Genomic DNA, 72,089 nt, shown 5'->3' with positions numbered 1-72,089 from the left:
AAGGAACAATATAAAAGGTTAGTACACACATAATATACACAAGAAACAATATATAAATTACTAGCAGAATAAATGTCCATCATGTCTCTTATTTAGGATTTTCTAACAAAAGGCAGGGCAGGGCTTTACCTTAGGTTTAGATTTTTAAGGTTTATTTACATGTCGAGTTCAAAGGTCTGATAATCTAAAGGTTCCACATGGGTCCTAGCCCAGAATTTGGTGTGCTTCCACCACAACTACCTCATGTTAACACCATCTATGCCGTTGCCTTTTGTTAACACCACTACAATAAAAGCTTTCTTTCACCTAACAAAACCTAATATCTCCAAGTGAACCAAATAAAAGAATAATTTTCCCTAATTTTAATTTATTTCAATTTCTTGTTTTTTGTGTGAATTGTGTTGCTCTTAGTCCCTCTGTTTTTGTTAAGTTTTTTCTGTATTGTTTTTTTTTTAGGTGCTCTATTTATGGATGCATTCAATTTTGGTATGAGTTTAGTTCTGACTTGTGCTTACTAGGTACAGGTTTTACATTTGTTGTGGTTGCTTGATTTTTTGACTTTGGGTTCAATTTTTGGTTGAATTTCTGTGTGTTTAGGTTGCTGCTTCTAAAAATTGGTTTTAAGTTTATTGGGAATTAAGGGTATTGCTTCTTGAAATTGGGTTGTTTTTTAGCTTGGTTCTAGGGTGGGTATGGTTTTTCCATTTTGGATTAGGATTTTTTCTGGATTAGGATATTATGTATAAGGATGTGTCGACTGGAAAACGGCTTTGAATGCAATTCTCTATTATAGACTTGCTGCTTATGATTTACTTGAATGTTTTACCTTCTACTTGGTGGGTTTATTTTGGCTACTGTAAATTGCTAGAGCTTGTTTGATTGATTCTTCATTGTAGTTGTTTTGGCCACTGGAAATTGCTTTTGGAAACTAAGATGTTATTGCTTATTGCCTTTGGAAATTGAGCCTGTTCCTTATTATTGATGTCTTGTTAATTGCTCAACCTATTCTTGTTCCACCTTTGTGTGTTTCAAAAACTTTGACAAATTTTTCTTTCAATGGCCTTTGATTGGGAACTGATGATGCCTAACCCCCCATCTAATTGTAATTTGGTTCACTTTTTATATTAATTAAATTTCAAAATTTGTAGGAAAGAATCAAATCTTTGCAAGTTTTGATTTTAAATTATCCTTAATTCCCTTTCCTCTTTGCATAAACTTGAAGCTCAAGAATTTTCAAACACAAACTCAACAATTAATTTTCAAATCTTGAAGATAAAATCAAAATCTAAAAAAAATCCATATTTAAAACAAAACAAAAATAAAACTATTTTAGGCTCTTTTATTTGGGTTGAAAATCCAGTGACATTATTGAAAGCCCATTTCAAATTAAAGATCAATGCCCAATAATATCAAGAACACTTCAGATAAAATGGGGCGTTTACAGCAAATAAACATAATATTCACCAAACAAACTATTAAACTAGTATATTATTAAAAGAAAATTGAATAAAACACATTGAAAACTTGAAGAATTATACAAAAACACAAGCATTTAGCTTGGCATTAATCAACCTTGGAAGTTTCAGCCAAGCATAAGAATGGCTTGGCCGAACCTCTTATTGGCAATTCCTTAAATCACACAACTTTTTCTTGGCTAGGCATGCATCAATTTTTTGTAAAATCATCATATAAAGGTATTTATACGATGAGAGGAAATTTAGCAAACATGTAATGAACTAACAAAATGAAGAAACCATGAAAACAAACACATATTGCGAAACACCAAACATATACCATTAATAGCCAAAATTCATGCAAATAATAGCTAACCACTTAATCATCATAAACATCATTTAGAAGCACATAAATCATTAAAGGGAACCAAAATGAGGTTTAACCATGGTGGATCTATGCTTGAAAAAACCTTTAAATGGCTTTAATGGTGGATTGGTTTTTGTTTTCTTCAATCACTTATCTTAAAGCAAGCTACAAATTAATTGATTGAGCTTTTGGATCAAATTTGAAGCTAAAAACACAAACAACTATAAATTTTCTACTAAAAAATAAAGAAGCAAATATGAAAATGCCATGAAAATGTGATGAAAATGCTATGAAATGCAAGAATAGGAGCTAGAAATTAAACCTCCAAAAATGCTCTCCAAATTTTCTATTTTTTCTTACTTTTCCTCGTTTTTTTTTTCATTCTCAATTGTGTCCCCTTCTCAAATGTGAATCCTAGTCCCTTAATTAAAATAAAAAAAATCTCATTTTCCATGCATGTAATTCCTTGGATTAGAACTTCATCTAAAGGTTAAAAATTCTACCTTATTTTATTTGCAAGGAGCAAGTTTTCACCATTAAATCAAGCTTTCCAATGTCATCTTACAGTCTAGAATGGACATTGCCAAATATGGGACTTTTAATGTTATTGGAGCTAAGTGAAAAGACTATTTTACCCTTATTACAAAGTTTTCGATTTCTAAGCCATTTTCTTAGAAAACAATGCTCTTATCTTCATTTTTGTGATTTTAAAGCACCAAAAATCATAAAAAAATATGAAATTAAAATATGAAAATTTTCATGAAAAAGTGACTTTGGAAAAGTCAAATTATGAAATTATCCCTAAGGGGTATTTTGGTAATTTTACACCTTTTAAGGTACTACTATGATTTCAAATGCATAAAAAATCATAAAACATTTTAAAAGCATGATCTAAAAGTTTTTCAAAAAACTAACCTTGGGAAGGTCTAATCACAAAAATACCTCTAAAGGTATTTTAGTGATTTCACACCTTTCAAGATACAATCAAGGTTTTCAATATTCCAAAAATCATTAAATAATATTAAATTATGATTTGAAGCTTTTCATGAAATTTTAACCTTAGGAAGATCAATTTATGAAAATACCCCTAAAAGGTATTTTTGTAATTTCACATCTCCCATGGTGTGATCTAGGTTTTTAATATATAAAAAATCATTAAAAAAAATCTAATTATAATCTAAAAGTTTTCATGAAAATCTAACCTCAAAAAGGTTAAATTACGAAAATACCCTAATAATATTTTGGTAATTTTACACTTTCTCGAAATGTGAAAAATTGTAAGGCTTTAAAAACCACAAATTTAAAATTTAAAACTACATTGATTCCAATTTGGATATGAATTTTGAAAACTGACCCGAGTTCTAAACATTTTAACCTTTTTTACCAATTTTGAGAAAGTTTGACTTTGTGTGACCAAGTTTGACTAATTTTGACCAAATTTGATTTAGAGCATTTTAGTAAATTTGGTCTAAATTTTAATTTTAAGAACTTGTCCAAATTGAAGAAGTGTTGATTTTGAATCAGGTTGGACTTGAAGGGCTTCACAAATAGCCAAAAATTGTCGAGACAAAATTAAGTGTTTATAATGATAAATCTCATCTTGATTACTTCATGCATCTTCATATGCCTAATATTATACCCAACAACTCGACTGAAGCAATCTTGGTTAGAACCATAAGTAAAGTAAAACTCAACATATAACATTCATCATATAAGATCATAATTAATCTAAAGTCAAAAAATCACTTAAACCATCACATGACAATATAGTTATAGACCTTATGTGAACGACCATATAGCATTCTCATTTTGAGTCAAATTTAGTGAACTTGTTCTTGTAATAAGCACCCATATGTTAGCTTAAGTTTACCCAAACTTCAACCTATAAGATTGGTTACTTTCTTCATAAGTAAAAGCATAAACATGTGCTACTCTCAATAGCTTTTTATCAATGTCCTCTTATTGATAAAGTATCGATTAGGAACTGTTTAGGAATATATAGCTTTTATGCAATGATAATCTCATAATAACAATCTTATTATAATTATGTTGCAAAGCTTTATTTATATTCTGAGGACTTTATCATGTAAGCATCAATAACAAAATATATTCTAATGATAAACAATCATGACATTTATTAGATATCAAATATCAAAGTATCACAAATAAGACAATGTCTATAAATAGAAAACTGATTCAACTTGAAGGCCAAATACCAACAACAAGCATGCTGGCAAAATTTAGGTTCTTATGCATTTGACCAATTCATGCTAGGAGTCATGGAGGGGTAAAATGAAAGGGAATAATGAAAAGTTGAAATAAGGAAGTAATAGGTTGAGAAAGTGATGGGACAAAGGGAATATAAGGCAATGTATTTTAGAATCACATAGATTTCAGGCTTTAAAAAAAAACATGGACTTCAATAGGCCTTTAGGTACAGCTAACCCAAAATTGAGTTGGATTAGGCTTGAGTCCAATGCAAAATGATCCAAAAATAGTTAACCCAAGACAAAATTCAAATGGGACCAATTAGATAAATTCGTTTAAAATGCTTAAGTTAACCCAAAATGAAATGTTAAGATCAAGCTTAAAAATTGAACAAACTCGAATCGACCAGACAAAATTAGATGTTACAGCTACCCCTATTTACACATTATTGAGAATTAGGAATAGAGTAACGACATAAACAAGTATTTTGTTCGGAGTCAACAAATCGATGATTTTTCAAAAGTTTTTTTTTCTTTTCTATTTTTTGAACTTTTTTTTTATGTTCTTGAACTTTTTTTTTTTTTGCTTTCTTGAATTTTTTATTTTTTGGATTTTTTTGAATATTTGATTTTTTTGAATTCTTGAAAAGCTTATTTCATTAGAGGCTCCATAACTTTTGACAATAAATCTAACCTCTACAACTTTTGACAATAAATCTAAAAGCTCTTCTCATTAGAGGCTCTATGACTTTTAGGAACATAGCATGATAATTTAGAGGTTATACCCAGAGGTCTTATAAATCTTGACACTAAAGTAGATTTAGCTTGGAAGACTTACAAATCTTGCCCAAAAAACTTAAAGATTACTCTCAGAGGTTTTATAAATCTTGACACTAAAATGGATTTAGCTCAAAAGACTTATGAATCCCCACTTGGCCAACTTAGAGACTATGTCTAGAAGTCTTATAAATCTTGACACTAAAACAAATACAGCTTGAAAAACTTATGAATCTTGCTTGAAAGACTTAGAGATTACTCTCGGAGGTCTTATAAATATCGACTCCTATGAACAGTCCTTTAAAAAAAGGCTCCACAACTTTAAAAAGATAAAACATTCAGCTTGGAGGACTTATGAATCATTCTCATTTTTGCCTAAAGGTCTTGAGGATTATGCCTAGAGAACTTATAAATCATTTTCTAAAATTTTACTTTTGTAAAGGAATGAAATATTCAATTTTCAAGATTTCTTGAAACTTAGATATCATCATTAAGAAAATTTTGAAGAAATCTTAAGCACATCTTGACTAATGCTAATATCATTGGGCCTAAAATTCCGGTGCTAGTTGGATTAGGCTTAAGATCTCATCTGATGCCAACTTAACTGGCTTAAAATCTAGGTGCCAATTAAACTACTTTAAATCTCATCAGTACCAGCTAAATTATGCTTAAATTTTGGGTGCTAGCTAAACTGGGCTTAAATCTCATCGATGCCAGCTAAATTAGGCTGAAAATTTGAGTGCCAACTAAACTAACTTCTCAACTTGTTATCATATCTCATCATTTTCATTCATTTCTTTAACAACATTTCCCTTTTTTACATTTTTTTAACTATTTAAACTTCTTTGACATTTTGGCCTTTTGCCAAACTATTTTTTTCATTTTTCTCACCTTTTTTTTATGATAGATTTCATTTTCTCTTTTTGGTTTCTTTTTTTTTTTTTTTCAAACTCTCTTCTCGAAACTTTCTTTTTTACTTTTCCACAACTTAAAATGTTTATCAATTCCACTTTCCTTTTTTCTCAATATTTACAAAGTTAAAAAATGTAATCATGACACAAATGCTTATTCTCAACAAATGATGAAAAATGCAAAAATCCATGTCATGATGAAACTTTTTCATGAAGTAAATATTCTATGTGAATGCAAGTGACTTTTTCATGATGTAGATACCAATGTCCTTTTCATGTTAATGACTCTACAATAATACAATGCAAATTTCTTTTCCACAACATAAATGTACCTAACAAAGATGCAATGACAAAATTTTTTACCAGTAAATTTTCTTTTCATGATGTAAATGCCTTTTACAAACACAAATCTTAATATTCATACATGATATAGATGCCCCAAAGATATAAATGCAAATTGATAAATTCAATTGTTTTTCAACAATTCAAATGCTTATTGCAACTATACAATTTTATTTCAAAAATGTCAATGCTCATGCAAATGTAAAAATTCTCATGGTGCATAAGCCTAATTATTGCTTTTTATATAGCTTACAAATGCATAGATCACATCAAGTAATAAAGTGAATGAAATAGAGTATTGTTCCCATGACAACTATGTATTAGGTGTGAAATCAAGTACCAAAGGTGATGTTTTACTAGCTTTATATTTAAACAAGACAAAAAGAATGGTTGATTGTATTAAAAAGCAAATAAAGAAAACAATGAAACATATAGAATTGAAATTGTATAGGCCAAGAAACAACTAATCAACTGTCACTTGGTAGTTTTAAGAAATGGCTGAATATGCTTTAAAACAAAAAAAAAAAATTGAAAACTTTGAAAAGAAATTAAAGTTGGCCGATGTAATGAAAACATAACAAAACAATATGTAAAGAAAGATTGAAAATTGAAACTTAAAAGAATTTAAAGATTGTTTAAGGAAAAAGAGATCTGGAATGCAAATGTAAAAGAACTTGTATTAAAGAAAACTTAAAAAAAAACAAGATTAAGATGGTTTTTGGACTAGTTTGTCAACCTAGCCAGAATCCAAATAACACTAAAAAGAAAAAAAAAAAGAAAGGAAAAGAATGAGAATTGAATGCCTCACAAATGAAGATGGCTAACATGTTTATAGGCATAGGTTCGGCCAAGGGAGGATAAGATTACAAAGTCCTATTCTAATTTGAACTCTTAAAAGATTACATTCTATCTTAATCTTGGAAAAGTTTTACCAAATGTGGGATCTTCAATAGTGAGTGTTAGCCTAATAGTAACCTTTGATTGGTCTTCAATGCACACATAGCCTGCCATGTTATCATCATCTTGCAACTTATGTAGGTTTTGCTAAGGTTGAAATCCAAGACAATCTTCTTCATTCAAACTCTCTTGAGATAAAAAATCAAAGGATACTTCTTGAATCAAAACTCTAGCATTTATCTTCTTTGAGGTGTCCATCTTGCAGTTAAACTCTTTTAAATTGATCAAAGAGTCTTTATGCCACAATAACACCATTTTAGCCAAATGCATATGGGAAATCCACCAACTAGTTGGATTCGGCTATATCTCCTATCATGGCTAAATATTGCTTAATCTTATGCTTGACTGAGTCTTGCATGGAATTACATGGCATTCATGTTCCACGTGTACCAAACCCTAAAAATCAAGAATTAACACATTAAAAATACATATTTCAAGTAAATTTTCAAAATTTTAAACTAAAATGGACATGGAAGTCACTACAAATTTAACAGTCATCAATGCCCCAACATAGAAGCAAACTTCAATTTTTAAAATGATAAAGTAGATGCGTGTCAAAATATGCAAACGCTAAAAATACTTTTTAAAAAATATTTCTTTCTCAATTCTATTTACTCTCTAGTGCTCATCAAATTAAGTCTTCAACTTCTATTTAAATGGATCTGAACTTACACTTTTTTTATTCCATTACATATTTTTATCTTGTTTCTTTATTGATTTCTACTTTCTTTGCTTTTCAAACAAGCTTTCTTGACTTTCCTTTCATTATTAAACACACTTTCCTTTTTATTTCCACTTTTCGTATACAACATGCAATATGCATTTTTCACTAGGCTGCAAAATTAAAAAGACAAACCACCAAATTCCTTCTTTAAAAAATCTATTTTTTTTTTTTGTAGTGACACTATTTCTTTAGTTAAAAAAATTTTTCTTTTTTAAATCCAAACTGGTCTAAAGGTTTTCATAATTCGATAATTTTTTTATACCAAACATGAATTCTCTATTTTCACAAAAATGCATGACTGATCATTTAAAAATTTCCAAAATGGCCAATAAAATTGCCCCATATAATTAAATTCATGGTCAAAGTCAATGAAATATCTAACCAAATGTGATGTCGGAGTCTCTTAAAAATTGACGTTCCCTATCAGAAAGAAAAAGGTAATGATTTCCTTTTCAAACGGATTGAATGGTTTAGCACATCGAGGTTTTAGTTTGTTCAAAAAGGCATGAACACTTAAAGGGAGCAAATGAGATGTATATGTTTCCATTTAGGCTTACAAATGAAACATAAATTTTTTTAAAATGCATGAATTCCTTGAAAAACTAAACATATTTGACACTCTATTTAGTATCCAAATGCAGCATTTTGATAGATGTTAAGGCCAACCTTGATGGGCTCAAACTTTTAGAAAGCCATTTTAGAATGGGAAGAAAGCTGAAATTACTAATATTAATCCCTTTAACAGATTTCAAACTTTTAAGGCCTTGATATTCTTAGATTTTTCAAGGGTTTGAGTTGCTTCACACTAGCTTCTCTTACTTCTTTAGGCATTATGATTGGTTTTAAAGTTTTCAAATTTACTTTAGACTACCCCTTTTGGGGTTTTTGCCTTGCAACCATATTTGTCCCTTATTTTTACTTTTTTTAATTGTTTTATCATGCACATAATAATCCAAATACCATCCAAAATGCTTTATGATGATTCCTTAAGGTAAAGCTCTCCAGCTTAAGCATTTATGCCTGATCAAAATAGACTTTTCGAAGCATGTAACATAGGCCAAGGTTTGATATTTTGAAAGAATGATAAACAGGCCCAGAATGTTTTTAAGGGTGATCAAACCAATGATCATTTCATATCATTATTTGCTTTTTCATTTTCCTACACTTGCTATTTAATCACTTCATTTCTTTTCTTCTTTTTTCTTTTATTGCTTTGTTTTATTTTATATTTTATATTTTTTCTTTTTTTTCCTTTTTTTTCTTTACACACATCCACTTCTAATTGAGTGGGTTCAAAACTTTTTGGAGACTCATTTTATTATACATTTGCCTCTCACCATGTAGGGTTCTTTTTTTACACTTAAGATAGGACTTCGCTATGCTTGATTCTTGAATATGTGTCTCCTTTGTCCCTTAATGCAAAGGTTGGTCATTAGTCATGGTTTATTTCTATTGAATTCATCCTGCTCAAATGGGGTAGTGATTGCACTAACATTTTAGTGATTTTTCATACCTTTATAAGGCATTTTCTAGTGAATAATTGCTTGTTCCCTGTGAAATTTGGCAAAAATACTCCTAATTGCATAAATATTAAATATTTGGGTAAAAATATGATTAAAAAAAGGAAATTGAAGCTTTTGGACTCATTTTGAATGTATTTTGGTGCAAAAAGCTTTATTTGGCTGAAACTAGTATGATCATGATTCACTACCATACTTGAAAGATTTTTCTTACCTTTTCTTCATTACTTCTTTTGCTTAATTATGCTTAAATAAACTTTAATTCAAGCTTTAATCTTCATTTTTTCTAGTTTAAATATCATTTTTAGCTCCTTAGTACTTTGTCACTTTTGTAGTTAAATTACATGAGCTACAATTATGTCACATGCATAAATGTGGTTTTGGGAGCTTAAATTGAAGTTGAAAGTTTTAGATTTTTACAAGACTAATTTGGCAATTAAATGGCTCTCAATTGACTGGAAATTGAAGATTATTGACGCCTAAAATGAAGACAAGGATCCAAGCTTAGCCATTGGATGCAAGTGTGATGACCAAGTGATAGTTGGCACCATTTCTTGAATTCAAAGAGGAAGGCCAATAACTTGTAGGCTTCTAATTGGTCATAATTTTGATTTTTTGGAGTTACAAGGATCCAAGGAAAAGAGCTTGAAGAGAACTAAAGAGAACAAAAAAAAACTAGGAAGCTTATGAAACAAAATTGGATGACATGGAAATATCTAACTTATGTGGCATCCTAGCTAGCTATTTTTTGTAATTTGATTGGTTGTAACACATCATTCTTGGCCTATAAATAGGACTAGTGGCCAGCCAAGGAAGTTAGGGATTAGAAAGGGAGATTAAAGAGTAGATTTTAGGATTTGCATTTCTTGGATTTACTTTTCTTGTTCAATTTTCTCTCAAACAATTTCCTTGTTCTTTTAAAGGGCTATTTAGGAGAAATTCCTTTAAATTTATGAAAAAATTTTACTTTTCTTGCATTTATTTTTCATGCATTTTAAGATTCAAGTAACGCAGTTTACTTTTCTTTAAGTTTTCTTGCACAATTTCAAGCTTTTCCATTTTTTCTCAATGTTATATGGCTATTTTTAGCACTACACTACCTACAGTTTTCACACCAGATCTCATTCAATTCTTACTTGTTTTGCTTCAATTTTTTTTTAGCAAACTTTCATTTCATAGGACTTTAGATTTAGAAAATTTCATTGCCAAACTCCTTTTACATTTTTTTCTAAAAGTCATCAAACTTTTGGCTAGAAATCTAGCAGTAGGTGGTGACAACACTTATGGTTTTTCCATGCTACGCAGCTAGTTGATTCTTGATATCTTCTATAATTGTTATTTTACTTGTTTACTTCACGTTTTATGATTCCTTGCCTTTAATTTCATGCTTTTACATGGTATTTGGCTAATTTCTCTCAATCGCTTTATTTTTACCTTTTTTGCACTTAATTTTTGTTGAAGTTCATTGAGTTTGTTAATGTGTTATTTTCTTTGTTTTCTTTGTTAAATATTGTAGTATTCTTATAGATCTAAATTGTCTTAGCTCATTTTTAGTTCATTTGCACTGTAGTATTGTTGATCTAAATTTTTATTTCAAATTTGTTGCAATTCTAGAATTTGAAGTTAGTTTCAATTTACTTGAATTTTCATCTTTCCTTGCAATTTCTCTTGAATAATCTCTATTCAATTGTGTTTTAATTCACATTTCATCATTGATTTGGTATCGAAGTTTCTGTTTAGATCAAATTCATGTGGGATTAAAAGTGCATTTTCTTTGGAAGTTAGAGACTTAGTTGATTTGGTTAAGTATTAGTTAATTTCGGTTATGTTCAAGTTCTATGTTCTAAGCTTTCACTCACTGTTTAGTTGTTATTCTAGCTTTCTAATTCATGTTCAATAGTTTAGATTTACTTTCAATGATGTTTGATTTCAATCAATGCAAATTAGCTAATGTTTATCTTATGTTTTCTTGTATGCTTTCTTTACACTAAGTACATTTTTGGTTATGAGTATTTCTCTTATTTGTTTTTACTTTCTTGTTGAGACTTGCTTAGTGATGTTTCTTATAATCAAATTCATTAACTTTAGATAGAGTGTGGCAATAATAGGTACTTAGTTTAGACTTTTTCTCATGAGAACAATATCTTGACTTAGGTCACTATCATTACTTGAAAGATTTGTGCGCTTACAAAAGTTTCCCAATTAAGTTTTTGGCGTCTTTGCTAGGGATTAGAAGGTAAGAGTCTTAGGCTAATATCATGCTTCACCATGCTCTTTTATAGATTAGTTCACCCTTAATGCACATATGCTAAGCTAGTTTTTAAGTGGCCTCGATTTTGTGTGCTTTTTCTACCTTACCTTGTTGTATAGTCCCATTACTTGTATATTCTTAGGTTTTTCATTTTGAAAATTTTCATTCGATCTAGTTGTTCGTGTGGCCTATGTATGCACTCAGTTAAGATACATGAGTTGATCTTTCTAGATCTTGAGATTGAATCACATAATATACTTAGAAGGGAGAGACAACCTGATCTTACCTTCATGGTCGAAAACAACACTAAAGCCCTTAGAGATTATGTTTTGCCCAATCTTAATGGATTCCAGCCCAACATTTGGAGGCTAGCCTTTTGAGCCAATAACTTTAAGATTAAACTTGCAATAATCCAAATAATTCAATAGTTAGTGCAATTTAGTGATCATTCAAATGATGACCCTAATGATCATCTATAGGATTTCTTAGAGATATATGATACTTTCAAACATAATGGTGTTACTAAGGATGCCATTAAGCTTAGGTTATTTCTTTTTTCCTTATAGATAGAGCCAATAGTTGGTTAACCTCTATGCCATTAGATTCTGTTACCATTTTGGGTGATTTAGTTCAAAAGTTTATGGCTAAGTTTTTTTCCTTCGGCTAAGATAACCAAGCTTAGGAATACGATCACTACTTTTACCCAGCATGACTACCATAAACTACCTAAATGGCTAAATATTCAAATATTTTAAATGGGTTGATACTTGCCACTAAGACCATTTTAGATGTTACAGTAAAAGGTGCCTTCATGAGTAGGACTTTTGATATTGCATATGATTCGATTAAAGGCATGGCCATGAATAACTATCATTAGTCTAATGATAGATAGCATCTGAGAAAAGCTTTAGAAGTGTATAAACTAAGTGAGTTTATTACTTTGAAAGCCAAAGTAAATTCCTTAGCCAAATCTTTAGACTCTTTGAATTATAAGGTTACATCTTTTGAGTTAAGTCCTAGTCAGCACAAGTCCACAGTTTTTTGTTGTAAAGTTTGTGGGGTAGGTTATCCAGTTGATTTTTATCATGGTCAGCCTGAGAATGTCCAATATTTAGGATAGAACCATCGGCAACCCAATAAACCCTATGTTTCCACTTATAACCCTAGTTGGAAGAATAACCCTATTTTTTCATGAAGTCAATAGCAAAATAGTAATATTGTCCCTGTTCAGCCTAATCATGCACCAAAGCAGCTTCAGTTCACAAAACCCTTCATGTTTTCATCAAATTCTATATTAACAGCAACACCTTTATTTTTACACATATAAATATCAACCTATGCCACATTCTGAGGAGAAATTCTCAATTGAGGATCTTTTAAGTTCCTTGGTTAAAGCCCAAACTTCCTTTATGCAAACACAGAACACTATGTTTCAGAATCAAATTGCATCTATCAAGAGCCTGAAGACCTAGATAGGCTATGTTTCAAAATCAGACTGCATCTATTAAGAGCCTAAAGACCTAGATAGGCCAATTAGCTACTCCTCTTAGTACCCAACCCTAAGGTACTTTACCCAGTAACACAAAAGTTAACCTTATAAGGAAAAGAAAAGAGTAATACAAACTAATCACCTTTAAGAGTGGTAGGCAAGTAGCTAATGGTCCTATTCAATCTATTAATCTGGATGCAATAGATGAGTATGAGGATGAGATAAAAGAAGTTAAAGTTCAACAGAAAGAAAAAGGCAAAAAGGTTGAAGAGACTGTAGCAAGCAGATAATTTTCATGTTTGTGAAAGATAATCAAAGACAGCCATTTTATCATCTCAAACATGATCACTTAAATTGAAAACCTATTCCTTTTAGGAAAATGGGTGAAAAGAAAACTCTTAAAATTTCTCTTTTTTGGAATTTTTAGGCTTTTGTTAACTTTTTATTTCATTTTCTCACATTTGGGCATTTTGTTTCTTTCAAGAACTTTTGGATCTCTTTTCAAAATTTTCAAGTTTTTGTTTGGATATATTGAAATTTCTCAAGCCTATAATGTCACAATCCCCTCTTTTTATGCTTAACAACTCGTACAATGATCCATTTTGCCAAAATATGATTCATAGAGGATGTTGCCATTTTAACATGCTACCTATAATAAAAGTCAATATGATAGCTACATAATGTAAAATGAATTTATTTGGTGTGTCAAATTGTCTATGTCATTTCACAAAAGGGATTGGCCATAACTCAAGTTGTTTTAGGGGTACTGAATAATCTTGTGTTTTTAGACAACGTGCCCTAAGACATGGAACAAGGGTAACTTTAGGTAAAGAATTTGTATTTATGGCCATTTGAAGGGACTTGGATGAATGGCTTTCATGTTTGAATAGCTAGCATAATATTAACACATATCAAATTATCAACATCTTCACAATTGCTCTCAAAATGCCCTACTTGGCATCTCAACGATAGAATCTTGACCCTTAATTCTACCACAATCAATTGTCATAGCCACCAACTATCTCTTTAAATTTTGCAAGATCGGCATCTATCAAATACTAAATTTTTTCCTTGAAAATAGTGTAATTTTTTATGGAATGTCCTTTGACCTTATCATGGTATTCACATTTAGCACTAGGATCGTCTCACTTTGGGTAAAGAGGTTTTCAAGGCTTTGCAGGGATAGTGGAAATTATATGACTATTAATAAGTAAAGGAAAAAACCTCGCATAGGATATTAAAAGTGCGCGGTGTGTTTTAACTCTTTTTTTCTTATGGCTCTAAAGACGACCTAGGTTAATCTTTTATTCTATGAATTTTCATGGTGAAGGAGTCTGAGAAAAGGACATTGAGGCATAAGGACAAATGGTTGAAGAAAGTTACTAGCATGAGGTGTCAAATTGTAAAAGGTTTGGGACAAATTATTTAAATGTTGTGACCAATGAAAATAAAAATTTACAAGATTTTCTTGTATCATGCCAGGCATCCCTCACTTTGCTCTACAACAATCAATTTTTGGGCATGTTTACCAAAAATATCTCCCCTCCTTTCATTTATGAATTTTGCACTAGTATCTATAATTTTTTCCCATTTTATACTATCCTTAATTCTACCCACATTAAATAATAAATCTAGAAACTATAAAGAAGTATTGTTGATCAACCTATCATATTAGAGAGAAAGAAGAGTATCTATAAACAGAGAATTCAGTTCCCTATTAGTAAGTGGTGGTCACACTTGTGATGCTATCTTTTTCCATCTAGCAGCAAATTCTTTGTAACATTCATTGGGGCTCATTTTCATGCTTTGAAGGGTTAATTGATGTGGAACCAGCTCCAACATATGCTAATATTGCTTTAAGAATGCTTAAGATTAATCCCTCTAAGTACGAATCTAGTAGATTTCCAACCTATAATACCAATTGGCTATTGCCTCAACAAACTTTCTTGAAAGACATGAATAAGTAATTTTGCATTACGAGCATACACAACCATTTTGTGACAATATTGAACCAAAGGTGTCCTAAAGCATCGATTCTATCATACTTCTCAAACATTAGAACCTTGAACTTAGGCGAAATTACCATATCTAAAACCAGACAAAATTCTTTTACATTATAAGATTGATCCCCAATTTTTGCAACTTGAATCCTTTTTTCTATGAGGTTATACCTTGTTTGTTTATCTAAATCCCATGCCATTTTTAATGGGTTCTCCCCTAAGGGTCCCAAACTAGGAATGCCTATGCAATTAAAAAAATTTGGCCCTTAAGTTGGACCTGCTTGTTAATGAGTCATAATGAAAGTTTGTCCTTGAAAATTGTTCACAAGGTTGATTATTTCCTTGAGTAGAAGTTCTTCCATAGTCTTTTCCAATTGCCCTATACCTTTTGTCTCATACAACATCCTATTTTGTTCTTGTTCCATTCTATCCATCCAAGCTATATAACCCTTTATCAATTTGATGTTCTTCCAATTCTAAGAAGAAATTGCCAAGATTAATCTTGAAGAAACTCTTTTCTTTTTAAGGCATTTATGAATTGAATTCTATTAGGTGGATAGATGAATGAATGAATAAATAAATAAATGAATGAACAAATAAATGAATGAAAAAAGGAATGCATGACAAAGCTCTTTGATAAAATCTGTACAAATTAGTAACAAGACTAGAGTTAGATAAATTCAAGGTCATAGTCCATGCATCCAAATTCGAATAGACAACACCATATTTTGTAACATTTAAAATAAAAGATCATTGTTCTTAAACATTTACAAAATAGAAGAATTTTTGGACTATCTTTTGTAAAACACTTCATTTCCCTAACAACCTATTGCTCGAAGATCCTTACAAAGAAAGAACTCCATCAACATTCACCATCATGCCAACCTTTTTCTCATCATACTTAGATTCTAGCTTGTTATTGTCGCTAGATCAAATCGTTTCGCATCTTTGGGCACTTGCACCTTATATTTGAAAGCCTCACAATCCTTAATGGAATGCCTTATATTTCCACCATGGTATTCACATCCTACATTCGAATTATACCATTTAGGGTAGATAGGCTTTAAAGCAAGGTTGTTAATATCATACCAGATAACATTTTGGTTTTTTTTTTAAATATGGTATATATTGATATCAGCTGTTTCGGCATATTATTTTAGATTTTTCGATTTAATACCAATATATTTATAAACATATATGAACTTGTACGTTATAATATTATTAATAAGCTACAAAATAAATATGCAATATATTCAAAAATCAAATAAATAAATTTAAAAGCATAATAAATAAGTTTATAATATTTCATAATATTTTTCATATAAATATTAAGATAAAAACAAAGAGATGAAAAAAATTAACCAATGCTTTATGATTGTTAAACTTTATAAAAGGAGTATAATTGTTTTCTTGAAAAAAAATTGAAATACTTGTAAACTTTGGTTTGAAAAAATAAAGTATTAAAAATTAAAATAAAACATAAAGAAACTCAACTTTTATAGGTTGTTTTGTCAATTAATTTTATTTTTATTGGGTTAAAAATAATTAAATAACAAAAAAAAATAAAATTTATAAAATATATTTCACATTCATGTATCGACTGAAACATGCTATTTCACCAAAATTCATCGAAACAAGCCGAAACCATCGGTATTACCCGGTATCAAATCCAATTCAAAATATTATTATTAAGTATATCATATTTTGGTATAACTAAAGTGTATAGGCCAATATGGCTTGTACCAAAACAAAATTAACAACTATATTTTAAAGGCTCTAAAAACATGAAGGCAATAAGGTGGTTTTAAACTAAATGGGGAAAAAGTTCTAGATATAGGATGGGAATATGATCTAACTATGATTTTTTTTTCTTGAGTGGTTTTTAGGCAACAGATTAGCTAAGACCCCAAGTATTTGATAGTAATGCAAAGGTTTTGACTTGAAAAATTGGCTGAATATGTGGTTGGGGAATGACAAGCTAAGAAAATGAGTTCAGATGTGGAATTCTCGAACATTGCATGAAGTTTGGGGGCCTGGTGCTAGGCACTTGAAAATGAGGTTGAAAGTAGACATGATAAGGGTTTAAATTCATGTTTAGGTTTAAAAGAGTTTGTAAGGGTTGTATAAAACCTAGTGATTCTATCTTAGCTATCAAACTTTTAAGCTCAGTCATTTGTGTGGTCAATTCTTTCATTCTTTTCATGACCTTGTCCAAATTTTGATCATTGCTTGAACCATTGAATGCCTTAGTATGCTTAAGAAAAGTGTTGGACCTAATAGGAATCAGTTGATCATGACTCCATGAGTTCTTGAGACTTGATTAGGCTGAGGACTTTGAAGGGAATGATGCATCAATTTACCAAGTTAAAGTAGCAAAATTTTTAAAGTTTTAATTCCCTAGAGCAAAGATTAATCAACAAAATCATACAAACATACAACATCATAAGCATGCATAGGTTTTAGCTTATGTGGGTCACCTTGGATGTTAAAATTCCTTTGGTTGAATTAAGTGACCTCCCAAATAGTTTGCTAAGACAAGAAGCTACCCAAGTGTTTAGCCCTTAATGGTGATCCACACAAACTCTTATGAATGAACCTTCTCTAAGGTTTGGTAGAACTCAAACCTACACTCTAACTAGTAAGTGTTTTCAAGATCTCTTGTATTCTTTCAAGTTTGCTTGACTTTCTTAGCTTGTTTTTTCTTTGATTGAATCTTTCTTATTCTTAGAATAGTAGTGCAAGAGAGAGGTGGCTTAATGTTCATATTATAAGGGAAATACTCAATCATATTAGGTTTAATACGTGGGATGTATATTTCCATAATTAACCCCATGCTAGCCGAATGTACCAAACAAGAGAATAATCATTTGGTTAGTAAAAATAATATTTCTTAGTAAAAATAATCATTTGAAATTCCTCCAATATCTAGGTAGGATTTTTAAAGTTATTTTTACTTAGAAATACTTTTTAATATTTTTGTTTTCCAAACAATGATGATAATTATTTCATAAAAAAAAATTTACTCAAATATTCACATTTTTATTTTGGTTAAGACATCGTTCTTTAAATTTTAAAAAAAAAAGTAAAAGAAATAAAAATGAAAATGATGAAAAAAAAAAACCATGAAAATAAAAGCCCACATTCTTAAAGAGGATAGTATACCACACTTTGGTTTCAATCCAAAATCTAGATTTAAGGCCTAATATATGATGGATTACAAGTCAACTAGGTTAGGTTTGATGAATCAAGTTTTAGGTTGGGTTGTATCAAGGGCAGTAGTAGCCGATTCAAGTCAGGCTATATCAAGTCGAGTTGACCTATTTAGGTTTTTTCTTTTTTTTTTTTACTCTTTATAAAAGCTAATCCTTTTTTTTCAACTTAAGATCTTCGTCTCTAAAAAAACATTTCATCCCTTTTTCCAAAAAAAATTGGATTACCTCATCTCTTAAAAATCCAACAATGGGTCACCACACTATTGTTGTTGAACGCTATCGACCAGGCTCCTTTTCGACCTAAATTTTCGCAAGTTCCTTGTGGTCTCTTAATCACCGTTCCAATCTTAGTTTTGCATATATCTCATCGAATTTTTCTAGATCTGATCTCAAAGTTTGTGGCTTATAACCTTTTCTCTATCATTTTCAACCATTCGATTTGGTTAAGATTTTAGTGTATTGCTCTCATTTTCTCAACTTTCCTTTTCATCATCTCCAAGCATCCAAAACTCATATGATCATAGGCCAACCTCTTTACATCACCACCACTTGTTTCACCACCTACAACCTAAAAATAAAAAAATCACTTCTTCTCCTTATGAAACTAGGCCTCTTTCCTCTCCAATTGGGCTCTTTTCTTTTCTTTTTAGTTTTCTGATGGGTTCCTCAATAGAGGATTATGGTTTTTTGTAATTTTTTTTTTTTAGCTTTGTTGGTTTTTGGTGAAATGAAGCAGTTGTAATGGTGAAAGGCTACTTTTTTTTTAGGTTTTTGGCTTACAAGAAGTGGTAAGGCTATTATTTTTTGGGTTTTCAGCTTATAGGAGGTGGTAAGGGAGCATTGACTGGGTTAGTTTCAAGTATGGTGGCTTAAAGGCTAAGAATGGTGGTTGATAGGGTGTGGCTTGGTGGTAGGGTCGTTCTATTTGCTTTGATGTCTAATGAAAAAATCAAAATTTTTTATTGTCTATGCCTTTTGTTTGGATTTCTCATTCTAAAACAAGGATTTTCTTTTTGTAGGAAATTCCCCCTTTTAACTATGTGAATATTTTCTCCTATATGAGATTTTATTTCAAACCCAATATTAGCCATCTTGCTGCTTAAAAATTGAATTAGGTCTAAAAAGGTGATTGTGGTTTTTTTTTTTTTTTTGGCTTATTGAGGTGAACTTAGGTGGCATGGAAGGTGAAAGCAAAGGAAATTTTTTATATGCTATTTTTTTAGGGTTACGAGCATGTAGACAAAATTTAGGTTCTTATGCATTTGATCAACTCATGCTAGGAGTTTGTGGAGGGGTAAAATGAGAGGGAAGAATGAAAACCTAAAATGGGAAAGTAATAGGAAGAGAAATTTAAACAAAATGAACTTAGCCTTTACTAATAGACTTTGGACTCACATGGACTTCAATTGGGCCTTCAAGCACAACTGACCTAAAATTGAGTTGGATTGGGCTTAAGTCCAATGCAAAATGATCCAAAAATAGTTAAATTGAAATAAAATTCAAACGAGCCCAATTAGATATATCCATTTAAAATTCTTAAGTTAACCCACATTGAAATGTTAAGATTAAGCCTAAAAATCAAACAAACTCGAATCAACCCAGATAAAACTAGTTGTCTAGACATCACATTTAGACCTATTGAAAGATTAGGCTACCCACCTAAACCCAAAGACCCGTCCAAATTTTGAGAGGGCCTGGATAAAAAATTAAAGCCTTTTAAATGGGCTTGAGTACAATTTTTAAACTCGTCTAAATTTCAAGCCTTAAACAATATATTTAAAGCCCAAGTTTGGTCCAGTCCTACCCGAATTCACATATATATAATTTTTTTATTTTTATATATGTGTGAATTATATATAAATTAATTCACATATATATAAATTAAAAATTAAAAATTATATGTACTTTATTAAACTTGATTTTTATTTTTAATTTATATTATATTAATTGAATACAATCCCATTAAATTTAATTTAATCACATTTTTAAAATTTTTTTATTATATAAAGTAAGTTTAAGGGGTGGATTTGGTATTTATTTTTTAATTTGAGTTGAGCTTGAGAAAATTTTAAAGCCCAAAATATCGGGCTAGGTCAAGTCTAGATAAGCATATAAGTTATTAACATCAAGTATGAGTCCAACCTAAACCCGACCTGACCCTACCCATGAACACCTCTAATCACATAGACAAAATTAAATCCTTTTAAAGGCTACAAGTGCAGATAGACTTTTGCAATATAAACTGAGATGACATATGCTCGTTGGTCAAAAGGGATCGCAATATAATTGCAAATACATTATTAGGTAAAGTAAGAAACAAGCTAGAACGATAAGTTTCTAATATCATAGTAGCATATCACATAAAAGTATATCAACTTATGTAGAAAGATGTAATGATCTGTGGTACACACGATAAAGGTCTATAAACTTTGATATGCTACATATGAGTATCCATCCCATTAAGGTGATTTAACAACCACAATTTGTAGCATACTTGACAAAAGTTTCACTATAAGACATTTTGATTAATTAGAATAGGAATTAGTTTATTATCAATTTTAAGTTTGCATTTTATTATCAATCAACCTAAAGACGAAATAATTGGAATAATTACTAGGACCTGAACCAATATGTAGCAAAGAAATTTCAAACATTTGGTAATCCTGGTTAACAACATTGCACCAAAAGCCAACAAAAGAAACATGATCAATCTAAATACTTTTTAAAAAATAGCAAAAATAATTGCACTGCAATAATGTTTTTGACAATTGCCACTCACTGAAGATCATTTTCAGATAAGAAAAGATAAAGCCAATCAATAAGCTTGACAAGTTTCACGGTTTTAATCTCCTATAGAACATTCACATACAAATTAACCAACCTGGTAAGAGTCCACAATTCTAAACGAAAAACTAAAGATTGTAAATTATACCTTGAAGTTATAGAAGCCATCTTTGGCTCAAATAGAGATCTTACTTGGTGAGTAGATCTCATCAAGCTTGAAATCCACATAAAGTACAACTAACTTGAAAACCCAGAAAAATAAAAGCCCACAAATTGTCATAAACCATCATAAAAAATTAATAAAAGGCAAAAAGATTAAATTAAACCCTTAAATAAAAATTCAATAATCATTGAAGTCCTTGATATTTTATTGCAATCAATTAAGCCCTGAATCTTCTATTTCGAATCAATTGAATCTTTAAATATCTATTTTCATTCAATTGAACCCTTAAACATCTATTTTCACTCAATTAAACCTTCAATTAGATAGAAACAATTATACATTTTTCCCTTAACAATGGCTTAATTAGTGAAAATAAATATTTAAGGATTTAATTTATTGTAAATATATATAATCTTAGATATAATTGAATTTTAGTTGATAGGCTTTCTTTTACCCTTTTGCCTTAATAAAAATGAAAAATTTGTGAAAAAGAAACCAAAGGTAAAATTTTTGCATACTTGCAACTTAACCTTATTCTAGAACTAAATGTTAATTAAATAAGGCTAGGCTCCATTTGATTTGAAAACCACTCAAAATAATTTAAAAGAAGTGAACCCTAAAAGAAAAATTGAAGGTAAAATTTGAAAAAGATTTATGTGGTTAGTTGCCAATAGATTTCAAGATTATCATTATGGAGAAAAGATATGTTGTTGCCAGTTTAACAAAAGCTGCTAAATTGTTTTTAGGGGTTCTATTAACACCCTAAAAATTGCTTTAAACACCTCAACAATTATATTACAAATTTAACCTTAAATGAAATTACTTAAAATACTCATTAGTAAATTACCTTTTTGTCCTTGTTACACCTTTCTTCATCATCTTCTCTTCTCTTATTCTCTTTAGCCTTTCTATTTTTTTCTCTCTTCTTCTCTGCAACCATCAGTCTCTAGTCAAAATTCGCAACTAAAATTTGTAAAAGTATTTGTAATATCTCATATATTGTCAAAATGGAAAGCGAATTTGAGAAAAACATTTGCAAAAATGAAGATTTCGGAGATGATGATCGGGTAAGCTGATTTTATTCATAAATTCACACATTCTGAAAAAGCAGTCTCAAAACATAAGTTTTGTATCTAAAAATGCATTTTCAAAAATATCTATGTTTAACCATATATGAATTACCGAAAATAACTTTATTTTTCAAAAATGAATTTTTGAAAGATCTTTATCTTACCAGATATACATAGTTAGGATTGTTCAATAATTTTTGAAAGTTCATTTCTAGAAGTGATTGAAAATTATTGGATATGAATTTTAGAAATGTATGTAATGTAGCAAAAATATATTTTTAAAATCTGAAAATGTATGTAATGTATTAGAAATACATTTTCAAAAATAATTATAAAGTTTTGGAAATGCATATCCAAAAACTTATAGAATGTAACATAAATACATTTCTAAAAATAGATCAACAATAAATTTTTAAGTTTTATTAGCATGTAGAACAATTTGAAAAATACATTTATAGAGTGGAATGAATCACCATAAAATTTGGATGCCAAAGATGATTGTAGTTCTTCATTTACTACTAAGAGGTAAGATTATGTTTTTGAAGTAAACTTTAGGAGGAATAAAGATTATGTTTTTAATGTTAGCTTATGTAGATCTCAAATGTGATAATTCAAATTGTTGTACAGGTGTTTTGTAGTAGGAAGCATTGATTTCTTAGGTAAGACATGTTGGCAATAATATTGGTTTTGTGGTTGTGATTAAAAACTCTGATTTGGGAGGTTCAAGTAGAAAACCTAAAATCAAATTGACATGTGAACTAGTGAAAAATACAGGCAACAAAAGAATAAGGTAAATGTAGTAGAAATACAACGTAAGGGAACGAGAACGAAGAAGTGTGATTGGTTATTGCAGTTATATGGTTTTAAATTGACAAATAATGATGAGTGGGGTGTGAAAGTAGTTTGTGGGTTTCACAATCATCTACCAATAAAATAATTAAAAGGACATTTATTATGAGTCGATTATTTGATAAAGAAAAGACAATTGTGGCTAATATGTCAAACAGTATGGTTAGACCTAAAAACATATTGTTAACCCTAAAACAATATGATGACAAGAATTTCATCACTATAAAGACTATATACAATGAACGTTAGAGATACAAATATGTTAAAACTGGTAAATCACAAATGCAACAATTCATGAAAAAGTTGTTCGATTGTAAATACGTAAAGTGCTATAGGACTAACAAGTCAAGTAACTGTGTAAGAAAGTTGTTTTATGCTTATCATATTGGTATATATTTGTTACATGCCTTTTCAAGTGTCCTGATTATGAATTGCACCCTATAAAACAAATAGATACCATCTCTTTTTGCTTGAGATTATTGGTGTGACTTCCACTAAAATGACATTAACTATTGTATTTGTGTACATAGAGGCCAAGCGTTATGACTACAATTGGATATTATTTATGTTAAACAGTTTGATGCTTTTTGGTACAATTCCTAATGTCATTATTATTGACAAAGATTTGGAATTGATGATTGCAATATAGGTTGTGGTTCTTAACACAACAAATCTTCGTGTAGATTGCATATCTCAAAAAATGTGTTTGTAAATTGTTAGAAGTTTTTTGAGTAGAAAGAGAAATGACAGGCATTCATGTCATATTGGAATGTCTTTATGTTATATTCTACCCATGATGAGCATAAAATGCATCTAAGTTCACTAAAAATTGATTATCAGACTTATCCAAGTGTAATCAAGTATGTGAAAGAGTAATGGTTGACAAAATATAAATACAGATTTGTTGCTGCTTAGATAGATAAAATATTGCACTTTGGAAATGTTACAACAAATAAGTATGATTTAATTATGTTTTTATTAAGATTATTTACATTTGTATAATTCATAACAAAATATTTATTCTAATATACCTTTATTAATTCGTTTAAGGCCAAGAGTGTACATTCAAAATTGAAGACACCTTGGATCAGTTCAAGGAGATTTTGAATCATCATGGAATACAATTAACGCCCTTATTAAAATGCAACATACAAAGATAAAGGTTTTATTTGATAAAAGTTTTACAATTGCTGAGCATAATTACAAGCTTCATTGTTTAAAGTGTTATGAGATTTGGTATCTAGGAACACACTTAATATGATATTCATAAAGGCAAAATGATCAAATCAAGTTGGGATTAACAAGCAATGTTATGGTTGTGTGATCAGAAAAACACATGAATTACCTTATGCACATGAAATTGCATAGCATATAAGGGTGGAAAGTTCAATTTTTTTATTTGAACTATATCCTCATTGGAAGAAGTTAGATTTAATGAAAAGCCAAGTGGGTGACATAACTAAAGAGTTGACCATTACATTTGAGGTTAAACAAATCATAAAATGCTTTAATGATTATGATAAGTTCAGTAAATTAATCATGAAAAAAAAGGTTATGAGATTTAGGTGATCCATCAACAATTGCCTTGATTCCACCACTAGAGATTGCAAAGACAAAGGTCACAAAGTTATTAAATCAAATAAATCTATGCAATGTAATGCATCACATTAGGAGATTATGTTGTCTATATAGGATAATACATCATTATTAATCACTATGAATTCAGTGAAAGTGATGACACAGATCAATGAACTTCCTATCTAGTGTTCTCATAGGAAACCAAAAATGTAATATTTGTCTAGTTTACCAGGGGATTTACATCTATATATACAAACCATCGTTGATGTTAAGGTAGGTGGACATTATGGTTTTCATTCTATTGTTTGATTGCTTGGATTAGGTATAGATGGTTAGGTACAAGTGCAATAAGATATAATTGATGAGTTAATTTGATATCAAGGCAAATATGTCATATTGTATGAATCCATGGAACGTGTTGAGGAATTGGTAGAAACCTTATTATGTTTTGACACTTGTGCTTCATATGAAAAATGGATGACCTTACAAGATATAGATCATTTTGATTGCCTCACGATATAATGTCATGCTAGTCCATATCAGCTTGAAATAGTACTTGACCTATCTCCGTATTAATTAGATCTATACCACTTGCATCATTGAAGCACAAAGTCATTACGATTGGATTTGTAAGTGATTGTCATTTTTGCATATACCGTTAATTAGATTGATATTTATTATTTTTATTATTTATAATCCTATTATAGTTGATACTTATCATATCTATCTATTTTATGCAAGTGTTCATGAAGCCGTTCTCACCAATACCTCCAATTACATGCAACTAGCATAAGATTTGATATGAATGTGCTCGGGATAGGAGGCTCCATATGTACGACGCATATAGGATTTTAAGTTATTGTTTAACAAAAACTCTGATGTAGCCACCCATGAAATAATTAAAATACATTGTTGACTTTAGATGGACATTTTTATTTATTAATATGTTTTATTTGATGTTTTAAGGTATGCAGTTACCTAAATATATTTTAATATTTAGCAAGTTTTTCAATGCATATTTTATTTGGCAATTAAAGCATGTTATATATTAAGATCATATGTGCCAACATAAAAATACAATATCATGCAAAAATATAATTACAATTACAAAATTAATATCCATCTGAGGTATATATAAAAAAGTCCTACTCCCTAAACCTAAGTCTCTTAAATCGAACATATACACATTGTAGTGGAATGGACAATGTTGAATCCAATATTAGGGGATCAAGGGGTGTTGCCGTCTATGTTTGAGGTAGAGAACGCCAAGAATTGAGTGGTGCTACTGTTGGTGCTGAAAGTGGGGAATGAGGGGAATCAAACAATGTTATCATCAGTGTTGTAGGTGAGGAGCAAGGGGAATCAGGCGGTGGAATCAAAAATGGTCTAGAAGTCGATGTATGGGACAATGGACTTGTTATAGACATCCTAGTGTAAACAACTAATTTTGTTCATGATATTTTATCTTGTAATCCAAGTTTGTTTTTTTGCAATTGGGCTCGATTTTCATTTTTCAAACTTAATAGACAACCCACTTTCAAAATGCTCCATAAGGTCCAAAATGACTTGATAAAATGTCCAATCTTAAAATCCCATTAATGGCTATAATAATAATAATAATAATAATAATAAAAGAATGAAAATTTAAATTATAAAAAGAAACATATATATAATAAATAATAATAATATAAAAATAAATAATTAGTAAACTTTTAAGAAGCTAAAATAATAAAACACCAAAACCATAAATATATAAATAATACAAATAAAATAAAAGAAAACCAAAAAATAGAATTTAAGATCAACACTAAAAGGCCCAACCACAAGACTAGGCCCGTAAGTTTCCTATAAAAATCAAATTATGGTCCATGAATGAGACCATTCGGCCTGCTGTGTAGTTACGGAGGTAAAGAAAAATGGGATGAAATGGAAATAGGGGGGCTGCGTGAAAACAGGGCATGGTTGGAGGGTCTGACAACGTGGGTTATTTGGGAAGAAGAAAAACTAAAGTCAAAAAAAAAAAAAGAGAGGCATGCATGCGGCACGTGAAAGGCATGTAAAAAATGCATGTTTTGAGGGAATAAAAAACTACTGGAGAGAAGGGGATCGGTTACAAAGGGGAAGTTTTTGAAGAGAAATGAAAACTAAGGGGAACCGCATGAAGGCTGCATGGGATCATGGCTGGGAACGTGGGACTTCAAAACGGGAGAAAATACATGCTGTGAGGAGGACAGCAGTTAAAAAAAAAGAAAGGAGAAAAACTGACCTGGGGGGAGAAAAACTGACCTGGCGGCAGCGGACAAAATCAACCAGAAACGGAACCAGTGCCGGGGAAAAGAACCAAAAATATATAGTGACAGGTGTAGTGAGCAGAAAGGGGGAGAAAAAAAAACAGAAGAGAGCAAGGAAGCGGCAAGAGGGACGCGAGGAAGCAAAAAGAAAGGAGCCTCGAAGGAACCTGAAGAAAACCAGAAAGACGAGAGCCATCAGCTCGTAAAAGCAGAAAACCAGAAAACAGGAGGGCTACTGGGCAGCAGGGATTCAACGTAAAAAAAAAAAAAAAAACACTGAAAAGAAACCAAACAGAAAAATAAAAAGGAAAGAAACAGAGAACAGAAAAAAGCAAAAAAAGAGTAGTAGAAGCAGTGGGGAGGAACGTGGAAGCCAAAGGTAGCGAGGAAGAATAGCAAAATAGAAAAACAGAAAACGCAGAAAACTGGGCGCGAAGAGGAGAAACATTCATCAGTGGTGAAAATATGGATAAAAGAAAAAGAAGCAGTAGTGAAGAGCGAAAGCCAGCAGAAAACGAAGGAAACCAACAAAAATAGAAACAGGCATGAGTGATGGAAGGAAAGTAGCAGAATTTGCAGCAAAGGTGTGACTGATTTTTTTTTTTTTTGGTTGGAAATTGTTTTTATATTTTGTGGTTTGAAGCTTCACGTTTTTTGTGTTGTTTTATTGTTTTTTGAAGAAGCTTAAAACTTCATGCGATTATTCTTCTTTTTCTTGTTCTGTATGTAGAAGTTTGGGGTCTCAGAAAACATGCAAGGTTGTTTCTTCCTCTTGTAGTGTGTACTCGTCATATTTCTTTTTAGATGGGTTATTTACAGAAGCATTAAGTTTCAAATTGTGGGTTGTTAGTGGTCTTTTGTTCCCTTTCTTCGTAAAAGCTATGCATGGAAGATTCAAGCTTTTTGTTGGCTTCCCTTCGTGTGTGAATTGTTCCGTTGTACCTTTGTTTGTTCTCCTTTCCAGCATGCTTTGTTTGTTCTGTCCATATGTGGGGGAAGGGAAGGTTTTACACATGCATATGCATAGATTCTTTTTGCATGATGGTTGCATATGGGTGGGGAGAGAATCTTACATATTTGTTATTTACATGAACACAGGTTAAAGGAAAAATGGGGTTTGTTTACTTTCTTTTTTTCCTTGACCTGAGTTTGTCGCATGAGTTTGCATGAACTGGTTCAAAGCTCGATGTACTTTCCTTGTATGTTGGATGTGCTGGAGAAAACTTTATATATATATATATATATATGTATGTATTTTTGTTTCTTAGTTCCTTAATTTAAAAAGTAAAAACCTCATGGAAATATGGGAAATGCAGGTACAAGGAATTGGAATCTATATTAAAATATATTAAAAAAATCTTTTAAAAGTTAAAGGGGTTTTAGGGGTGGCCATTTGGTTATTGCAGGTGGGAAACAATAGAGATAGGATGAAACTAATATGGAGAATAAAAATTGAATTTTAAAAAATAATAAATAATTCTGTTAGATGTTTGGAAATTATTAAAAATAAAAAAAATAATAATAATAAATTTTAATGAAAAAGAAAAATATATAAAATTTAATTTTTGAAAATTAAAAAATATGAGTTTGCTCTGCAAATTTGTCTAGATATTAAAATTTTTTAAAGAGACTCGTAAATTGATAAAATGAAACATTAAAATTAAAACTTGAAATTCTAAACCCTAAGCAAAACCTGACAGCCTTAGGTAAAACCCTAAACCGTAAAATCTAAAACCCTAAATAATTTTTGAAACCTTAAAACTACCCAAAATCCAAAACCCTAAATTCATTTTAAACTTTAATGATTCATATGAAAACCTTTTTATAAAATAATCTATTTTTGAATGCTGTCTAGATGATAAAGTATTTGAAAAATTTTATTTCATTAAGAATTTTCATATATTTTCATAATTTAAAATAAAAATTTTAAGGAATAAAGAATGAATAAACAATAAAACAAGATTTTAAATATAAATAATCTCACCTAAACTCTGCTTAAATGTTGGAGAGTCCAGATGGTCTATTTATATTTAAAAATCTAATTTTAAAATTCATATTTTACAATCATCTACATATATCTGATTTCTAGAAAAATGTGTACATTCATAATTTATATTTATGTTTATTGATATTTAATATTAATTATATTATTTTTTTCATTTTTTTTACTGCATAAAAGTTTTCTTAAAAATTTAGTTTTAAATAAATAAAAATAAAATGGCTTTTCATAAAATATAATTATTGGTACTCTGCCTAGATGTTGGAGAGTTACCAATAATTATCATTTATAAAAAATATTATTTTATTATTTTTAAAATGAATGTTGCGATAAATTTTAAGTGAAAAGATTGTCGTTAAATTTTGTCTTTATGTTGAAAAATTTGAAAGGATTTCTTTAATCTAAAATTTTCATAATATTCTTGAATAAAAATTTCTTTAAATTAATTTTCTTTCTTAAAAACAAAAGGAATTATAATTAAATTTCATAAAAAAACCCATTTTTATCTAAAGTTACAAATAACTCACAATTAATTGGCACCAATTTATGAGTGTTGTGGGGTGTTAATCTTTTTTCATATTTAATTGACTCTCGAATCCTATCTGCTTTCATAAACTTAAATTGTCTTTTTAATAAACTTGTTATTTTATTAAAAAGATAAAGTTTTTGGGTGACTGATCACACCTTAAAAAAAGATTTGTGATGACTCCCTGTGTTTTTTCACGATTTTAAATTTTTATATCTAGCAATTGAGTTCTCGAATCAATATGTTATGACACCAAGTCAAACCTATCCCAGACGACCCAAACAAAATGACATGTGCTCTAAAAATCACACCTTACCATACTTCTACTTCCTGATGTAATCCATTAGAAATAACACTATGAAGCACTACTAATGCCAGCTAGCTCACCTACAAAATATTAACATGTAAAATCAATATCCAAAATATGTAATTAATATTATATAAGTAATAATGACTAATGCTATGACTTACCTTATCCCTAGTAAGCTTACTAATTACTATGGAAGACTGAAATTCGAATCTATGCACTAAATTTTGAATGTGTCGATAAGAAATTGATGCATATCAAGCATCATAATCCGATGAAAACTCATCCAGTGTAGCATATCGACTCCTTTGATGATCGATAGGTAGAACATATTGATCCCATTACTCCAAAAATTGATGCAAAAAGTTATTTACAACATTGTATGTGTTGGAGGATAACCTCGATCGACTTGACATAAAGCCAAAAAGGTTGAAAAAATGGTCTGTACGTAGCCAAACTATTGTAAAACACTTTCTAAATGATGTGGTTCTATAATGGCCATTGTCTTCATACAACAAGAAAAATAAGTAATCTCTAGTAATGAGTGATGCTATCACTTTGTCTCGTAAGGGGTCCAATGCACCTGAGTTGAGGGCAAGGCATCCAATTGCTCTTGTAATTATTATAATAGATCGATATATGTATGAGGCTTTCATCGTCGAGCACGAGGCTCATGATTATAATATACTATGTTGGCTATTGGACCCAATGTCGGAAAGTGCTAATAAATCCATGTCTACATTTACATTAAACAAACATAAATTATATGTTACATGAAATCAAATAAACAAATATAACTAATCTACAAAACATTAAACCAATGTAATATACATATTTGAAGAAATATAATATAATTAGCAATCTGATGAACTTAAGCTTTACTTGTTATACCAAGCTGTCTATATAAATACATCAAGTAAACTACCCCCAAGCATATGTACCAGTGGTGCTCAAGTCACTCAATAGATGTAAGTATGCAACTAATACTTTATCTTCACTCTTGTTGACAAATAGATAGAGCAAAAAAGCTCTGGTAGCACACTTCACATCTCAATAAAAAACGCTATGGTAACACCTTTAAACGTATCCTATAGCCATTGTTACCTAACAGATGCACCACGTGAAATTCTGGTCTCATTGGCTACTACAACCTTTGATACTTCGAGTAACCTCACCAACAACGCATTCACCTAATTCGTCATTAACTTTTGAACTAATATCATTGTCCCCCTGACGAGTATGTGGAAATCGTATAAACATCATCCAACATGATTGTCATCTCGTTGAATGATATGTGAAAGATGTTTGTCTTTGGTAGCCACATTTCAACAAATACTGAAATTATCATATTGTTAGACAAACGATAGATGCAATTAATCAATGATAGCAATCTTGACCGAACAACGTTTACAAAAATACATTGTTGAGAAGCATATAGAAGCCAATGCTGTAACTTTGTCCCATGGTTGATTGCTTTTAAGGTACCTCACTTCTATAACAACAACAACAAATAAAAACTAATTATTAATTTTACATACATTAAATAACAAAAATAAACATCAATTTCATTGAATTTATTACCTGGCCATTCCATATTTATGTTGCAGTATTAGGTGTTGAAGCTCTAAAGCAAAATAGTATTTGTCAACCTCCTAAGAAATGACTTTGGGGGATGAACATCCAGCTATTTTGTCAAATCAACAACTGGCTCATATGCATGTTACTTGACTCATCATCTCCTCTCAAGGACAATCGGACGCCTTTAAATATCGGTTGTAGCACATCTACCATCCTCTCATCCATGCTATATCTATTTTTATATGTATTAGATGGTCAAAACATTAACTCTCGAAGCAAATATACAAGACTCAATGTGTACATAATGATATAGGTATGGAATATGAAACTTATTGTGAGATTTCTAAGTTTTCAAATATAAGGTTCCAAAATTTTTTAAAAGTTTCTAAAGATGCATTTTTGAAAACTTTTAAACATTTCTAGACATGCATTTTTAGAATTTTTAAAAGTTTCTAAACATGTATTTTCGAAAACTCTAAAAAGATTCTAGACATGCATTTTTTAAAATTTTAAAAAGTTTTCGGATATGCATCTCAAAAAACTTTTAAAATTTTTCAAAAATAAATCCAAAAACTTTCTAAAGTTTTCAAAAATATACTTTTAAAAATTCTAATATTTTGGACATGCATTTTTGAAAACTTAAAAAAATTTTCAAAAATTCATTTTTAGAACCTATGAATCATAGTACTGATTTCACCCAAAAATTTTTAAAATTTAACGACAAAATCAAATGAACTTAAATAAAAAACAAACAAATTACTTCTAATTAGAAGTTTTATAATTTGATTTTCGTTGATTTTCTTTGAATCTAAATTAGATTTTAGGTTTTGTTTTAGAAATTAGGTTTGAGGGAAGAGAGAATTGGAAAAGGTGTGAGGATATTTATGAAAATTTGAATTTAAAGTGTGCGATAGAGCAAGTAAAAATGAGGTGTTTTTAGAAATAATTTGTTAAAATAAATTGTTGGGGTTTATTTAGAATTCTCCACTACTTTTTTGCCTGTTTCTCTAAGGTCATCTAAAATCTATAGCAAAAGACTAGAAGGAAAATTTTTTTGAAAGAATAATAATCAATTAAAACCCAGAAATGGTTCATCTTCATCAAGCTAAGAACATCAAAAGGAAAAGAAGGAAGGTTGGGTTTTTTAGAGAGAAAAAGGATAAGGGAAAGAAAGGAGGTGTAGTGAAAGCCAGACACGCCGAGAGTGGAAGAAAAAAATTCTCTACATTAGAGTCAACATCGTAAAAATAATTTTTTTTATAAATTAAAATTTTGGTCATTTTCTTTCTACTAATTTCTTTTTACAGTAACAATTAATAAAAATTTATATTGCATTGTATCTTTTTTAATTCTCCAAAAAAAAAAAAAAACCAATGGTGGTGTAAGCCCAGGCTGTGGCTTCCGTGAGCAATTGTCGTCAAAAGGGGGCTTTCAAATGCGCATTCTGTCTTTTAATTTTCAGTAACAGTCGCTTTACCTTTTGCCGACCCACTCCTGCTCAGCATCTCCAAAACTCAACTCAATCCATCTCAAAGTGAAAAGGCAAAACAAAAAAAGAGAGAGAGAGAGAGAGAATTACCCAACGCGCGTCTGTTTAAGCTCTTAAAATAATAATAATAATAATAATAATAATAATAATACCTTCAAAACTCAACTCAATCCATCTCAAAGTGAAAAAGAAAAAAAGAAAAGAGAGAGAATTACCGAACGCGCATCTAGATTGTAGATGTAATAGAATGGTAAGAAAATAAGAGGCTTCTCCCCTTATAAAATGCACCCCCAGTTAGCAACATTGTAGCTATAAACTCTCTTTTCTTTTCTTTTATCTTTCTGGGTTTTTTTGCTGTCTTTTCTGAAAAAAATTTTAAAATAAAAAAAATGCTTTGTTTACCCTGGAGATCGTTGGCATTTGGCTTGATTATGCTTCGGGTTTGGTTTTGTTTTCAAGTGGAGTGTTCTCCAGCTCTGTTTGATCGGATTAGTCGGTTACCGGGTCAACCCAAAGTCGGGTTTCAACAGTACTCGGGTTATTGACCATTGATGAGAAAAAACAGAGAGCCTTGTTTTACTACTTTGTTGAAGCTGAAGTAGATCCAGCTTCCAAGCCTCTTGTCCTCTGGCTCAATGGAGATCTCTTACTTTTTTCAGTCTCTCAGTCTCACGTTAGAACATGATGTTTCTTCAATGGTTTCTAACTTTCTGCTTGTGAATTGTAGGGACCGGCTGCTCTTCACTGGGGGTTGGCGCATTTTCTGAGAATGGACCATTTAGGCCTAGTAGGGAAGTGTTGGTCAAGAACGAATATAGCTGTAATAGAGGTATACTTATCTATTTATTGTTATATGTTCTGTAAGCGTTTCAGAAACACCTCAAGAACTTGATTGGTAGCAATCTCATTCTTTTGCAGAAGCAAATATGTTGTATTTTGAGTCCCCAATTGGAGTCGGCTTCTCTTATTCCTCCGACGCCTCCTCATATAAGGCTGTTAATGACAACATCACCGGTAACTCTCCAATCTGACAGATTTTATCAATGTATAATCCTGTTTTTTGGTTTTCAAAAGAAAAAAAGAAGAGTAATAAACTCCACATTCCTATATGTTCAAGTAATCTAGAGTTGGAGAAGAAACAGATTTTCTATACCGAATATTCAAGAGAACTTCTCTTCCTTTCCCTTTTCTAAATTTTGGGTTCTCTTACTTTTTTCTTAACCTTCCTTTTTCCCTATATTTTTTCACGCAAAGGGTCCTAGAATATTTCATAATGTAGAGATGCCATAGCCGTGTGTGTTTGTCTTTCACGTAATGCCATGTTCGATGCCTACTGTTCTTATTTTGTTTTTTCTTTTTTTTTTCCTTCTCAATTGACAAAAGTCCACCTTTCCAGGCTACCTTTCATCTTTCAAACTTTGTCTCTCTTTGTTATTGTAGCCAGGAACAATCTTGTGTTTTTGCAAAAATGGTTCCTCAAATTCACCGAGTACAGGAATAGAAGCCTGTTCATTACAGGGGAAAGCTATGCTGGTATCATTTTGCTACTCAAAATGATTACTATATCTTTTTTGTTTCAAGGTTTATATATGAATCAACAGTAATTGTTTATTATGTCTAAAACTAGGTCATTATATACCCCAGCTGGCAGAAATTATGCTTCAGCTCAATAAAAAGGATAAGCTGTCCAATTTAAAAGGAATTGCTGTAAGTAGTTTAGCAAAAGAAATTTCTATATTTTTTTTCAGTTTTTTTTTTTTTTTTTTTAACAAGGGAGGACCTATAATATCTATTCCTGTTTGCTCCAATTAACTGCAGCTGGGCAACCCTGTTTTAGAATTTGCTACTGATTTTAATTCGAGGGCTGAATTCTTCTGGTCTCATGGACTAATATCGGATTCTACGTACGAAATGTTCACCACTTCTCGTAATTACTTGCACTATTCGGCGAGTTTTATACAAGAACTGTTTCTCCTATTTGTTCAAGGGTGATGACCTAAGTACAGAAACTAGTAGATTCGTGGACAAGTATGATGTTAACTTTGATGTCTGTATATCATCAGTGCTGTCATAATCCAGAGTCCTTACTCCCAAAGTGAGTTTAAATTGGATACTTTTCATAAACTAGATTGGGTTCTTCATTTTTTTTCCTTCTAGTCTTTTTCTAACTTGGACGTTTTCTTTGTCCAACAGCAAGTTGGTGAGACAATAGATGTATGTGTAGAAGATGAAACAGTTAATTATCTAAACAGGCAAGATGTCCGTAAGGCTCTCTATGCACGTCTTGTAGGAGTCCGTAAATGGGCTGTTTGCAGAACGTAATTCTCTTCTGCAGAATTTATATCCAATGATTATTGTTTTCTATAGTCAGCAATAAAGTTTCATAGACCTTTTAACCATGGAACAAGAATAATGGAAGTTCAGCTTCAGATATTCCTGCTTACTTTCTTTATTCAGATTTGAGGCTTTGTGCATATGGTGAGTTGTTTCATATAGGTCGCCCAATTATCTTCCTTCTATTTCGTTCATCAGTGTCCTACATTATGAACTGCTTGATCTGGAGATACCAACAATCACAATTGTGGGCAGACTCGTGAAAGCAGGAATTACAGTGATGGTATACAGGTAAATGGTTCACATTAAAAGTTTTCCTAAAATATATTGCATTTGAGATTTGAATCTTAGCTCAGTTAATTCATGCAACCACTTTTAAGAAGTTTGAGATTCAAATCTTATGCCCAAGAAGTGAATTTGAGATTCAAATCCTATGCCCATAACCTCTTCTTCTATCCTTAGATTCTGTATTAAAAAAATATATCGTATATGATTTTGTTTGGTTGATTATAGTACTCATAACAGAGGTTTTTAAATAAAGTGGAGATCAAGATTCTGTTATCCCATTGACTGGAAGTCAAACATTAGTTAATCGACTAGCGAAGGAATTGTGTCTGAAAACTACTGTGCTTTACCGAGTTTGGTTTGAGGGGCAGCAGGTAAATCACAATGGAGATTACTGAAATTTGAACTTTATGGTATTATTATGATGTTGTTACAATCTGTGAAAGATAAGTATATCTGTTTTTCCCTTGCAGGTTGGTAGGTGGACTCAAGTTTATGGTAATATCCTATCCTTAGCCACAATTAGAGGAGCATCTCATGAAGCTCCATTCTCACAGCCTTAGAGATCACTGGTTCTGTTCAAGGCATATTTGGAAGGCCGGCCATTATCAGAAGCATTCTGATCTCCTGATCAGTTCTTGGGTTGAGAGTACAGGTTGATATTGTACGTAAGTTTGATTGCTGAAGGCAGTTCTTAACCGTCTGAATATGAAAATTGCATTTGTTTGTTTATTCGTTGGTTTCTTATTGGATGTAGAAACATTTTTGTAAAGATCTCAAGGAAAAAAGAAACGAGTGTTCTCTTCTGGAACTTCAACATTTCCTGCTTTTTTGGCCAAAAAAATTTCCTGCTTTATGCAAAAAAGCAAGTTGAATAAAAAAAATGGAGGCGGTATGGAGGAAAGAATTTTATTAGTTATGTCAAAACAACAAACAAACAAGCAGAATGCTCAAGCTGCTCGTAAAGAGCTTGTCGAGTTGTTGGATAGTATGATGGGAGCTTCAACCTGCATTTCCAAGCAATTGAACTCCAAAGCTAGTATAGGCTTTGATAACATAACCGATATGCTGAGGTTTCTTCCATTATCTACAAGTTCCTCAGCTGTTAAGTCTGTAGTTTCAGAATCACTGTTTCTGCCCCTTAAAGGTGATGGCCCTGATACTTTAGCTGGCCGCACTGCTCGTACTCTATCATGTAAAATATTAAGAGACACTTTAAGAAAGTCATTCTGGCATTTGGGGAAAAAGAAAGACATTTCTAATTCTAAATTTTCACCTTTTTCCAGTCAGAAAAAGGGATGTGGGAAGAACATTACTTCAAATTAGTGATATGCAAATCAAGGCTATTAGCTATGACAAGCATTTGAGTACTAATATCCATAATGTAATCAGAAAATACAGGGTGAAAACCATCCTAACATAGAATTGCACAAGAGATTTTTGCTTCAAGAATGGCTACAAGGCGATTTAGTGCAATAGTGTTATCTGTTTGGGTTACATCAGTTGGTGACTCAAGTGTCAACTCTCAATTGTTTAGTATTTTTCATCAAATTTTACTTTTCTTCTTGCTTTTCCTAAACGTTAGATCTTTTCTTGGCCAGCTAATACATGTTAGTTTTAAAGCAGTAAATGTAACATGCATCGGTTCAGTCCCTTTGCTAAAAACAAAAAATAAAAAAAGAGAGGCGAGGGGTTTAGGTAGTGGTGAAAAATAATACTAGAGAAAGAAAATATCTGAAATACCTGCAAGCAAGGCGGCAAGAATACTTCAAAAGGTTGGGATTATACTCTGTTTGGCCACTGTAATTTAACAACCAAAAAATAAAAAAAATTAACATCTACTTCAAAGTGAAAACTTGTGAAAGACACATCATTTAGAAAATTACCTAAAGCTTGGAAGTGAGACTGTGATTGATGGTCCCATCCATTTGTTGAATTTCGTTGTAGGCACTGCAATCACCAGAAAATACCATAAAATTAACAAGTATTAATGCTAGATGCAAAGAGAAGAAAAGAGAAATTCCAGGCATGCTGATTACTGCAAATTTAAGTGAGTCTTGCAGTGAGTTTAATTCATTTACATAATAATCCCCTGCTTCACTTGGGAAATGCCCAAGAAGTGGGAGGGCATTACACAGAACAGAAGAAAGCAGAGCCATCAAGGAAGAGTTTATCCTAGCAAAAATCAGAAATTAATTACATGAAAATGTCGCATTACCCAAGAAGTTCGTTCTATCTAAGACATGTGCTTCACTATCCTAAAGCTTGTTTGACAAACAAGACATGCAAAAGCAGATAAAGATTGCAAACCATACCTTCATATGTTAAAATCTGGGAAAGACAACCATTTGTGAAGCCTCACTGCTCTACAGTCTTGTGCAGATTATGTTACAAGTTAAACACTTGTTTAGGTTTCATTACGTACGAATTTAGGCGGTTTTGTAAGTGAGGCTAAATCTATAGCAAGATTAAGAAAAAAGTAATTAAACCATTTGGAAGGATATTCTTTTAGGAGCTAGAACTCCAAATGCTATGAACTGTGAACTAATTAATACAATCAGTACCTTGAACTCACCATCAGTTATAAGTTTGATATTACAGATATCTGATGAAGTTGGACCCACAACTTCTGTCACCTGAACGTCCATGCAATCTTTTGAATGGCAAATAGTAGTGCTAACACCAATCATGTTTAGAAAGCCACCAAATTTACCCTTTGTTTGTCTAGGAACTGGTGTAATTCTCTGTTTCAAACAAAATACAGAAAACATCAATCAAAGTGACCAAAAATAATGTCTATGTTTGTTCACATGAATTAAAGTGCCCTTGACCTTGCAACATTCTGGGCTCAATGCAGATTGAAATCAATTTTCATAAAAATTCTTGATGCCAATATCATGGCACAGTTGGATCTTTGAGCCTATCTTGTAAAGGTAGGATGATTATACCATCAATATAATCAAGCGAACCCCAACTGAAAAAGAGTTCACAAAGGTATTGACACGTGTAATCTACAAATTTAGACTAATTGTGCCAGAGAAGCTACAGTAAAACTGGCAGAAGAAGTACCTTGGAAAATCTGGCTACCTGACTTGGAAGCCCTACGTCCTGCAAGAAAAATGCATGCAATTTCACACTTCCATTAGTAGAACAAAAGGAATTAAGGCATTAATTGCTTTAAAAAGGCCTTTGGTTCATTGGGTACCGGGAGCCCTATATCCCTATTCAACATTCATATGCTGGACCATTGGCGGCGCAGGAGTCAAGGGTAGAGAAAAGCTTTACTTGTAGTTGGTCTGGAGTTAAAAAGACTATTTGGCCAGATTTTTATTTTCAGTTGTTAAATGACTATCCTAGAAAGCTATTCTATGCTAAAACTTTCATGTCTTACCTTCCGCCCATGATGACAAGCTTGTTCACTGTTCACAAGAACCCTGGCTGCCCATCTGTTGAAATTTAAATTAGAAAAAGAGAAACAAGAAGAGGAGACAACTAGCTTCAATAAAAAAAGGAAAAAGAAGAGGAGAGCATAAGAAAAGGCATTTATGAAAATGATAATTGGACAGTCCATCCAATGCTTCTATAAAAGTGTATTGGCTTCTCCTTTAGATCATCATTCAACTTGGACAGGAAACAAGTAGCTTAAATACGTGAGCAACCTGTATGGTTTACTGAGGGGAAATTAGGTGATGAAAGCAGTTTAAAGCGCTCTTCTTCCTTACACATGAATCCAACACCCACTTCAAAAAATGGCTACTTGATTCTATTGCAAATGTCACTAATAAGTAACTCTGAATGGTTCCTTTGGCAGCATAAACTAATGAAAAGTAATAAGAATGGTTGCACAATTTAATGAACAGTAATAAGACATTCAAGTTATAAAGTTGTCCGATAAAGTTAAACGCATTTGATTGGTGGGTTCCACCTAATTTCTGTAGCTCATCGCTTTTACTAGCTCAAGCCAAACCCCCATGAAACATGAATATTAAGAACAGAACTTCCTTTAGTAGTGCCCTGACTTGTTAAGGTTTAGGGCCATGGAATTTACTCAAAATATGATGAATTTTCTTCACATGATAATTAACAGTATTAATCAATAAAAACAACAGTGGACGGAAAACATACGCGCAAGACGTTGGAGGATTCCACACAATTCCTGCGATCACCACAAGCTGGCAAAGAAACAGTTATCTGATTAGCCTGTGATCAATTTCGTTAATCTCAATAATAAAGTGTGATTCAACCACTTAATGCATCATGGAAACATTAATCCAAAATGAGAGTATGAAACCTCATCAAAGACCCCTGCAGGGCTGTCATCATAGTTGGCAAGGAAAAAACCACCAAGTGTGTATCTGCAATGTGCATATCCAGGACAATTCGTGAAAAACCGACTTTCAGAATCTCCACAATCAACCCGATACACTTCTAAGTAAAAATACGACTACCCAAAAGCTTCAACTAAGCGGAACTCATTTGGTATGAATGCTCTAGCAGTTTCAGCTTTCACAAGATGGAGCTGATACAAGGCACTGAAAATAAAATTCAGACCATTCAATAACCTGGCTAAGAAAGATAAGCATAATAACCAAATAATAGCAAACGAAATTTTGTGAGAAGGACCGACTCTTACCTGCCTTTGAATATCCATGGAGGCCTGCCGTAGCCTGTTGAACATTTTCTTCCTCCAAATTCCATGAACCTCAGGTAGGCTTTAAAGAAACTAATTTGTTGAAGGTGCTTTTTGAACTTGATCCAGCGTATACCTAGTAATGAACAACAAGCAAATTGCATTTTGTTTCAGGTTATTGAAAAAAAAATGGCAAAAAAAACACTAACAGATCTATATTCCAGACAGCTGCTTACAGAAGAAATTTTGGTACAAAACATAAATTTCTAAAGGAGACAAAGGTTTAAGTTATATGGCAGAAACTGTGTGCAAGTTGGCTTGATCGTGAATAAAATTTGGCTTGTACTACATGTTTTTGAGTGCACATTTTCTGCCACTAGCTACTAAACTCGCACTTAGTCCCTTCGGACAAATGAAATGCCAGAAGAGAAGAGTGAAACTAAACAAAGGGTCCATCAAAACTTAGGCAACTTCCAAGGAATATTCATTTTGGGGTTAAAAATATGAAGAAATTAATAAACTTGGGAGGTTTTCCTGTGAATTAATACCTTCCTGCACCCTAGTCCCTACTGAAACAAGTGGCCTCTTATCCCACCTCCAAAAACAACGTTTCTTTGCTTTTTTTTTTTAAGTCACAGTTTCCACTCTGTACATTTAAATTTTTAGAAACAGAATTCAGCATAACAATAAAACATAGCCAAACCCAAATGATACCCAACACCCAATATGTAGAACAGAGTGGAACCAAGTGATAGCAGAAACACAAAATTAATACCAAATATAGTAAGAAGTGAGAGAGAAAAGCAAGTAAGAGAAGCGAAAGGGCTTACACAGAGAGAATGGAGATTGAAGAGGGTGGCAGCTGAGATAGCTTTCGAAACTGAGAAAGAGGGATTTGAAGAAGGAAAGAAGTAACCGACAGACGGAAGAGAAAGAAGAGAAAGGTGCTATGCTAAGGCATAAGCTAGGCAGGCAGGCAGCAAGTCTTACTCTTTAAGAAGTGGATAGACTGTTTTTGCCCATCCATTCATTTCATTTAGGAGCTTCTTATTTGGCGCCATCTGAAATTAACAATACCATCAAACAGACCATCACTTCCGCAAAACCACCGGCTACCCAGAGTTTGTACACTATTAGATTTATGGTTTTTATTTGGCTGAGTCGATAGGATTATGTATTTTATATAATATATATATATATATATATTAATTTTACTGCCTAAAAAAATAAAATTTTTGGTTTAGTATGTAAATTTTTATTTCGTCGTTTCTTTAATATTTTGGGTTAACGACGAAGTTCGCTTGTTGACATATCATGAATATTTAATATAAGATATTAATCAAATATCGATAAAATTTAATTAGTATCACATAATTAATTTTTATTTTAGTATAAAATAAAAATTTTTTAAATTTTTTTAAAAATTTAAAAATAAAAAATATTTAAAATATTTTTAAAAATTATTAAAACAATTAAAAAGTATGAAATATTTTTTGAAATTATAAAAATTTTAAAAATTATGAAAACTTAAAAATTCAAAAAATCTCAAAATCTTAATAAAAAATTCATAAAAATCAAAGAAATTCTTAAAATTAAAAAAAAAATAAAAAATAAAAATAAAATTTTCTTAAGATTAAAAAAATCCCAAAATTTTAAAAAATATTAAAGATAAAAAATCTAAAACTATTTTAAAAATCTAAAAATTTCTTTAAAAAATCTTAATAATTCTAAAAATTTTCGAAAAATAAAAATTAAAATATTTTAATTTTAATTGTAATTGTAATTCTAATAAAAAATAAAAAAAATTCAATATTTTTTCAAAAAAAATTTAACTTTTTTTAATTTTTAGTTTTTAAGTTTTTTGAATTTTTTTAGATTTTTATTAAAATTTTGAAAATTTTTAGAATTTTTTAAGTTTCATAATTTTTTAATTTAAAAAAATATTTCAATTTTTTATAATTTTTTTAAAAAAAATTAGAATTTTTTTTTAATACTGATATGATAATTAATGATATAACGATGATTGAATTTTTTTTACGCGTATCAACATCTTATTAAATATTTACGACACATTAGTAAATTGATTGATGATGTTAGTTTTAGATATTAAAATAAATGATAGAATAAAAGTTAGTGTATCAAGCTAACGATTTTATTTATTTGGGTAACAATTTGATAGAAAGTACAAAGATTATTTTTATATTTAACTCAAAATAAAAATACAAAAAGTTAAAGAGAGAAAAGTAAAAAATGAAAAAATATATATGAACTTTTTATATATTTGGTGGAAAAAAATGAAAAATTATAAAAATCATTAATTTTTTATAGTATTAAAAATGAAAAAATAAAAACTATATTATTTATTATTATAATTTTTATAAGTTAAAATAAAAAATAAAAAGCTAAAACTAATGAAAAATCTTGTAATTTGCATACTTTACTTACGTATTTTTATGATTTTTCTTCTGTTATCTTGTCAATTTAAAATAATTTATTTTGGTGAATAAGAATGAAAAATTATATTTTTTTAATTGTTTCTTTCATTTTTCTCTTTTATCAGTACATTCAAAAAATATTTTTTTTTCACCTTTCCTTATTTCATACTTTCCCTTTCTCATTCTACCAAGCATCCTATTAAGTGATGAGGGTTGAATTACGATGACCTTAATTATAAAAAATCATTATTATTTTTTTAAAATTCTCCCTCCTTTCTTTATGATTACTTGCTACAATTTGTTTTATCGTTATCGGTGTTTTTATCTTTATTGTTTGTTCCCAACCCCAATTAATCATCCAAACTGGCTCTAGATAACACTCAGTCTAATCTAGTTTGATAAAAAAAAATTAAAAACCTAAATTTAAACCCAACAAAAAACTTTTAAAATCTTAAAAAAGATTCTAACTATAATTAATAATTATATTTAATTTGAAATTGATTGAATTTCGCAAAAACTAAAAAAAAAAAAAAAAAAAACTTAAAATTATAATTAACCTCAATTGGTCAATTTCAAAATAAATCAAATATGAATCGGTTAAAATCTAAAACAATAATAAATTTGAAATTATTTAAATTTATAAAAATATAAATTTAAAATAATTAGAATTTAAAATTATTTGACGATCCAATCTAAAATAATTTATATCTCTAAGGCTATGTCCAATGGAAGCCTTACTTTTTAACCGAGACGCATTCCTTTTAGCAAAAATTTAATTCTGTCCACTTTTCACAAATCTAGTAAAACTTTTTTTGAAGGCCACAAAATTAGAAAATTGAAAAGAGAGATAAAATAAAGGGTTTATTAAAATTGTCCTAATAACACTCTTTTAAATTTAATTAAGATATACAACAAGTGAACTCATACAAGAACCAATCACCAGCCACTGTAGCATACCTTTACCTATTAGCATTGTGTGTTGTGCAATTCCGTTAATGGGACACATTATCAACATCTTAAAGCTTCATAGTTGACTTGTAAATTGTTTAAATGTAATTTTCGGTCCTAGAGTGGGATAGTGATTTATTCAACATTAATTTTATTTTCACTCTCTAATCTCAACAACAGGATATAACAGCAAATTAACACTTACTTTTAATATATGTTCATTCAATTAATTTTAAATTAAAAATTATATTTATATTATATTTATTATTAATTAAATTAAATGTATTAATTAAAAATTTTTAAATTCATCAAATTTAATTTAATTAATTTTTGAATTAACACCGAAATATGAGCACCTTCACTTACTTTACAACTAGCCATTATTTAGCCTACCAATAATAAATGGTTATGAAAGATAAGGAATATGGTTCGGTAAACTAACACCTTGATATATAATTAGTAGTAGAATAATTGATAGAGAAGCATTATCAATTGCATTTGTTTTTACTTTCCCGAAATGGATTTCCACAATAAGACTCCAACTTCATTTCCACACAACTTCCTTTCTTCCCTCTCTTGTTGCGAGTGACATATTGACAGCAAAATGTTTCTTTCTTTTATCACTTTTTAAATTCAATTTATATTTGTCTTACCAAATCTAAAGGTATAATAATAGAAAATATATCCTTTCATCTTCAATAATGGAGAGATTTGTTTTCATATTACCAAATCTAAAGTCTCAACATACGGGTGTAGTAAGGTGTTTCTGATTATTTCCTCCAGTCTTTCTTTTCTTTTTTTTTTTTTTCACTTTTTAACAAGTATCCCGAAAATATGTTTTTTTTAATATATAAAATTCTTATTTTTACATTTTAAAATTATTTTTTTATAGATTTTTTATTTATTACATTAAAAATCATGAAATTTTTATTTTATAAAATTTTTTAAAAATTTTAATATCAAATACATTAAAATTAATTTTTTAAAAAAAAAATTTTCAAAAAAAAAAACTTTAATAAACAAAGATAACTATGACTTCCACTATTTATAAAATGAATTAAAGTGATCATGGGCGTATTAAAAAAAGAATGTAAACAAAAGTAATGATGAGGAACCCAATCCGAAGGCTGAACTAACGTGTGAAATGCATGTAAAAGACACAAATGATTCATTCAAAAACCAAAAGGAAAAAGGAAAAAAAAAATTTGAAAAGAAGAGATATTTAAGTAATTGCAAGTTGGAACGTTAAATATTAAAAATAATTAAAAGCTTAATTGTATTGACTGGGCGGTGGCAGATGACATGCTGGGATGGACCCTCTAGAGTCCAGATCCTCTTTTGTGGGCAATAAAGCCAACAATCATCACAAATCATAATACAATCTCGAGATTCTTAAACTTTGCCGTACAAGATTCAAGTAGTTTGATATACAGGACGTGTCAGCTGATGAAGCATTGCCTTTCCCATGATGCTACTATGAACTTTTGAGTCCCACTGCAACAAAAATGGCTGCCATTACTTTGTTGCAAAGTGCACCAATCACCTTAGAATCTAGGACTGCGTGACTGTCAGTGTCAGGCCACCACTGGCACTAGGTCATCCAGGCACTTACATGTGATCATAATTGGTGAGCGAGAAATATGGTGTGATACCATATCCTGTTGCGTAGTCACGCGTGAATACGCAACTAACCCCACGTTATTGCCTTATTGGTTTCTTTTTGTTGTGGTAGTCTCTATTCTTTTTTATAAATTTCAGCCGCAATATTGTATATCGAGCATATAATTGCTATATCATTATTTTGTTTAAGACTTTCAAATTCTGAAATTTATTTTAGTCTAATGAACTTGCAATTAGATTCCAATATGATCCATTTGAGTTGAGTTGTTATTTTGGTTTTGTGTCACAATTGTTTTAAATTTGATTTAGATTTGACTCGTTTTTATTTTTATTTATTTTATATTATTAATTGTTTTAATTCCGGTGATAATGTAATTTTTTTAAAAAAATTCAATCTCTTTTAGACCTTCGTAATTAGAATTCAACCCCTATAAGTACCTAGCCCTACTATAATAATCAACACAAAAGAATGATGTGAAAAAAAGCAACAACCATAGTAATAGGAAATTTGACGATGAGTGTTTAGATTTTGAGAAGTTTTGGTTTATATGTTTTAATCCTAGATTTGGATCAATTTAGCTTTTTTTATTTATTGGATAGGTGATAGGGATAGGATGGTGGGATTTGAACTCTCACCTTATGTCTTTATAAACTTTTTTAACTGCTAGAAAAATCAAGTTTATGAGGTCTAAATTTATTGAAAGAAGATTTTTTGGAATCTAAAAATTTTTGAAAAAAGTTGAACTTTTCAACCAATTTTTAATAATGGATGCTTTGAATTTTTCAATGAGATCTTTAATTTTTTGATTGGCATCTATAATTTTTGACACCAATTCCTAATATCTAAAAGGATAGAGGAAAAATAGAGAAAAATAAAAGAAAATAAAAGAAAAAGTAGAGAGGAAAGAAATAAAATTTGGCTTTTATAGTGAATCAGAATTCACCATTTCACTAAATAGGATTTAAGTATATCCATTGGGTCGACGTAACTTGAGTGTTTCAACTTACGATCCATTTTTCCAATTGAGTCGTAAAAGTGAAAACCAAGCCGTTGGTTCAAGTCGTTGACTAGCATTGACCAACATGTTTTTTTGTCTTTTTTATTATTTTTTAACATTTTATTTTATTTACTTGTTTGTTTGGATTAATAATTTTTTAAAAAAGAAATTAATTTTGAAATAAAAATCTTACCAACATATTTAAAGATTTTATTGATTTGAGATTTAATTTTTGAAAGTTAATTTTGAGATAAAATCCTATCAACATATTAAAAGATTTTATGAATTTTTTAAGAAAATTTTGAAAAATAAATTCATTAAAACCTATCAAACTATTGAAGCATTTTATGAGTTTAAAAAATAAAAATTTGAAAATAAATTCCTAAAATCTTATCAAATTATCAGAGGATTTTATGGGTTTAAATAATAAAATTTTGAGATTGAATACATAAATTTCAACCAACTAGCAGAATTTCATGAGTTAAAAAAAATAATTCTAGAACTAAAATCATGAAACCTTACCAAATTATTAGAAGATTTCATGTGCTTTAAAAATATTTTTTTTGAAAATAAATTCATGAAAGTCTACCAAACTATTAGAAGATTTAATATGTTTTAAAAATAATTTTAAAAAAAAATTTATAAAATCTTACCAAACCATTGAAAGATTTCATGGTTTTAAAAAACTGAAATTAAATTTATAAAATCTTACAAAGTTATTGGAGGATTTTATTATATTTTTTGAAAAATAAAATGTTACCAAACTATTGAAAGATTTTATTGATTTAAAAAATATAAAACTTTATTAAACATAAAATCCGATGATGGTGTCTTTTCAAGAGTGATAATAATCTCCTTAAATACTTCAAAAGTGATGAGATATTCTAAAATTTCTAATAAAGTATTAAAGTAATTTAATATCAAATTTCAATATATAAATTATTTGATAGATATTTTTAAAAGATATTTTTAAGGTTAAATGGATAACATGAAATCAACTAGTATTATCCTTTGGATGTGCATTGTGGAAGTGCTATAACCGTCTCTATATATAATTGTACTCTCGGACCTAATTTGATTTTTAAGTTTAAAATCTATTAATTGAAGGTACATGAGTCAAGATTAAAATTTCTTTAAAAGATGACAGATTTTATTAAATGGCCAATTGTATTTAAACAAAAAAGATTGGTGATGATACTATGTTGTGCCTCACTTTGGTCATTTAGCTCTATAGTCATATAATTTTGATATTTGTAACAACAGGGAAATAGTGACATTAGTTCAAGTTCAACTTCAACTTCAAATACTATAGTAAGATAAAGCTTATCTCAAACTTTTCACTTAACCATTACATCAATCATTGACACTAAATTAGTAACAATTTGCATACCCTTTCTTTTAGTGCAACTTCAATGTAGCAATGCAACTTCAATGTATCACTATCCATGCACACAAAATCACCCCAAGCTTTTACAATCTCACAAAATGTTTCCACATTCAAGCATGAATTAGAACTTTATAGCATAAATATATATATATATATACATATATATAATGAACAAGTTTTCAGACTTGCACATTATGACAATTTGACAATTCCATTGAAAACCTCAAGAATTGAGCCATTAATTGATTTTGTGCTATTCAAACCTAAAATAGAATAATTTTTTAACCAAATTTTCTTACTTTCTTATTTTCTTTGAGTATTTTTTCTCAATTTGTCAGCATTTAGTATATTACCATATTGCATTTATGCATAAACTCTATGCCTAAATTTCGTCTCTATAGGATGGAGCAAAGTACCTATGCTTTCATAAGCTTTTATGCCTTTATATAAACTAGCAAATACTCCTATTAAACTTGAATATTTTTCATTTGTAGCTTGTGATGAGTGACAACTAAGGTGTCTTACTAATCCACTATGAATAATAGTAAAGAGTAATTTATGAATCTTTAAATTGTAAAAATCCAAATCACTCATATAATGAACCATAAGGGACCTAACTAATAGGTAAAGCCATGCCTTTCCCTTTCATAGAATCAATTTGAGGTTTAACAATCATACTTTTTATTATAAATGTGTGCACTAATTTGTTTCATTTGTTCTTCTTATTGTATGCCAACTAATATTTTTCTTTGCTTGTTTTCTTTTTCATTTTTTTGGCATTATTCATGTGATCATTAATAAACTTGCATAAAGCATATTTGCACAAAAAGTAATTTTTTTATAAAGAACCTTTATGGAATCCATGAGGGGTTTTGTTTGCTCTTCATATATGTTTGCATTTAGTAATGAAAAATCCTTTGTTGGAAATTGTCATAGGGCTGCAATTTTTTTTTTACATTTATCTAATTCATGCACTTCATTCATGTCATTTTATATCAACTTAAGATTGTGGTGGTTGCATATTGGGATGATTTTTATAAATCTTTCTTTGTAGCATGAGCATATAATAATATAAGCATCTTAATTCTAAATTGTGGTACTCAAGATTCAAGAATACCTCGATCTTTCAAAAATCTCAAGTAACTTACTTGCCACAATTATAATACCCATGCTCAAGCAAAGATTATAGAGCAAGAATAAGCTAGTCATTTTGAAAAACTTGAGAAGGCACACAAAGAGCTAAAAAGAAAGCAATCCAAAATGATATATGCATCTTGATTCTAAATTGTGGTATTTAAAGTTCAGGAATACCTTGATCTTTCAAAATTCTCAAAGAGCTTACTCGTCACAAATATAATCTCTAGGATTAAGCAAAGATTATGGAGTAAGAATAGGCCAGTTGTTTTGGAAAACTTGAAAAGGCACACGAGGAGCTAAGCTAAAAAGAAAGCTGTCCAAAATGATGGACATGTTAAAAAATCTAAATAAGAGAAAATGAGTGGAAAAAGCTCCCAACCTATACGATCGTTAGTTATAAGTGGTTGTGGATCTTTTTATACCTTTTGGGTTCAGTCTATACCAAGCCTAGAACTTTCAAGAGGCACATCATTTTTTTAGAGCATATCCATATACCTATCTAAGAATCTTATCCACAATTGCTAAGGGATAGTTCCAAAGTTTTACTAATCCTATTTTCGTAAAAAAGACATAAAAACCAATCCAAGTTCTTGATTTGGATAATCTTAAAGAATAATAAAAACTAAAAATAAGTGCTGCTAAGCTAATAAAAGACATATTTGCTCAAAAGATGAATCTCAAAGTAGAAAAGCTTTAGGTCAATTGAAGGAATGGACTTCTATGGATCTATGGATGCATCTGAGCTGTGCTTGGTGGTTGATGTGGTGGTTACACCTAATTCTTAAGTCTAAGAATTTAAAAAATATGATAGGACTAAATGTCTTGTGACTCATGTCATAATGTATTGATAAAAAATGGTTGTTCACATTAATAACGATAGTATGCTAATTCATGTATTCCGAAATAATCTCATAGGTTCTGCTGCTAAATAATATGTCCAACTGGATAGGACCCGTGTCACCTCATGAAAAAAATTAGCTTATGTTTAAGAACAAAGAAAGAATGCTTTATGTAAACATGTAATTTTGAGATAAGTTGAGTTTCAAAAATTTTGAGCTCATTTCTTTAAAAGGAAACATGTAAAGGAAAAAGAAAATAAATGGAAGAAAAGGAAAAAAATGAAAAAGGTGAAAAAGTATGTTTTGAAAAAGGGAAATGTGTCCTTATGGATAAAAATGATCTTTTGCTTTATAACCCTTGAACCACATGTTTTGGCTTTATTTTATCCATTTTTATACCCCTTCATCTTAGCTTATGTTATGTGTTTAAAAAGTCTATTTTGATCAAATATGAATATTCAAATTGAAGAATCATATATTGAACTAAGGCTTGCTTATTGTATAATTAAAGGAAAATAAAATTATGATATATTTTTTTTTTATATATTTTGTGATTAATTTGAAGTTCAATGGGAATGTTTGTGATGAATGAAGAAAAAAAGGAAAAAAGACGAGAAAAAGAAAAAAAGTTTAAAAAATAAAGGAATTAGAAAAAAAAAAAGGAAAAAATTAGACTTAAATTAAAAACTTGACATGGCAATTTAAGTAAATGAGGAAATATGGGCTGAGAACATGAAAAGATAGTCTAGGAATTATGAAACCTATATCATTTGAAAATCCCATGAATAAGGGCAAAGTTTGGTGTGCAAAAATATTGTGGATTAATGTTAAAAAATATTGGAATATTCATTATTTGAATGTTAACATATCCAAACACTTGTCCTAATGATTTGATTTGCAATTATTAGTTTTACCAGTTTATTCAATTTACCTTATTCCTCATCACTTTTACTTTCTCATAGTGAATAGAGGAAGTATGTGATTATATCACATTTGTCATAAAATTGGAATGATGACGAATAAATGAATAATAAAGTTCATAAAAAGTCTTTGCATTAATTTAAAAAAAATTCAAGAGTTACAAGGACAAAATGAAATTGAAATGAGAATGATGAAAAAGCTTGAAAATGTTAATCCTTAAGGCCTTTAGAGGAAAAAAGAAGTATTTTTGAAAAAAGTTCAAATATGATGATTAAATTATGAAATTTATAAAGTGACATTTTGGTTCATATAGTAGTTGATAGGATTTGTGAAAATAGTCAGTTATGAAGTCATAAACATCTAATTTTGTCCGAGCAAAATTTCAACTATTTGATAAATGCTTAAAATCCAACCCTATTCAAATCTTACATCTCTCTAATTTTGATAAGGCTCTAAAATTGAAATTTGGACCAATTTGACTTAAATGCTCCAAAATCAACTATAGTTAAATCTGGTCAAACTTGGTCAACAAGTCAAAATTAGTAAAACAAAGTCAAAATTGGACAAAACTTGGTAAAAAATGATAGAACCCAAGATAGTCCTCAAAATTCACAAATCAATTGGAATTAGTGTAGTTTAAATTTGAAATTGGTGATTTTTAAAACACAATTTTTCGTACTTCAAAAAGTGTAAAATTACCAAAATACCATTAGGGGTATTTTCGTAATTTAGTTTTTTCGAAGATAAATTTTTGTAAAAATTTTTATATCATAATTAAATATTTTTAATGATTTTTGATGCATTTAAAGCCTAGATCACACCTTAAGAAGTGTGAAAATTTTAAAATATCCTTTAGAAGTATTTTCGTAATTTAACCTTCCCGAAGTTATTTTTTGTGAAACTTTTTAGATCATGATTTTATATATTTGATGATTTTTAGTGCAATTAGAATCACAAAAATATCTTAAGAGGTGTAAAATTATGAAAATACCTTTGACCTTTCTAGTGTCAGATTTTTACGAAAATTTCTAAATCTTAATTTCATAATATTTCATGATTTTTTATACTTTAAAATCCTAAAAATGAGCATGAAAATATTGATTTCCAAGAAAATAACTTAAAGATTGAAAACTTTGTACTAAAGATAAAATGGTCTTTTCATTGAGTTTAATGGCTGTAAAAATCACACCTTTGTTAGTGTTTATTTTGGACCATTAGATCATATTAGAAAGGTGAATTCAATAGTGAAAATGCACACATTGCAACCAAAAACAAAAATGGAATACAGACCCTTGGGGGAGATTTTTTTTCATCTTCTTCATAAGCTACCATTCATGAGAAACCAAAGGGGGATGACGTTGGAAACAGAGAAAAAATGGGGGAAAAAGAAAAAAGAAAAAATGTGAAAGAAAAAAAGAGGAAAATTTTTTTTAGTTGTTTGTTTACTTGAATGCAGTCTTTCTCAATATCTATTCTTGCATTTTTTGCATTGTCATTACATTTTTTATTTCATTTTCATTGTTTTTCATTCATCTCTCTATTGATTTTCTTAAAGGTTTTTGACTAATTTTTTGCTCAAAGTTTGAATCAATTTTCAACCAACTAATCAATAGTTGGTTTGAAATTGAAACCCAAACAAAAACAACAAAATCTACCATTGAAAAATTCAAGTTAGAGGTTAGGCCATGGTGTCTTCCTTATTGGCCGAACCTCTTTTTCACTTCTTTGATGTTTTATTTACTTTTTAATCTTGCTTGTAATGTTTAAATGATTACTTAGCTTGAATTTTGTATAAATTTTGGTTGGTTAATAAGATATATTGGTGTTTGGTTAATGATTTTGCTTATGTGATCTTCTTACTATCTTGATTCATAACATACTTGATGAAATGATTTAATGCTATATTTTCTTTCATATTATAAGTTTGCATGAGATTAATGCATTCTTGGTTTGATAAATGAAATAATGTTGTGGTATGCCATGGGAAGGAATTCAGCCAAACCATTTAAATGCTTGGCCAAACCTCCTTGGTTAGTTCTTGGCCAAAATGCTATTTTATTCTTTGTAATGGATTGTGTTTATGTCATGCTTAAGTAGTTTTCAAAGTGCTCGATTAATTTTTCAATGAAAAAAAAAAAGATAGTTTAATGAGTTGGTTGGTTGATTTTAATATTTGTTTGGTTGGATTTTGAAAAAAAAAATGGTGGAACATTTCAAAAGTTGGAAAAGTTTTTATGTTTGATCCATTTTTATTTTAAGTTTTCATGCATTACATGTTTATGATATTAAGTTTGAAAATACCTTAATTTGTAATTATGTTTTTTGGTAATACATTTGGTAAATGCATTCATTATTGGCATTTTTGTAATTTGCATTTATTTCATGTCTATTTCCATAAAAAAATTTTGAAACCGCAAATTCCTTAAACCCTACACTCCACATCAAAACCTTAACCCAAAATCCTAAATCTAAACCTTAACCCAAAATCCTAAATCTAAACCTTAACCCTAACATTAAAACCCTAAACTCTAAAACTTTAAACTTTAACCTAGACCATAAACCAACCTAAACCCTAAAATCATTCATGCATTTGCATTTTATTTTATCTTGTCATAATATGCATTTTTATATTATCATGTATTCATTCTTTATCTTTCATACTATATTGTCATCATGCATCTCATACATTTGTTTTAAAAAAAATTAGTTTTCAAAAGAAAAATATTTTGAAATAAGATAATATCTCAAGTAAATATAGTCATCGAGAGCCTAACTATTATAAGACTCTTGGTAATTATTATTTATGAAAAGTGTTATCTCAGTTTTTGTGGGACAATTTGAAAACCTTTAAATGGAGAATATTTTTGAATATTTACCTAGTTATAGGAAAGTGAAAGAAGTGTCTCGATAGTTAAAGTATTTTCACTTTGATCTAAAAAAAAGAGTTTTGTTTAAATTTGATTTGTTTTTGTTTTAAAAAAAAGAAAAAAAAGAAAAGAAAAAAGGAATTAATTTTAAATATTAAGTAAAATAGCACCATTTTAATCAAAATTAAGGGATAACATGCAATCAATTGGTACCATCATTGATGGGCGTTGGCTAAGTGCTAATCCTTCATCACGCATAATTGACTCTTAGACTCAACTTTGATTTCACAGATTGTAAAATTGTTCTTTTTCTAAAACCTTTTAAACCTATTTTAAAATCTTTTATTAAAAGGTCAAAACTTTTTTGAATGGCCAATCACACTTTAAAAAACATTGATGGTGACTCTTGATTATTATTTTAATTAAAAATATTTTTAATCCTCTCTTTTTCCAAAATTTTTCCCATTTGTTCGACTTTCGGGTCAACCTGCCCTTGGGTCTAGAGATGTTGCGATAGCATGATAACTCCACCAAAGATAAATTTAGAGAGTTAGGCGAAATATTGATTGTATTTTATCCTTGTTTTCGGTTTAATGGTCCTAATTAGTGTTTAATCTTAATTCTTTAATTTCGATTTTCTTGTTTTCTTAAAAAGTGAAAATTTTGAAAAAAATTCAAAAAATGCAAAAAATTCGAAAAAAAATGTTTTGATTTTAATTTTTCTGTTTTCCCTTAAAAAAATAAAAAAAATGCAAAATACAAAAAAGTTCAAAAAAAAGTGTGTGTTTTACATTTCATGTATATTTTAATTATGTCATTTATTATATATTGTTGTTATTTATTTTATTCTTAATATTTGTAGGGCATTTAGGATAAGGGTTTTAGGAAAGTGTAAAAGGTTTGCTTGTTTCTTTGCACACATTTACATTTGCATTTCATACAAAAGCTTTTTGCTCAGGCATTAACCCTAATTAGGAGGAAGTAAAATAGCTATGTCTTTGTGAACTGTAAACCTTTACAATCGCTAGTGAAACACTCCCACTCAGATTGAACCATTTCTGTTCAAAGCCTGTAATGGGTAAGGATCGATATGCCATAGTAATTTGTAATGGACGATGATGTAAGAAGTAATTTGGGAACCTTAGATACATTACTTCCTGACCTATCATATAGTGAGCTTTAGGAAGCCAACCATAGGTAGAGCCATGCGGCACCATTCCATAGTAGTTACCTTGAATAAGTCACACAAAGGAATACGCCTTACTTTTCTTGTTTTTTTTTTTTGTTAATTTGATAGTTTGTATTATTTCTTTTAATGAAAAAGAAAAGAAAAGAATCATTAAGAAAAATAATCCTTGGTGTTTAAAAAAAAGAAAAAAAATACTTTTAGTAAAATTTCTTCTTTCAGGTAGTTCGATTCATTTGATTTGTTTCAAAATTGACAACAAAAAAAGAAAAAAAAAGAATGAAGGGTTTTTCTTAAGTTATTTGTTTATTGGTTTAATAATAAAAACCAGAAATGAAAAAAAAAAAACTTTAAATTTTAGTCAATTTTGAAGGATTCTTAATTCCTGTGTTCCTAAATTTTTCCTTGTTTAAAAAAAAAACAAAAATCCAAAAATAAAAAAATAAAAAACACCATAAATGGAAAAAGAAAAAAAAAATCTTTGAATCCTAGTCATTTTGTGTGATTGCATTTCATGTGTGCTTTTTGAATTTTTCCTCATAAAAAATAAGGCTTTGAGTTTGAATGTTGTTTCATGTTTTACATTTCATTCTTTCATACATTTTTATCATGATTAGAAATAATAAGATAATACATGTATCTCATCTTATGCACCTTATAATAGGATAATATAGGCATTTTATCTCATCCACATAATGATAGTACATACATTCCATTTCATGCACATGTTAATAGAGGTACATACATTCCATTCTATGCACATCTTAATAAGTAGCACATGTAGTCCACCTCATTACATATCTTAAGGTAGTGTCAACCTCAGCGCAACACATTTATTGCATTCCATGTAGACATATCTTATTCATATAATATGTTAGTACATCTCATATAAGTGTTATAACGTATAGATTTATGGATCAATTACTAGACTTAGACTTTAGGAGTTGCCACCAATCTTTTTTGTTTAGGTGCGGTTGGCACTTAACTGAATCTATCTCATTTTAACAAGGAGTCTTAAACTTGACTTAGGTATTTTTAAATAGTCTATGAAAGTAGATTTTGGTTCGGAAGTGGGATTATGCATAAGGAAAATTATAGCACCCTCACAATGCTAATCTAAAGTATAGTGCCATTTGATTTCAGGTTATCCAACCCTTAAAATATATTTATAATTTAGTAAATAATTTAATTATTAGAAATTGATCTTAAAATTTTTCTAATAGTTTGATAGCAATTTAAGATAATTTCTTCACATTAGGAGTATTCAAAGAGACAAGTGTCTGACTTTGAAAAGGCTTTGTCGTTGGATTCATTAATATATTTTATTTAGAGAAATAATCAGTAAAATCTTTCAATAGTTTGGTAAGGTTTTACTTTGATGCAGATCTCTTAATAGTTTGGTGAGATTTTGTTTGAAAATATAAAATTTATTTTAAAAAAAGTTACTAAATCTTCCAATAGTTTGGTAAGATTTAGCTTAATATTTAAATCCTCCAATAGTTTGGTATGATTAAAAATAAAATATTTTATTTTATTTCTTAAGAAAAATTAGATTATGAAATTCTACAATAGTTTGGTATAATTCATAAAAAATTTTAAATCCATTACCAATCTTCCAATAGTTTGGTAAAACTCATAATTTATTTTGAACAACCCTTTTTTCCTTTTTTGTTTTTTAAAATATGAATTTTTTTCACCACATTAATTTAGTCAACAAATCAAAATAAAAAAAAAATCAAAAACCAAAATAAATCAAAAAAGGAAAAAAATTAAAATTAAAACAAAAAATAAAATGAAAAAAAAAAAACACATGCTTGCGATTGAGTTGGGTAAAAAACGAGTTAAAAAGCAAATCTATTTCAGGTTTTTGTGGGTCAACCTTTTGTCAAAATAGTGTTGTATTGGGTCTGATATAAAAGCTATAAAACTTCAATTTTTCTTAAAATTTCCCATGCTGTTTCTTTTTCTAACCTTTAATTCCTTTTCCTTCTTTCTAAAATAGCCAATGAAAATTCAATTTGCCAACCTGAATCCAAAATTTTGACGCTAAAAACTTCAAATGGCCACTGAAATGTTCAAACCAAACCCAAACCCAAGAAATTCCAGAATCTGGCTATCACAAATTCCTACAAACACTATGAATTTCGTCAAAAAATTCAAAGGTTTAATTGAAAGTTCAACAAAAATCTTAGAAAGCCTAAAAATTTTCAAAAAAAAAAAAAAACCAAACTGAGAAAAAAAATTTCCTAGAAATTCACCAAAATCAATCTCTAAACCAAAGAATCAATTTAGAACTTCAAATCAAATAGAACATCATCCAAGATTACAAAATCAAAATCAAATTTCCAAAACCAAAGATTTTAGCCAAAAAATCAAAACCCCGAATTTAACACCAAGCTTCAGAATTGGAACCCAAACCTAGAAAAGCTTTTAACACCTTAAATTGCCAGAACTTGCTTATGAATTTGTTTATCATTTCCCTTTCTTTGCTATAAGTTGGAACACGATATATATAGAGTTTTTTAATAGTGATTTTAGGAATTTAATTGAATAATACAAATTGAATCGGTTTGTAAAGATTGAATTTATCACAAATGATTCAATCTTATTTATTACTTGATTTATTCCTTTAAAAACTGGTTTGATTGCCATTACCATGTCCTGTGATTTGGTTTCCTCTTTTACTCAGGCTTGATTTCTAGCATTGAATCCCATGACAGAATCAAAAAAATTCTTGATTTTCTTTCCTATTTTTTATTTAATTTTTATTAAACCAATAAAATAGGAAAAAAACAAGAAAAAACTATTAAAAACAAAAAAAAACCATCCGTTGGGATCAAGGTTCAAATATAAATGGAAAAACCTAAGGAAACCCTCTATTGGGCTTAAAGCCTAAAAGCCAATTCAAAGCCTAATTATTCCCAATAAACATTTTAAAATCCTAATAGTCCATACAGAATCCAAACTAAAAATGACCATTTGAATAAAAGCCTTAGATGAAATGGCGTATCTATAGTTGTCACTCTTTGTATAATTTTGTTAAATAAAAATAATATAAAGACATTGATAGCCATTGCATTTGATTCACTCAAGTATTTTAAAAAAAAAAAAACCTCTAAATAAAGGCATGCAACTTTCAAAAAATTGTTAAAGAACTCATCAAAATAGAACCATAAAGCTTAAAAACTTGAAATAACTCCTCTAAATAAAAGTTTAACAACCTTAAAAACTTTAAATATTTTCTCTAAACTAAGGCTTAATAACTTTAAATTAAAAAATAGCTTCCTCTATATAAGGGTTCAACAACTTTAAAAACTTTTAATTAAAAAATGAGCTCCCCTACACAAAGGCTTAACAACTTTAAAAACTTTAAATGTAAGAAATCAGCTTCTTTATTCATAGGCTCAACAATTTTAATAACTTTAAATTAAGAAATGGACTCCTCTATATAAAAGCTCAACAACTTTAAAAACTTTAAATTAAGAAATTGGCTCTTTTATATAAAGGCTTAATAGCTTTAAAACCTTTTAGATCGACTAATTTTTTTAAAGTGTTTCTTTCTTCAAAGATTAAAATCTTACCTCATAAATTTATTCTCCAACAAGAAATTTAAAGTTTGTTCATTGACCAACCTTCATATTCACATTCTCTATGTTGGATCTTGCAACATCCCTGTTCTAAAGTAAATGCATTGGATATTCTTATATCCAATGTATGTAATGCAAATGTTAATTGATGAATTTTCAATTGTGGTACATAGGTTTATAAGAATTTAAAGTTTCACAAGATGAAGATTTGCAAGACTTTCAAGTTTGCAAGATTTTTAGATTCATAAAACCTTAAATTCGCAAGAATTTCATATTTAAAAGAATTTCAACTTCGTTATTATAAAAATTCACAATTGTAATTTTTAAGAATCCACATCCAAAATTTCTAATTTCACATTCAAGATTCAAAGATTTTTATTAGTGATTCACATCCAAAAGTTTTTCATTTGAAAAATTTATGGATTTATATCAAAGATTTCAAGTCCCACATCCAAAATTTGAAAAATTTAAAGATTTACACCTAAAAGTTAAAGATTTTTATTTGAAAAACTTGAGGGTTCACATTAAAAAAATTTTAGTAATTCACATCCAAAATCTCAAAGGTTCTCATTTAAAAACTTTATGATTTCACATCTAAAATTTCAAAGGTTCTCATTAAAAAAACTTTAGTAATTATGTTAGAGGTCTTATAAATCGTGACTACTTTTGAAAAAAAAAAACCCCTTTAAACAAAGGCTCTATAACTTTAAAAACTTGAAATGTTTTTCTTGTAAAAAATCTCATTATGAAAGATCTTACTCATTTGAAGATTCAAAAGTTAAACATTTTCTCCCAACAAAGTCAGATTCTTGTATACGATAAATGTCATGATAATGATGCAAATGCCTCATAAATTATGCAAATGCAACAATCCATATTCTCACTAAATTATGTAAATGCATGTCCTAAATAAGAATGCAAATGTCATACTATGATTTAAATATTCTTTAAATGATGCAAATACATGCCCTAACCATGATGCAAATGCAATTATTAAAGATTCAAATATTCACCGGATTATGTACAAGTACTTGTTCAAACAACAATGCATGTAATATATATATCGTTAAATCATTAACATTCCAATTATGGTAATAAGGTTTTCAAGACTCTCCCATCTCATATATTCTCCTCAACATTAACAATCTTAGAACAAATCCCGTCAATAGATCTACATTATTTTTCTCATCTGGTCACAAGTCACATGTTATGTCGACCAATCCATCACTGTATTCATCACTAGGTCACCTCATTTAGCCTTTTTAAATCATCTTCTTAAACTTCTTTTAATCACATTAACATAAATTAAAATGCATATCTAATTTAAGAATTGAAACTATCAAGTGCAATGATCAACAAAAAAAAATAAAGCTAAAGGAAGTAAACTGAAACAACTAACTTTAACCAAAAACTACCTACTTCAACTAACTTCCAACTTTCAATAAAAGAAACATCTAGAAAGTTCTTAGAATTTAATTTAAACAAACTAGAAATTTACAAAAGCATAATGTAAATGGAGATCGAAAAGAGATTTAAAATGGAATTAAAGATGCAAAATTGCAAATCTATGTGAAACAATCAAAATTGAAACGAAAAGTGCAATTCTTAAACAATAGAATATAAAACAAAAAATTTAGATCTAAGCTACTAAAAATTGAATGAACCTAAACTATAAATTACAAAAATAGAAGGTAATTGAAGATTAAAACAAAATTGAAGAACAATTAAAGCAACTAAAATGTGAAAATTAACTAGAAACACAAAACTGGAAGTAAGAACTTAAATTTGGAAACTAGCAATTCATAGATGAAAACTTAGATCTACAACTTTCTAAATGGAATGAACTCAAATTGAACTAAAGTAATATAGATAAGCAAGTTTACTACATGAATCAACAAAGAAATTGCATCAAAAAGTTAAAATTCCATATCAATGAACTAAAATTCAAAAATAGTACAGAAACTAGAAAAACAGAGCACTTGCAAAGAAAATCATCTAAACAGCATGTAAAAACATAAATTTAAATGCAATCAAATAAAAATTAACACATAGGTCTAAGAGTTTTAAGTGCAGAAATTGTAAACCAAATGCCAAGATGGAGAAAAGATTCTTGCCATGTAGTCACTCATGCAAAGTTCAACTTTACCACTAACGTTAAGCCAAAAATTTGGAGATTTTTGTAGAACTATGAAGATCAAATTTGAAGCTAATTTTTTTCCAAATTTGAGGATTTGTGAGTTAGGAATCTCAAAAAAAAATTTGGCTAGATTTGATTAAGAACCAATCAAAACACTGTAAAAATGTCAAAATACTGTAAAAAGGTCAAAATCACGAATTAAAAAATAGATTTGATGTTTATGTGAAATCAATAAAAATTGAAAATGAGAACGTGAGAATCTAGAAATTTCATTGAGAAATCTAAAAGTACGTTGAAAAATTGATTCAAGAAAGTAAAATTTGCATAGAAAGTAAAAGAAACTTGGCTACCAAAAGCCTCATTGGGAGAGCAAGAAAATAGTAGTGCAGAGAAAAATAAATGCAAAAAACTAAAAACTAAAATCTATCTAATTCTTCTCATTTTCCTGGATACCCCCCTCTATTGATAGGAAAATGGAAGGTAGTTCAACCCCTAAAATTTCAACAAAAATATCTAAGTGTTTGCCAGCTTTTACATCCTTTTTCCTTTTTTCATAGCTTTTGTTTGCTTGTTTGGCTCCTTTAGCTCTCCTTGCTTTCAAGCCCTCTTCTTATGATCCTTTACACTTCAATAAGTCAAAATTCTAACCAATAGGAGACCTTTAAATAGCCAACTTAGCAACTCTATTTGGTTTTCTTTGAATCACCAAGAGTGGCACCAACATTGTATTTGGTCACATAAAGCTTGCTACACAACGCACTTGCACTTTAGTAACTTCATTTTTTGCACTTATTTTAACAATTTTTCTCTTCATTTTTTTTGCCAAATTTTAAGCCATTAAGTGAAAAAATTTTACATTATAATCACCAAAAAAATTCTAGAAAAATATCAAATCAAAGAAATAGCTTTCAACTTCTTGATACAACTATTACATTCAAAGCATGTATAAAAGATACTTGAAAAGTGATAATGCATTATTGAGCTAAGGAAGTTCATTTGAGGTTAAAAAAAATCATAAAAAATAGAGTTAAGAAAAACTCCCCTAAATGGCAATGCAACATAATTACACTTGTTGTGGCATTTTCTAACTTTTAGCACCATAAATCCTCCAAAATGAGTTCATATACTCCAAAATTCCTCATTTTCTATATTTTCACCTACACATGAAACAATTATGCATTTAAGAGTATTTTTACCAAAATTCTCAAAGATCAAGCTAAAAATTAAGAGAAATTACACTAAAAAGGTAAGAAAATGCTAAAATTTTAGTGCAATCACACCCCTAACTAATAGTATATTTTAAAAATTTTAATTTTAACCTTCAACTCCTATCTCTTTAATTCACTTGATAATATTATACGTCCAAGTCCCTCTAGCTCAAAATCTTGCATATAGGCAATATCTATGGTTTATTTATATGCAAAAAAACCAATCCATCCTTATGTTACCAAAGCATTCAATGACCACTATAGTTTAACAATCAATAGCCTTAACACATCATATAAGATGAGTTGTCAATATGGAGTCGGTCATCACTTTGATCCCATAATAAAACAAAGTTACATTATCGGTGGAAAAAAATTTGAAGTATGTAGATTGAGTTAGTGTGACATGTAGTACCCATAAACTTTTCTTTTCGAATTAAGGTAAGAATGCATTAGTGAGATTTAATTTTAAATTGCTCAACCATCTTTAATGGATCACAAATGTCAAATTTTGAATTAAATCTATTTAGTAGAATTGCCACTATGAGCGAGTTTCACCATTATCATTCTCATTTGGGTGTAGGTTCAATATAAAAAATCAATCACTGGTTATAAGCACCAAGGCCACTAGTCTCTTTTCACCAAAAAACTCAAAAATTAGGGCACAAGATTAAAATCAAAACATCTTACCTTGCTTGAGATAGCCCAACTTTTACTATTACACTTCAGATATGATTATCAATCTTCTGAATTAAAGAGTACATGTAATTATTTACTTAAAAGCATGCAAATATGTCTTATTGGATAAAGCCCAATAACTTTTTACCATTTAAACAAAAAAAATGTCTTATGATGTCATGCACATATCTAAAAAGATACATGTGTGCTGGCAACCTTGGATGATCTTTCAATCATTAATGATTATGTAAACAACAATAATTGGAAAATAAAAAATTTAAAAACAAATTTCATGAATAAGTAAGTAAGATAAAACATAAATGAAATATGCTTATGTGCAACATGTCAAACTAAGTTATTAAGTTTCTGTGTAGCATGTATTAAACATGTTTATATCTTATATGATGAAGGTCTTTGGTGGTCCAAAAGACAAACCTATCTTCTCACTATAAAAAAGTGAGTCAATAAGACCTTCAGTGTATTGTAGACATTTAAGATGAGCTGACATAGCGAGAGCTGACCTAATTTATAGGAGTTGACTTGAACAATGATTGCACACTATCCCACCTGACAAGAGCATGACTATACTGATGTGTCCCCTTACATTGGAGCCAAAACACCACGTCAACATGGGTCAGGCAACGTTAGCCTATTGTCGATTTCTGCACGGCAGGTCATCTCGACCTAATCACATCTCCTTCTAGGTATAAATACCCCATTTCCATTCTAAGAAAAGGGATCTGACTCATTTAGTCTCTCTCTTCTTTATTTTTTTAATTTTTTATTCTCTCCTTATTTTGAGTACTGACTTGAGTGTCAAAGCATAAACATTGGAGACAACTTCAACCTTTATTCTTAACCAACCTTCGATTTACGACCTTGTGATTTTAGGTATCTGTTTTCAAATTTGAGTTTAGCATAAACATTTTGGCATGCCAAATAGAGGCATTTTTTTTTGCTAAGTTCGAAATGGCACTTTGAAAAATAATAGCACTTTGAAAGAAAATAGCAAAAAAGAGAGATCATCCTTCCACGGTAGCTAAGACATCTAATACCTAGCTCAACTAGCCATCCTTAAATCAAATTGACTTGCACCCATCATGGAATAGTTTGAAGCTTTGAATCAACAACTTCAAACACTAAAAAAACTCATAAAAAACTTCACCTCACCTCAGCCTTCTAAGGAACTAGTTGCAACCTACCAATATAACACCCAAGGAATATTGATCTTGAACAACGATAATGAGGCCAGATCTTCAACCCCAAAAGAAGAAACATCGAAAAGTTATCACCCACCAACATCTAATACCTATACATTTTGTAAGAATAAGTAAATCTCACCTAAGCTGATAGTAAACAAATGGTTGAAAGCTTAAATGAAAGCCATGGAGAAAGAAATCAAAAGTAAAAATCTCTTAATTTATAGATGAATTTAACTTTTTGGAAACATCTCCTTTTACCAAAGAGATTGACTAAGCTCTCCTTCTTCCAAGATTCAAAATGCATACCTTTGAAGCCTACAATGGTACCCTTGATCCTTTAAACTATTTTAAATTATTTAGAAGTAATATGTTGATTTAAGGTGTATATGAGCTACTAATGTGTAAAGCCATCTTGGCAACCTTGGAAAGTGTTGTCTGAGCATGGTATTCAAGCTTGAAGTTTATTAGTTCATTCAAAGAGTTTGACTATTCATTCCTTAATCATTTCATTAGCAGCCGACATATTTAAAAAACCATATTGAGCTAAATGGTTGTTAAATAATTACCAACAAAAATTCTCAAAGAGTATGTAATGTATTTCAATGCTAAAGCACTTTAAGTTAGAGACTTAAAGTAAATAATGATTGTGGCTACCCTGACAAATGGGCTAGACAAAAAAAAAATTCCATTTCAAGTTCTCTTTCTTGCTAAAACCTCTTAAAACTCTCATTGAGTTGTTCTAAAAGGTAGAGAAATTTATCAACCTAAAGAAATAATGAACCTAAAAAGCAATATAGATGAAAGAGGAGTTGCCCTTCACCTTGACAAAAGAAGGGGAGAAAGGTCAAGCATCCCCTAAGAAAGAAAAGTATTAAATTAAAAGGTATTTAAGGGCTAATAGCCCAGACAGGAGATACAACAGTTATATTGCACTAAATATCTCTCAAGAAAGGCTTTTGATGCAAATCAAGAAAGACTCCAATTGATGTGGCCCAAACCCATGAGGTAAAGCTTTCAAAAAGATCCAAACAAAATATGTGCCTTTCATCAAGACCACAACCACACCATGGAAGAATGTGTTAACTTGAGAAATAAGATAGAAGCTCTAATTAGAAGAGGTTGGCTAGGCAGGTTTATGGACAATAAAAGACAAGGTTAGAATAAGGGAAACTTCTCGAGGAAAGAAAATATGGAATAACAAATATGGTACAATAATCATTAATCCATTTATGATCGCCATCAATCCATCTATGATTGAAGCAACATAAGAAATAGACTGGAACAATAAGATGAGCAGAGGAATGAAATCGATAACCAACATACTATTGGGTTATCAATATCATAATTGGTGGGACCTCAATTATGACAAAAAGAAGTTTGATCAAGGAATAATGATGATAGTTGGTTTTGTAGCAAGAAAACCAAAATCTTAGAAATATAAGCTAATTTATTTCAACTTAAAGGATTTAAAAGAAATTTAGTTCCCCCATGATGATGCCATAGTACTTAGTGTAATGATCTACAATCACGTGATGAAAAAGGTTCTTTTTTGTAATGGGAGACCAATTAATGAGTTGTACTATTCCATGATTAAAAAGATGAGGATTTTTTATGATAAGTTGAGATTATTTTAGATAACCCTTATAGTATTTGGAAATAAGCAAGTCCTTGTTTGAGGAACTATAAAGCTATTGATCACCTTGGGGTTTGAACCTAAGAATATCACATCAATCGTAAAGTCCATGGTGGTGGATATACCTTTTGCTTACAATATGATCATAAGTAAACTTAACCAATCCTTACTTAGAGTTGTAGGATTAGCTCCTTACCTCAAAATCAAGTTCCCTAGTCCTAATGGGATAGGAAAGGTCAGAGGAGATAAGTTAGTGACTAGGCAATGTTACATAATGATAACTCTTAATTTATAGAGTTATCATAGTGCTTTAATGCCTAATGTTGCTTAGTTCTTAGCAAATTCATGCAATTATCATCCTAAAGTGCTTAAGTGTCTCATGTGTAGGAAAAATTTAGGAAAATTGGAAAACGATTAATTTTTTAGTTAAGTTGGCTAAATTTTAAATATAAATTGCAAGATTTAAGCATTGATGAGCTTAATTGAGAATTTTCTGAAATTGATTTGGGGCTAAACTGAAGATGAATTAAAACTAAATTTTCAAAGTAGTTTTTAGTTTCAAGAAATTCGAAATTTTAGCCTAAGATATGATGCAATTTCATGTGATTTTATGTAGATGCACATGCATAAAATTACATGGGATAAGTTGGCAATTAATTGAGGCTAAATTAGACATCAAAACATGCTTGAATTTTGAAGAAAAAAAAGCTAAATTCTGGTTGAAAGAGCTAAAGTGACGCGAAAATCTGTTTAGTTTTTAGAGACTGTTTTGAGGCTATTTCTGCTAGCCTTGAAGGTTGTTTTATGAGCTGATTGAGGAACAAAGGAGCTGGCCCAAATGTGCATGAAAGTCAGCTACCAAACCATGTTTATGTGCTGCATATTGAGAAGGAGAAATGCAAGCCACTACCAAGTTTTGTCAATGAGTGAGTGTTGCCTAAGTTGAGTTGAGCTGTTGCATAAGCTCTTTTAAGCTACTTCCAAGCAGCACTTAATTGACCTAGATGAATCAAGGAAAGCCACAAGAGTTGCCAAGCCAAGCAACCCAAATTCAATGAAGATTGCATGACACAAAGAGACAAGGGGGATCATTTTCATAGGAGGACAAATTTGCTGCCAGCTACTGTCAACACTACACAATTTTTTGCTGCTGTCACCAGCTCCATGATTTTGACCACTAAATCCTCTTTAAATTAAAGGAGCTTCCATCACTTTGCTCACTTGGCTTCTAGGTGGCTGCATGGTATAACATCATTGGAACACTTGTACAACCTAAAGCTGAGCTAGATACAATAACAAAAGACGAGGAATTCACAGTTTTTGCACCTATCCAATTGAGCTAAAAAAGAAGGCTGTTGACTTGGCTTTTTGATGCAAGCTTATCGGAGCATGGAAAGCTTGAAATGGCCTATAAATAGAAGCTTTGTTGCTGCATTGGGAGAGCTCTCAGCCGCCTACCATTTTCCTTTTTTGTTCTCCATGTAACGGCACAAGACTGGCAGCTTGCTAGATGCTCAGCTTTGCTGGCTGTTAGGGGTGTCTTTTATTGCCATTTTATTCTAATTTTGCATAGCTTTTTCCTTCTTTTACTCATTTATCTTGTAGTTGAAATTTATATTTACATTCGCTAGCTTTAATACTTTGTTTAGTAAGGAAAATTTCTTCCTTTCTTACTCGGTTTGCGTTAATTTTCTGCTACTGTAACTGTTCGATTTTCTTGCTTTCTTAACCATTTTCCTTTTATGTTTTCATTAACATTTTCATTCCTTAGCTCTCTTACCTTGTGGCTAAATGTCCATTTAAATATCCAAGCTTAAAAACCTTGTTTTCCATGAAAAATCTTCCATTTTACAATCTGTTTTCAGTTTTTGTCTTAGCTATATTTTTGTTCATTTTAGTTTATTTTCAAGGCTAGTTGGGCAAGATGAGGATAGTAGAAGGTTGCTATCAGGCTGATAAATCACCTATGTGGGCACCTTTCTACTTGAATCAATAATCTTATGTTTTTGCTTGATTATGATGCTAGATCTTCATTTTTTTTTTGGTTATATTAGGTTATTGCTAGCTTATTTTCATGCTATTTATTTTTCATGCAATTTAAATACCGTACACTTTAAATTTCCAACAATTTACTTTCTTGTTATTTAAATTTATGTAACTTTAAATTACTTGTTATTTAATGTAAACACCTAATTTTATTTGAAATATTTTGTTTGTTAAATTATGTTTGTTTTTGTAATTAGATTTTAATCATTAATTTTTTAGATTAATTAATAGTTTATTTTTAGATGTTTGAAGTTGAAGCCTAATGTGAGCCATAAAGTGAAATCCATTGTAGTGATCTGAATGAGAGATAAAATGATTGATAAAAGATTCGATAAAGGTTCATTTTTAAAAACCCATTAATGGTTCGTCGTTGGCCATCAAATATATATATATATAATAAATAATAATAAAAATATAAATACAAAAATTTATTATTTAAAAAAATGGGTTTAGCTCAAAATCAAATTGTGAAAGCTCACTTGAAGCTAAAATATAACAAATGCCAGAGACCCCAAACTAGCCCAATAAAAATAAAGCCCAATCTTGGTCACAAGTCCAAATGAATCTCAAAGCCCAAAAATATTAAGTGTTGTTAAGCCCACGTTATAGCCCTTAAAGGAGGCTCATTCGGTCTTAAATTTGGTCTTAAATTTGGCACGCATGAAAGCCATGGAAAATGGTGGCATGAATGAAGCTACTGGAAGCTTCACGTGAAAGAAGAAAAAAACGATTGAAAGTAAGTTGCATGGAGGCATGGCATCGTGCATGGACATGGGGGGCAAACAGAAAACGTCAAACAAATTGAAGAGGAAGCAAAAGCACAAGGGCATGCAGAAGGCACGGAAGCAACAAAAAGGATAAAAGCAGCAAAAAAATAAGAAGCAGAGACAGTAAACAGGAAAGGTAGCAAAAAAAATGAAATGAAAGCAGCAGATGCAAAACTGGAACAGAAACAAAAGAAATGCAGCAGAATATGAGAAGCAGACCAGCAGTAGTAGCAAAAGAGGAGAACGAAGGAAAAACTGGACAATAGGCGTTTGACGCAGGCAGTGGTGAAACGCAATAGAAAAACTCAAGCAGCAAGGAAAAAGAAACGCAACAAAAGCAAACCAAAAAATAATTTTCTGCAAACGAAATAGTAGCACGAAAAATATAAACCAAAAAATTTTCGGAAGAAACTAGACGACACAAGAAGGATTCAGCAGTTAGAGACCAAAGAACCAGAAAAGAGAAGAGGGGAGAGCTTTCCGGCACAAGCAAAAAAACAGCAACCAGGAGGGGAAGAAGGTTTGGCTGTTGCTTTTGGTGGAAAATATTAAACAGGTATGGGGCTGCTGTCCACACTTTAAATTTTAGCAGGTGTTGCACCTCTTATCTTGTGTTTGATGTTTTACTGTCAGGGCAAAACTTCTTATTATTTCATTTTGATGTTTTTTTTTCTTCTCCTCTATACGTGTGGTCTTGGTGAGGAAGTTTAAAGCTTTAACTTTATCATGAATTGGTTTTGTTTTTCAAGATTCCTTATCTCTCTTTTTGTTTACGTTTTGTAGTTTAAAATTTCACCGTTTTCTCGTCCATTCAACCTTTCTGCATGCATATGTTGATGGCCTATGGGATCTTCAAGCTTTGTCTTTATCTATATTGGCTATTTTGCATTTCTGTATATGTATGTATAATGCATCAATATTCCCCATCTAACCTTTCATATCATTCGTATCGGAGCACATTTCTGTAGCATTGATTACATTTAATTACAATTTAAACTACTTACATTTTTAATTTCTTTGATGGTTGAATTTTTTGCTTATGTTAAGTTTATGCAATTTAATCTTTCATGCTTTAATTTATTTTTGATGCAATTCGTCTCTATGCACTTTCAATTTTAGAAAAATTAAAAAGACAATAATAATAATAATAATAATAATAATAATAATAATAATAATAATAACAACAACAACTTTAGAATCCCTACCTAGATGTTGGAGAGAATATAAAATCGTGTTTTAATTAAAATATATAATTATTTTGTCTAAATGTTGCGAAATTATTAAATAGTAAAAATAAATAAATAAATAACAAATAATAATTTTGATAAAAAATATGAAAATATAAAAATCCGATTTTTAGGAAAATTGCAAAATAAGAGCTTACTCCAAAAGTTTGCCTAATTGTTTGAAATTTTTAGAGATATTCATAAATTACTAAAACCTTAAATTCAAACCTTAAGTGAGACCCTAAAACCCTAGGTGAAAGCTTAAACCTTATATGAATCTTTGAAACCCGAAACCCTAAAACAAAATTCTAAATCTTAGTTGAAACCTGAGACCCTAAGTGAAATCTTAAACCTTAAGTAAAACCCTAGATCCTAAAATATAACTTTAAAACTCTAAACACTAGTTGAAGGCTTAAATAAAATCCTGAAACTCTAAAAACCCTGAAATTATCATAAAATTTAAGGATTTATATGAAAATTACTCGTAAAATAATTAGCTCCCGAATGTCACCTAAATGATGGGATATTTAAGAATTTTTTTTATTAAAAATTTTCATATAATTTCGTATTTTAAAATTAAAATATAGAATAAGAAAAGAGATTTTAAATATAAAGAATCACACCCAAACTTTACCTAAAGATTGGAGAGTTCAGGTGATCTTTTTATATTTAAGAACCTGATCTTAAATTCACATCTCATCGTTACTTGTGGCTTGTGGCATACATTCACATATATCTTTTTTTAAATTAATTCTTGCACCTATTATGCATATACATGTATTTGAATTATTGTTGTTTATGGTTTACTATAGCTTTTTCATTTTTATTGCATAAAAAGCTTCTTTAAAAAATTGATTTAAAAAATAAATTAATTAATTAAAATTAAAATAATATTTCAAGAAATATAATTTTTAGTACTCTACCTAGGTGTTGAAGAGTCACCAATAATTATTATCTTCAAAGAATATTATTTTTATTTTCAAGGAAATGTCATGGTAAATCTTAGGTAGAAAGAATTATTTTCGAATTTTACTTTTATGTTGGAGAATTTTAAGGTATTTTCTTTTAATTTAGAGATTTTCATAGCATTTCTAAGTAAAGAAAATTTTAATTGATTATATTTCTTAAAAATGAAAGGAATTATAATTAAAATTCATATAAAAAAAACCATTTTTGTCCAAAGTTATAAATAACATATGATTAATTGGTACCAATTTTATGGAAGCTGTGGGGATGATAATCCTTCCCTACATATAACCAACTCCCGAATCTAATCCTATTTTCTTAGACCAAAATTATTTTTTAATAAAATTTAAACATATTTTATTAAAAAGATAAAATTTTGGGTGGTCAATCATACCTGAAAAAAATATTGGTAGCGACTACATGCATTCTTTATGATTTTTAAATTTTTATGTGTAGTCATCGAGTCTCTGAACCGATACGTTATGATATTTAGTTTTATGCACCTTTATTTTCTTGCAATTTAATTTCAAGTTCTTTACTAGTAATTTACATTTCCTTTTGCACTTTAATTTTCAAGTCCTTTTACTTGCACGTTTACCTTTCAAAGCACTTTATTTTACATGTATTTTAATTCATGCTCCTTTATTTTCATTACTTTTAAATTCCTTGTCTTTTTGTGCTTGATGATGTGGGACATGTTCAAGTTTGAGTAATTTGCATTTAGTTTCTAGGTTCTCTATTTCATGCTTAAATTAGGTTAATGTGTTAGGTTAATTAGTTTAACTTTAGTTAATTAGGTTAATTATGTTGGCAAATTTAATTTCATGCATTTTATTTAGTTAAATTAGGATTAATTTGATAGTTTAGTTTAATCATTCTCCTTATACCTTTCTTTAAAATCGAATATAATTAAGGTGTCAAATATTGGTAGTTAATCTAGATACTATCACGATCTTTGAAAGATGATACTTAAGGATAATCTTCCTTTTTAGTATTTAGATGACCCATATACTTGCAGTGAGTGTATAATGTAACTACCTTAAAAGGAAAGACTAAGGTTCAAATAACATAAGGTTCAGCCAGCTAAGAACAAAAAAAAAAAAAAAAAATTCAAAAGTTAAGATTTTTCAAGAAAAAGAGAAATGTAAAGGTAAAAAAAGAGGTTCACATCAATGCAATAGGAAAGAAAGATATGTTGAATTTTTTAATGGCTTATAAGCCAAAAAGTTTGATATGCTATTAAGTCACTCCTTTAAATAAAATATTGAGATATTAAGCAAATCACCGAACTGTTAAAACCAAGTTTAAGACTGAGCTATTAAGCAAGCTCCACTCTACTGTTTCAACAATTTCAAGTTGAATGTACATGTGAATATCTATTCTCTAAGCTCAGCTTTTTATATCTAATCTCTCACTTTAATAATTGCATTATTAATCTTCATAATTATGTTGATTTATTAAGATCTAACCATAAGAATAAGTTATAAAATTCCTCAGCTAACCTTGATAAGCATCATTTTATAGAAAAAACATGAAAGAAAATGATATAAAGGCAATAATAAACCATAAACCTAAACTAGACCTACTCAGCCTAAACCTACAGATAAGCTAATACATGATCCTTTCCTCAAAAGAAATTCTAAAAGCTATTTGCAAATAAGTGAGAAGTTAGAAAATAAAGAAGAGCTCATCAAGTTATTAAAAAATAATGTTGACCTGTTTGCATGGAAACCCTTAGACATGCTTGGTATTGACCCTACGATAATGGTACATTGGTTGAATATTAATATCAATGTCAACCCTGTTCAATAGAAAAAAATGTGCTTTGCGTCTTAAAGACATCAAGCCATCAAATAAGAAGTTGAAAAGTTACTTAAAGTTGGGTTCATCAAGGAATTTTATTCTCTAGAATCAATCGCTAACGTAGTGATGGTGAAGAAACACAATAGGAAGTGGAGAATGTATGTAGATTTCATTGATTTCAACAAAGCTTACCTTAAAAATAGTTTTCTTTTACTAAACATAGATCGACTGGTAGAAAATAATGTCAAGCATTAACTCTTAAGCTTTTTAAATGCCTAATCTAGATATAACCAAATCAATGCTATAGGAGGATGAGGAAAGAATGACCTTTGTAACTAAGGACAACCAATACAACTATAAAATAATGCCTTTTATACTAAAAAAAGCTAGAGCCACCTACCAAAAGC

The 72,089-nt window shown here is 29.8% G+C and overlaps 1 protein-coding gene and 1 pseudogene across 4 annotated transcripts; one reads left to right on the top strand and one right to left on the bottom strand.

The window, feature by feature from the left end:
* The first annotated feature begins 33,226 nt into the window (after positions 1 to 33,226).
* On the top strand, positions 33,227 to 36,196 carry LOC111309334 (serine carboxypeptidase-like 45; annotated as a pseudogene). Its single transcript, XR_016331529.1, has 10 exons — positions 33,227 to 33,489; positions 33,576 to 33,674; positions 33,764 to 33,859; positions 34,286 to 34,378; positions 34,473 to 34,552; positions 34,664 to 34,940; positions 35,039 to 35,163; positions 35,378 to 35,470; positions 35,721 to 35,838; positions 35,938 to 36,196. The product of XR_016331529.1 is annotated as a serine carboxypeptidase-like 45 (transcript).
* A 163-nt stretch (positions 36,197 to 36,359) lies between these two features.
* On the bottom strand, positions 36,360 to 41,248 carry LOC111309333 (protein NEOXANTHIN-DEFICIENT 1-like). Of its 3 annotated transcripts, XM_089750786.1 has the most exons (12): positions 40,925 to 41,119; positions 40,643 to 40,740; positions 40,098 to 40,230; positions 39,913 to 39,996; positions 39,756 to 39,819; positions 39,590 to 39,636; positions 38,856 to 38,910; positions 38,534 to 38,572; positions 38,040 to 38,208; positions 37,351 to 37,414; positions 37,208 to 37,264; positions 36,360 to 36,652 (listed from the first exon to the last, which is right to left on the bottom strand). In XM_089750786.1, exons 3-12 carry the CDS (start codon positions 40,160 to 40,162, stop codon positions 36,415 to 36,417), a joined length of 882 nt encoding a protein of 293 aa, XP_089606912.1. In that variant the 5' UTR covers positions 40,163 to 40,230; positions 40,643 to 40,740; positions 40,925 to 41,119; the 3' UTR covers positions 36,360 to 36,414. The 3 variants fall into 3 exon arrangements, with proteins under 3 accessions (XP_089606912.1, XP_022764154.2, XP_022764155.2); XM_022908419.2 differs by lacking the exon at positions 40,643 to 40,740 and having other exon boundaries at positions 40,925 to 41,248; XM_022908420.2 differs by lacking the exons at positions 40,643 to 40,740; positions 40,925 to 41,119 and having other exon boundaries at positions 40,102 to 40,230.
* Positions 41,249 to 72,089: the final 30,841 nt, after the last annotated feature.

The sequence above is a fragment of the Durio zibethinus genome, chromosome 2 (genome assembly GCF_047325235.1).
Source record: "Durio zibethinus cultivar Kanyao isolate XHJ-2024 chromosome 2, ASM4732523v1, whole genome shotgun sequence".
Lineage (NCBI taxonomy): Eukaryota > Viridiplantae > Streptophyta > Magnoliopsida > Malvales > Malvaceae > Durio > Durio zibethinus.
This window is presented reverse-complemented; position numbering and strand designations above follow the sequence as displayed.

What these genes read in the sequence shown, in the direction of transcription:
- LOC111309333 (XM_022908419.2), bottom strand. Translation starts at nt 40,162, where the DNA reads ATGGAATTTGGAGGAAGAAAATGTTCAACAGGCTACGGCAGGCCTCCA. An exon ending in CCATGGATATTCAAAGGCAG is followed by an intron (nt 39,997 to 40,097) that starts GTAAGAGTCGGT and finishes TTTTATTTTCAG; the next exon opens with TGCCTTGTATCAGCTCCATC. An exon ending in AATCCTCCAACGTCTTGCGC is followed by an intron (nt 38,911 to 39,589) that starts GTATGTTTTCCG and finishes AAATTTCAACAG; the next exon opens with ATGGGCAGCCAGGGTTCTTG.